Source organism: Panicum virgatum, chromosome 5N (assembly GCF_016808335.1).
Source record: "Panicum virgatum strain AP13 chromosome 5N, P.virgatum_v5, whole genome shotgun sequence".
Lineage (NCBI taxonomy): Eukaryota > Viridiplantae > Streptophyta > Magnoliopsida > Poales > Poaceae > Panicum > Panicum virgatum.
The window spans coordinates 23,210,757-23,282,845 of record NC_053149.1 but is presented as its reverse complement, the minus strand read 5'-3'; the positions used below and the strand labels follow the sequence as shown (position 1 = coordinate 23,282,845).

The 72,089-nt window shown below is 47.3% G+C and overlaps 1 protein-coding gene and 1 non-coding gene across 2 annotated transcripts; one reads left to right on the top strand and one right to left on the bottom strand.

The window, feature by feature from the left end:
• Positions 1 to 9,177: 9,177 nt before the first annotated feature.
• Positions 9,178 to 9,969, bottom strand: LOC120674673 (MAP7 domain-containing protein 2-like). The gene is made up of 4 exons (XM_039955811.1): positions 9,736 to 9,969; positions 9,489 to 9,657; positions 9,307 to 9,419; positions 9,178 to 9,225 (listed from the first exon to the last, which is right to left on the bottom strand). The coding sequence occupies exons 1-4, from the start codon at positions 9,967 to 9,969 to the stop codon at positions 9,178 to 9,180; spliced, it is 564 nt and encodes a 187-aa protein (XP_039811745.1).
• A 16,513-nt stretch (positions 9,970 to 26,482) lies between these two features.
• Positions 26,483 to 26,589, top strand: LOC120677030. The gene has a single exon (XR_005676095.1). It is a non-coding gene; the product is annotated as a small nucleolar RNA R71 (small nucleolar RNA).
• The last annotated feature ends 45,500 nt before the right edge of the window (positions 26,590 to 72,089 follow it).

Here is a 72,089-nt window from a genome sequence, read left to right as displayed (position 1 = left end):
GCCAGCTCCGAGCGATTCAGTGGCCTGCTACCTTCAAGCCCACTGGGATCGAGAAGTACGATGGCGAGTCGGATCCTAAGACGTGGCTACGTACCTACTCCATCGCTGTGCGAGCTGCTCGCGGCGATAACGACATCATGGCTGCCTACTTCCGGTCGTGATGGGTCCCCAAGCTCTCAACTGGCTCGAAGCACTCCCCGCTGGCTCCATCAATAGCTGGCAGGACCTCTGCGATGCCTTCGTCCAGTACTACCAGGCATCCTGCCCGGGTCCCAAGACTAGATGGGATATGGCCAGTGTCATACAACAACCGGACGAGTCCTTCCGCGACTACATCAAGAGGTACTTTGCTAACCGTAATACCATTATGGAAGCCGATGACAGGGACGTCATCCCCTACTTCAATGAGGGCCTCCACAACATCGAGCTATGGAGGAAGATGTTCCAGACCTACCCCAAGACAGTGGGCTAGATGATGATGGTCGTCAACAAGCACGCCGACATGGAGGAAGCTGAGCGGGCTTGTCGCTGGCACAAGAACGACTACTCCGAGTGTCCCCCTCAGCGGGACAACCACCTGAAATGCCATCGCGATGACCGCCCACCTTGCCACGAGAAGAAACACGACCGCTCCGAATCGTCCAAGTGCCAGGACCGCAAGCGTGGCCCCAAGAACACCGTCGCCGTCGCCGAACGATCCCAGTTCCGCTCCACTCTCAACCAAGCGGATCTGGATCGGCTCCTGGATGGCAAGTGTCCTTGGCACAAGGACGCAAACCACACTGCCCGGGAGTGCCGAGCACTCTCCAACGGCGTTGTCAAGGATAACGACCCCAAGCGACTCCGCCGCGACGACCACGATAGACCGGGTGGTTCTAGAACTACCCGGACGCGCCCACGGAGGCGCAACTCGCCCAGGCGAGACGACGATGACCAGAGGGAAGATTCCCTAGGGAACTTCCAGGAGGAAGATAGGGCCGTCAACTTCATATACGGTGGCCCTAGCAAGGCAGCATGTAGGCGTAAGCTCAAGCTGGATGACCGAGAAGTCAACCTGGTGTTCAAACACCCAGTTGAACCCCTCCGGTGGTCGGAGATGCCGATCCCCTTCGACCGCCACGACCACTGGGTCCACCTGCCCAGGCCGGGTGCCTACCCCCTGGTGGTCAGCCTAGTGGTGAGCCAGGTCCGCCTAGCCAAAGTACTCGTCGATGGTGGCAGCGCCCTCGACATCATCTTCGCCAGCACGCTCCAGAACATGGGCTACGATATGGCGTCCCTGGTCCCATCTGACCAGGCCTTCTACGGCATCATCCATGGAGCTGGCTTGACCCCGGTCGGTCGGGCCACCCTGCCGGTCACCTTCGGCACTCGCAACAACTACCGCACCGAGTACATCAACTTCGAGGTTGCCGAGTTCGAGACCTCCTACAACGCCATCCTGGGAAGACCCTCCCTCGCCAAGTTCATGGCGATACCCAACCACACGTACCTTCTCCTGAAGATGCTAGCTCCAAAGGGGTCCTCTCAGTCCACAGAGACTTGCAGACCTCTTTTGCGTGCAAGGCCAAGAACATCGAGCTCTCCGACACCCTGGAACGATCCAGGAACTTGGTTCTTGTTGCTCAGGCAGCAAAGAATCTCCTGGTGGATCAGCAGACCATCCCCGCCAAGGAGTCGACTTTTGAGTCGCAACTCACTCCAGTCGTGCACGACCAAGACCATTGTCCTCCGGGACGATGAACCGCACAAGACCGCCTTGATCGGGGTCAGCCTCGACTCGGCGTAAGAAGGCGCGCTCACCTCTTTCCTCTGGGAGAATTGGGACATCTTCGCATGGAAGCCATCTGACATGTCCAGAGTCACAAGGGAGGAGTCTGAGCACTCCTTAGATCTAGACAAGAAGGCGACGCCTGTCAAGCAACAGCTTCGTCACTTCGCGCAGGATAGAAAGGAGGCTATTAGGGTAGAAGTAACCCGGCTCCTAGCTGCTGGTTTCATCAGAGAAGTCGCACACCCAGATTGGTTGGCAAATCCAGTCCTTGTAAAAAAGAAAAATGGCGAATGGAGAATGTGTATTGACTATACAGACCTCAACAAACACTGCCCTAAGTACCCTTTCCACTACCACGCATCGACCAGGTCGTTGACTCGACGGCCTGGTGCATTTCTCCTCTCTTTTCTCGACTGCTACTCAGGATACCACTATATAGCCCTCAAGGAGTCGGATCAAGAGAAGACATCTTTCATCACCCCTTCGGGGCCTACTGCTACAACACAATGACATTCGGCCTCAAGAATGCCGGCGCGACCTACCAGAAGGCCATTCAGAGATGCCTCTAGGTGCAGATCGGGCGCAACACCGAGGCCTATGTCGATGACGTCATCGTCAAAAGTCATTACAGACCTCTCCGAGACATTTGAAAATCTCAGGAAATTCAAATGGAAACTCAACCTGACCAAGTGTGTGTTTGGTGTCCCGTCCGGAAAACTACTCGGTTTCATAATCAGTAGTCGAGGCATCGAAGCCATCCCCACCAAGGTCAATGCAATCAGGTTCATGAAGCCTCCCAAGAGCAAAAAGGACCTGATGAATCTTACAGGGTGCATGGCCGCCTTGAGCCGGTTCATAAGCCAACTCGGCGACAGAGGCCTACCCTTCTTCAAACTTCTCCGGAAGTCCGACAAATTCGAATGGAACGACAATGCTTCCAAAGCATTCTAGGAGCTCAAGAACTTCCTCACCTCGCCACCTGTCCTGACGGCACCTGAAGATGGAGAAGTCCTCCTCCTGTACATCGCCGCCACTACCAGCATAGTGAGTACCATCCTGGTTGTTGAACTCGATGAACCGGGTCACACCTACAAGGTGCAACAACCTGTTTACTTCATCAGTGAAGTACTCGGCAAATCCAAGGCACACTACCCCCAAGTGCAGAAGCTACTGTACGCCATCCTCATCACTTCAAGGAAGCTCCGCCACTACTTCCAAGCACACAAGATCAAGGTGGCCTCATCATATCCACTCGGCGACATCCTTCACAACAAGGACGCCAACGGCCAAGTCATCAAATGGTCAGTTGAACTCGGTGCCTTCATGATTGAATTCATGCCGCGCTCTACCATCAAGTAACAGGCGTTGGCTGATTTCGTTGCCGAGTGGACCGAGATACAAGACCCTCCGCCCAATACTAGATCCGAGCACTGGATCATGTACTTCGACGGCGCCCTCAATCGCGATGGAGCCGGCGCTGGAATCCTCTTCATGTCCCGAAAGGTGAACAACTCAAATACGTCCTCCAGCTACTTTTCAAAGTCACCAACAATGCTGCCAAATATGAAGCTCTCATTCACGGTCTCCGGATTGCTGTCACACTCGGAATCAAGCAATTATTGGTGTACAGCGACTCCAAAGTCGTCATACAGCAAGTTAACAAGGACTGGGAGTGTACCAAGGAGAAGATGGACGCCTACTGCAGAGAGATCAGAAAGCTCGAAGCTAAATTCTATGGTTTGGAGTTCCACCATGTCCCCAGAGAGACGACAACGTGGCAGCCGATGTCTTGTCCAAGCTCGGATCCAAGCGGTCTATCGTTCCACCTGGCGTATTTGTTCAAGCACTTAGGAGCCCCACGGTCAAGATGGAAGAGGAGCCTCCCACAAAGCCTGATTTGGTCCCGGCCATAGGAAAGGAGGTCCTAACCCTCGATACCGACTGGCGCTCCCCAATCATTGACTTCATCAAAAACAATAAAAGATATCCAAAGGGAAAGGAACACGAGAAGCTTGCTCGCCGATCAAGCAATTACGTCGTCATAGGAACCGAGCTGTTCAGGCACTCGGCTTCCTCAAGAACCCTGTGTAAATGCATCACACAGGATGAAGGAGTCCAACTCCTTAGCGATATCCACTTGGGTATCTGCGGCAACCATGCGGGTGCTTCCACCCTCGTGGGGAAAGCCTTCCGATCAGGCTTCTACTGGCCCACGGCTTTGGCCGATGCCAAGAACATCGTCAGGTGATGTCCTGGGTACTAGTTCTTCTCCAAGCAGCAACACGTCCCAGCTCAGGCCTTGTGGACCATACCGCCGTCCTGGCCCTTTGCTTGTTGGGGACTCGACTCGGTGGGACCCCTAAAGACGGCCGCCAGTGGATACAGTCATATATTTGTGGCTATTGACAAGTTTACAAAATGGATCGAAGTCAAGCCGGTGATAGACACTACAGCAGCTAAGGCAGCCGAGTTCATCAAGGAAATATCACACCGATTCCGGGTGCCTAACCGGGTCATCACTGATTTGGGTACTTCATTCACGGGCTTCGAGTTCTGGGACTACAGCTAGGAAAGCTATATTGATGTCTACTATGCCTCCATGGCGCACCCCAGGTGCAATGGCCAAGTTGAAAGGGCCAATGGCTTGATCCTCCAGGGGCTCAAAGCCAGAATTTTCGACCCGATCGAAAAGTATGGTGCAAAGTGGCTCCAAGAACTACCTAGAGTAGTTTGGGGACTTTGCACATAAAGAAACCAGGCCATCAGCTATTCACCATTCTTCATGGTGTATGGTTCTGAAGTAGTCTTGCCATCGGACATAGCTTTTGGTGCTCCGCGCACCCAGAACTACGAAGAGAACGAGGCTAAGGCGGCTCGATGCACGGACATCGACTCGGCAGAGGAGCACCACCTGACGGCCTCCGTCCAGCATGCGAGATATGAGCAGCAGCTCCGGTGCTATCATGATCGCAACATTCATGAGCGCGACTTCAACTTCGGCGACTTGGTTCTACGACGAATCCAGTCGACCACCGGCGCTCACAAGCTATCCCCATGGGAAGGCCCCTTTGTAGTCAGTGGGATAGTGGTTCCTGGAACCTACCACCTATAGAGGCCAGATGGTACACATGTGGGCAACCCATGGAATATCGAACACCTATGTCGCTTCTATCCGTAGAAGCATAGGAAATGCAAAGCAAAAGGAACAAAACAAACTCCTGGAGACCGACAGCCTACAACTCGGCGACGATGCGTTTGGCGATCTCCAGGACGGCAACGTGGTTGCTGTGATACCCTAGGTGTCTGTACATTAGTGTTGCATACCTTTTATACATCATGTGCTTGTTTTGCTTGAAAAAGGACCTTTCTATAATTATAAAAGGCTATATGTTTAATATTGATTTTATGCAAGGGTCTTTCTATAGTTTAATTTGAATTGAATGTGTAATTGTTGCTTTTGTGGAGGGTTTATTTGTAAAATATAGTGTAATCATTACATGGCAGAAAATCTTACATTTTGATCTACATTTGAGTTGAATTTACATTGAAAAAGACAAAATTCCTTAGAATTCAATGTTCCTTCTATGTTTTTCAAAATAACTCTTCAATCTTTGATCAAATAAATTTTTGCACAACATCAAAGTTGTAGATCTTGAAAAATGGAACAACTTTCATGTTGGGCACTTTTTGATTTGAGCTTTAGTTTAAAAGTTATCAGTGTTTTATAGTCTGGTCCCTGGAATTTTTGGAAATTACAAAACAGTCCATTTTCTTCCACCTCAGGCCAACTCCTCTGCTCCTCTCGCCGACGCCGCTGTGCAGCGCCACCCGCCGCCGTGGGCCGCCCCCGGCCACCTCCTGCTTTGCGCTGGCGCCCACGCATTGCTCCCGACCTTCTGCACCGCTCCTTTGCCTCGCGTTGGCCCTCTCCCTCCCGCGCCACGCGCCCAGTGACCCGCCCGCGGCCGCCACCTCGCCGCCGCCGTGGAGGGCTCTCTGCAGCACCCGAGGACCCCAACTTGTGTGCGCCTCAGCACCCCTGGAGACCCAGCAACGCATTCCTCTCGCCCTCTCGCTCGCTCTCTACCCCAAACCCGCAGAACACTGCCGCCGCCCCGCTTGAACTCCGACGAGTTCACCCCGCCGTCGACCCGCCCCTCCGCAGCTCCTCCGCCCGCGCTGACCACTCCATTAGCTGTGCCTCCACCCCGCACAGCTCCCCAGCTCCTTCTCCTCGCCCAACCCCCACGGGAACTACCCCGCCACCATGCTCCGAGCTCCAACGGCCGCCGCTCGCAGTGGACCGACCTCCTCCAGCCCTCATTTCGCGACCCAAGAGCATCCAGAGCATCGCCTCGACCTCTTCTTCGTTTCCCCCAACCCAGGCCCTCGCCGCCGGTGAGCCGAGGCACCGGTAAAGGCCTGGCCAACCCTTCTCTGTGTTCCTTCCTCAGTCAAGGACCTCGGGTTGGAATTCGAAGAATTCCAGGGGGCTGCCTGCAAACCCCATGACTCAGATGAATAGTGTTCTAAGGGCCTCTTTGTTATGTTTTGTTGTAAACTTTGAAATTCAGTAGAAATTCGTAGAAAATTCATAAAATAACAAATCTTGATGTTCTGGTATCCTTGTGTAAAGCTCTATGCAGTAGAATCATAATATGTTAGGCTTTTGTTGAAAGTTTTTGCTGTGCAAGTTAATTTGTGTTACTAGTGCATAAATACTAGATGTTTTATCTTTTTCTTAACTATTGTTTGAAGCCATGTCTTGCAGTAAAATTTTTATGGTGAATTACTCATGTGAATATAGTGTTTCTATAAAAATTGCGTGGTCAGTTCTCATGAGTAGCTATTTCTTTGATATAATGCTTGTTTAGTAGACTTTAATTATGGTAAATAGTTTCTCTTCATGATAAATCATGAAAATATTTCTGAGTGTTCTCCTTGAGTAACTTAGCTTGTCCATGAAGTTTTAGCACCAGTTCATGAATAGAACAGGAGCTAAAAATGAATCTTGATAGATTGATATCTGTTTTGTTTATTTTCTCAGAATTAATTCTTTGTATATAAAATCATAAAAAATTCACAGTAGCTAACACATCTCTGTGTAGACATTCTGTTAAATTGTTAGCTTCTGTTTTGCTCTATTTTGACCTGTATAATTCAATCTTGTTCTAGGTGTTTTCTGAATTAATGAATTGTTCTGAATAAATGGCTACATATTTTGGCATGAAATTTACAGGATAGCTTATTATGTTCATAATCTGTTTGGTATAATTTTTTCTATATTTGTTTCTTTTTGTGTACTGAGTTGTTTATTTGTTAGCAAACCATGTTTTGTTTGCTATAGGAAACCACCCCCCACTTGTTTATGAAGTTAGTAAACTTCTTTTGTGCTGTTGATCATGATGCCTTGTGTAGTTAGATTTGTTAGTTAACTACTCTATAAACGATTGCCCATGTGTTATGATTGTTTGCCATTTGTTAGACTACAACTTTATCGTGATATGTGTGTGTTTATAATTCCGTCTCTTGCATTCCATATAGATACGATTGCCTTGACGGACGGGACGTACGAGTTGATCCCGGAGTCTGAAGGAGGTGATCAAGAGGCCCAGGTGAATGTTACTGAACTAACTGAAGCCCCGAACCAAAGTTCGAAAGAGCCCAGGGCTGAAATAGTTAGCGACTACCGAGAAGTCAAGCCCCGGACATAACCCAGTTTTCAAATTATGCACTTTATTTATTATTTACTTGTGCATTTACAGTTCTTAGGAGTTGAATTGAAACCCTAGATGCATGATCCTAGGAACCTTTGTACTGAATACTAGACTTGAGTTCGATTACTTGCTATGCTTATAGGATTGGTAAAAGTCGAGTGATTTCCTGTCACTCGCGAGAGTTAGGATCTTTTGGTTTATGGAAAAGTTGTTGAGGACAAATAATGTGGAAAGGAAATGGCGACCGGGCGGAGATGAGTTTGGTTAAGGATATGAATTGGATGGAAAGTAAGTCTCCGCCTGTGTCGGTTGAGGACCGATCTGTTGTGGTAGTGTTGATCGAGGATTGAACAGTACTAACCACATGCTGGAAGTAGGAGGTAGTCGAAACCGGTAAGCTCAGTACCATATGCACACTGGTAGTGTGGACTTGATACTGTTGTCTCAGTGGTGCTAGTGGGTAAACTCATGGCTGACCCTTTGTAGGTAACGGTGGGGCTAGCGGTCCCGAGTTGCAGGGCAGTTCAGCTACTTAGTGTGCATATTGGAAACGGTTGACTTGTATAGTTCGACGGAACCTATACGGGTCGTGTGTGTTAGGTCCACCTTGCAAGGTTTAAAATCGGATCGATTCGCCGTGACTCGCGGATATGAGAGCCTTGATCTCTTTGTCACATTGTAGTAAGGAATTGGAATAAGGATGTAACGATGATGCTATTCTTGGATGATTAATTTGATATACCATGTTTGTTCTAGATATTCCTACAAACTTAGTTAATACTTGCTACTTTAAACTTGAGCTAAAATGATGAAAGTAAGGACTCATTTTTAGATGCTTTTTGGCAAAATAAACCCCTCAAGCCAAAACCCTTTCATGTCTAGTTAAGGTGGGTTAAATGTACCCGTTGACAGTTAAGTCTTGCTGAGTATTAGAATACTCAGCCTTGCTGTTGAACCCTTTTTCAGGTATAAGTTCCGAGGACCAGATCGCTAGTTTGACCTGGCCCTGCTCTTTGTCTGCTGGCTGGTCTGTTGAGTGGGATCCGTCTTCGACCGGCAATGGCCCTGATGAGTGATACCTTGCTTGGGCTAGCTTGGTATGCTTTGCGACGTGTTGTAGATGTCGTGTTTTATCTTCCGCTGTCTTTTGAACTCTGAAGTTAAACTTATGGTTTGTATATCTGTTTCTTTTTGTGTTTGGTTTTGTAATAAGTACTTTGAACTAGTTTGTAATAACTACTATGCCTGTGATGTAAAATTTGTGGTTGTAATACCTCTGGACTCGCCTTCGTGCGGGGTATGCTTGTTCAATCCAAAACCGGTGGTTGTATCGGGACGTTACCCGACAGACCAATGATTGTTCCGTTTGAAGTGCGTTTGAGCCGGTGTTGCCTTTATGGTGATGGCTAGCACACTTGAGCCGGGATAATTCAGGTGGTTTTGCCACAGTTGGCTTCCCACTCAGCGTCCGAGCAATCCTCCGGGATACCGTCTCCCACAGGATCCAGGTCCGCCTCAGGGAGATGGGTCTTCACAAGACCCAGGGTGTGCTGCACAGCATCCTTGGAGGCTCCTCGGATGCAAGCCTCCCGTCGGCTGCGGGACGCCTCTAGCCTCTCAGCCAGGCTCTCGGCAGTAGCCACGCCCTCGGGCTCAAAAGCCCCGAGCAGTGCCTCCAGGGCCTACTTAGGCGATCCAGCGTCGCCCGGCCCTGCGCCACTTCCTCCCCCGCTTCTGCAAAAAGCACCCAGCTGGGTCAGCCCAAGCTGACGAACACGACAACAAGAACACGGCGTATGATCTCCGGGTCATAACTTTCCGAGCCTCCCGCTCCAGGCGAAGCTTCTCCTCAGTGCTAGCCTCCCGCGCTTCGGCCGCCTCCCGGAGCTTCTGTAGCTCCTCGTTGGCCTTGGTGCAGGCCTCCAGCTCTAAACAAAAGCAAGTCAGAGACCAAATAGCGCACAAAGAATTCGGAAGACGCGACCCCGACTACATACCGCGCTTCTCCTTGCGCAGAGCATCCTCGGCCTTGACCTTGTCGGCCTCCAGACGGCGGCTCCTCACCTCCAGCTCGGCCACCTTGGCCTCGAGCTCCGCCACCCGGCCAAGGGCGGCGCTTCCCCTGGCCAGCTCCTGGGCGGCCTGCTCGGACATATCTACAAGAGCCTGGCAAAGGCACATGCGTTACGTGGCAACAACTCCAAGAACAAGTTGGCTTCAAAACAAGAAAGGTAGGGGACTTACCTCGACCCATTCATGGGTCAGCTTGGCGCACTCGACCATGTGGCTGCCAAGTGACTCATTCTCCTTGGGCTTCCCCCTCGCTAGCGAGGGCCTGATCCCTTCCAAGGGCTCGGCTTGGGCCTTCTCCGCCTCGATGGCCGGGACCTCGACAGTCCTGACCGCCTTGATGGCCGGGACATCGAGGGCCCCGACTTGAGCATTCACCGCCCCTTCGTCGCGGGGCGGATCCTGCATCTCCACGTCGCGGGGGAGGGGGTGAGACCCTGTTGCTGGCCTCCTCCTCCCCCTTCTTCTCCCCCTCCTCGTGGCGGGCTCCGCTCCTCGCCGGGCTCGCTCGTGGTTAGGTCAGCTTCGGGGCATCACTGGAACCGCCCTCATTGGACGACTCCTCCGCCTTCCTCTTGGCGCCGCTGAGCGTCACCCTCCTGCAACAACAATGAAGGCATTAAGAAAGGACTCCAGAAAGCAAAATCCAAGACTGAACGGTGTCATGATGGAGTAACTCACCCGCCGCTGCGACGCAGCGGGAACTTCAGCCTTAGTGGCGCGGTTGGCGGTGTCCCAGAGCCAGTGCGTGGGGACGCCATCTCCCTGCATAGCTGGTCCAGTGACTGGGCTGCATCTTCCCCGACTTTGCGGCCGGTCAGCACCGACCCCACCTCAGTGGTGGCTGGGGGTGCTGATGCCCCCCGGACCTTGCTCGTCCTCCTGCGGGTTGAGCTCTTCATGGCTTGTTGCGCCGCCGCCGACCCAGCTTTCGATAGCTGGATCTTCCTGACAGCGCAGTGCGTCTTCCTCCTCAGGGTGCCAGACGTTGGCGACCCTGAGGCTCCGGTGATCTCCACCTCCGGCTCGCTCCCTACGGAGGAGTCGGAGGAGAACTCGGCCTCCTCCTTAGCCGGCTGCTGCAGCTCGACGGGGGCAGTGGCATCCTTCCCAGGGTCCCCCTTAGGCAGCGAAGCGGGGGACCAGTACTCCAAGACCTTGGCCTGCAAAAGCGCCGAGTTGTTATACATCCCAACGGGTGCACTCAGAATAACAGAGCAAAAATAGAGGAAACAACTCGGAATGAATGAAAACAACTCGGCAAGATTCAAGAACACTTACGGCGTCGGTCGGCCGCTTCAGGCAGTGGGCTTTGGGGGAGCCCTTGTCCCGGATCTGCCTTGCCATGATGCGGGTAACCCGGTTCGCAATCTCTTCCTGGGGAACCTTGCGTTCGTTCCCCCAGGTGGGGTCTCGGTGACACCAGTACTCGAAGGCCGGCTGGACCCTCTCCTGTATCGGCTGCGTGAGCCGCCTGCAGAAGGAGATGGCCACCGCGGCCCCCGTCAGGCCCCGCGCTGACAAGTTGCCGATCTCGTTGAGGAGGGGCTCCACCTGCGCCATCTCCTCCGCGGCCGGCGATTCTTCCCAGCACGCCTTGTACTCCGGTGCGCGGCCGGTGCATGCCGGGAGGCAGGACGCCGGGTTCGCCACCACGAACCATTCCCGCGCCCACCCCTTGTTGGTGTCGCGGAGCTCGAAGTCAGGGTAGAAACTCCCCTGGTGCAGTGAGAAGGCGGCCCCGCCCACAACAATCGGACGAGCGTTGGACGGGTGCCCCCTGAGGTGGTACAGAGCCCGCCACAAATTGAAGTGGGGAGCAATCCCCAAATACCCCTCACAGAGCAGAATGAAGATCGTGATCTGGGCGATCGAATTGGGCTTGAGATGAGTTACCTCGAGCCCGTAGAAGTGAAGAAGCCTACAGAAGAACGCCCTCGCGGTCTGCACGAAGCCCTTCTCATAGAAGGACTTGAACACGATTGTCTGGTCCGTGTCCTCTGACGGGAACTCCTCCCCATAGCAGCACCGCCACCCGGAGACTTGCTTCTCCAGGAGCAGGCTGTGCTCGACAAGGTCCTGGATGTCGCTTTCTTGGAGTGCTCGGGAACGGGGTGGCTGCCTCGCGCTGCCTCCCCTCCGTTTAAATATCAAGAGCCCTACAATGGGCAGATTCGAAATTAACGGCCGAATTTCGTCAGGCCGGCGATCCGCGGCGGAGAAGGCAGGGTAAACAGTAACTTCCTTTTTTACTGTTGCCCCAGACAACCCCGCTCCCCTGTCAGTCGTGACAGATCCTCGTGGTGAATAACGGTTGAATTTTAACTCCGACGCGAATATGCTTCGAATATTCCTGCAAAGAACCCGGCGCGTCTCCATGACTCCGCCAGTGACCCTGCTCGGGGGCTGGGCGCCGCAAACGACCCGGCGTGTCTCCGTGACCCAGCTAGGGCCTTAGGGTCCGGACGCCGTGATAACCCTGTGTGTCTCCGTGACTCCGCCAGTGACCCTGCTCGGGGGCTGGGCGCCGGAAACGACCCAGCGTGTCTCCGTGACCCAGCCAGGGCCTCAAGGCCCGGACGCTATGACAACCCGGTGCGTCTCCCTGACTCTGCCAGTGACCCTGCTCGGGGGTTGGGTGCTGCAAATGACCCGGCGTGTCTTCGTGACCCAGCCAGGGCCTCAGGGCTCGGACGCCGTGACAACCCGGCGTGTCTCCGTGACTCCGCCAGTAACCCGCCTCGGGGGCTAGGCAACGATAACCACTTGGTGCATCCCCGTGATGCAACTATGGCTTCAGGGCTCACACATATGGCATGAATCATGACCCCAGAGTCAGATTTATCAAGTCAAGACTAATCGATGCGATAGCCTCAATGTGGTTGGATGGATTCAAAAGCACAGTATGGCGAATACATTGATCGGATATTCAAGTCTCCAGGTAGACGAGTCAGGGATCATTTCTTTGACCCTCGAAAACCTTCTTCGAAACCTTCTGGGCTCAGGGGCTACACCCAACGGGTGCGCCCAGGGGCGCATCCCGTTCAGCGTCAGCAAGACACGGTGATCATTATGAGCACCGAAGGACTTCGTTCAGATACCACAAAGTTCGACTCGGCCCTCCGGTGCTCGGGGGCTTGACAGAGGTAGATCTATGTACCTCCCTGCCGAGTGGGGTCCCTGGAACTCGGGTGGCTACCCTGCTCAGTGGCTCGGCTACGACTACTCGGCATACGGCACTCGGCCGTGCATGGAAAGGATCTTCAAAGATCAGGATGAGAGGCTCCAGCTAGAGTCCCGCATATTTAGGGATCTTAACCGACCTCCTTCCATGTAAAACAACCCGAGCATATCATTCCATGTACTCCTACGTCTCCTGGTCTATATAAGGGAGATGTAGGCCAACCCATAGACTCTCTCCACCTTTTCGCAGCATCCTGCAAACCCTAATACAACCCCGAACACAGGACATAGGGTATTATGCACATTGCGGCCCGAACCTATCTAAGTCCCTGCGTCTTCGTGTCACCATCGAGCTCTTGGTCCTGAGATCCCCATCCTGAAACTCTACTGCCTGGTACACCCCTGGTGGACTGGCCGGAATAACAATCCGACAACCAGAAACTAGCTTAATTACATAAATTTGAGAATAAAGTACAAGGCTAAAAATAATGCTAAGGGCGATACTCTATACCGGCTGTCTTCGTTCTTCAAGCGTCTTGCCACACACTGGGATAGTATTTCTTCAAGTATCTTCCATTAAGAGCCCTTAGAAGATGTTCTCCTTGCATCGTCTCCACCATATAAGAATTCTCGAAGATAACTTTGACAATCTTGAACGGTCCTTCCCAACTTGTCGACCACTTGCCGAATTTGTTACTCTTTGTCCCAAGAGGCAATATAGTCTTCCAAACCAGCTGACCAACCTGAAAAGATTTAGCCTTCACCTTCTTGTCGTAAGCTCTAGCTACCCGAAGCTTGTCCTTCTCAATTTCCTTCAAAGCTTGCATCCGTCTGTCGCTTACTTCATCAATATTGTCCATCATCAAGTCATAATAATCAACAGCAGATAGGTCATTTTGTTTAGCCAATCTATAAGCATCCAGATTCATCTCAACAGGCAAAATGGCCTCTTGACCATAAACAAGCTCAAAAGGAGTAACTTTAGTAGCACCATGTCTAGATATACGATGAGCCCACTAATGCTTCAGATAATACCTCATGCCACCTCCTAGGATTTTCATCTATCTTCTTCTTGATGAGCTTCATCAAGATCTTATTACTAGATTCGGCCTGACCATTGGCCTGAGCATAATATGGAGATGAATTGAGTATTTTAATCTTGTATGATTCGGCAAAATCACGTACCTCCTTTGAAATAAAAGATGAACCTTGATCCGTTGTCAAAGTTTGAGGAATACCGAATCTATGAATAATATGCTTCGTAATAAACTCAATTACCTCCCGATATGTCATATTCTTCAAAGGAACTGCTTCGGTCCACTTAGTAAAATAATCCGTAGCAACCAACACGAAACGATGTCCTTTTGAAAAAGGGGGATTAATCTGACCAATGAAATCCAACCCCCAACCTCTGAACAGCCATGGCTTGATAATAGGATGTAATAACGCAGCAGGCACCAACTGGACATTACCAAATCGCTGACATTCTTCACAACCTTTATAATATCTAAAATAATCCGCCATCATAGTTGGCCAATAGAAACCGGCTCTCCTAAGTAACCACTTCATTTTAGGAGATGATTGATGCGTACCATAGATGCCTTCATGAACCTCCCCCATAGCAACACGGGCCTGATCAGAATCTAAACACTTGAGAAATACATCTTCGGCGGTTCGACGATAAAGCTCATCGTCGATCAAAATGTATTTAAATGCCAAACGCCGAACATTCCTCTCCACACCATGACCAGGGTCCTTTAAATATGTCACAATAGGCACCCTCCAGTCAGCAACCTTGGCCTTCCCTTTAGAATTGGAAGTGGCGGCCGACTCGCTGTTCTCAGTAGAGCGACCGATCAGACCGGTCTCTAGACCGGTCTGACCGGTCGGGGTGTCTGGTCTAACCAGTTCGTCTAGAACCAGTAACTCGGTTGTTGCTCGCCATAAGCTTCCACATGTTTAATGCCCATTGATTCCAAGAATTCCAAGCCAAATAGAAGTGCTTCATACTCAACATGGTTATTCGTGCGCTCTTCTTCCAACCGGTTTGATAATTCAAAAATAGTACAATTCGGAGAGATTAGAACAACACCAATTCCTTGACCATCATCACAAGCCAATCCATCAAAGAACAACTTCCATGGAGTGCAAGTAACCTAGCCAACTTCTAAATCATGCTCATCACTAATCCGGTGTTCAACAATAAAATCCGCTGCAATTTGGCCTCTAACAGCTCTCAAAGATTCATAGGCCAAATCATATTCAACAAGCGCATAAGCCCACTTTCTAATTCTTCCACTCAAAATCGGCTTTTGTAGCATATGCTTAATAACATCGGCTTGAAAAGTAACTATGCAAGTACTTGATAAAAGATAATGCCTCAACATGGTACAAGCATAATATAATGATAACCACAATTTCTCAATAAACGTATACCTTGTTTCCACATCAATAAGTCGTCGGCCAACATATGTGATAACATGCTCATTTTCTTCAGTTTCTTGAGTCAAAACATCACCAATAACTTTATCTTCCGTAGCCACATAAAGCCTAGAAGGAATATCTCTCTTAGGCACCTTGAGAACCGGTGGTGAAGACAAAGACTTCTTGATCTTCTCAAAAGCCTCTTGTTGTTCTGCCCCCCAAGTAAATTCAGCCTCGTCCTTCAACCGAAGAATAGGAGTAAAAGCATCTATCTTTCCGGACAAATTATATATGAACCTTCTCAAGTAATTCACCTTACCTAGAAACTTTTGCAAGTCTTTCTTTTAAGCAGGAGCATCTACTTTATTCATGGCTTCAATTCTTTTTGGATCAATCTCTATGCCCTTCTCATGAATAATGAAGCCCAAGAACATCCCAGCCGATACACCAAAAGCACACTTAAGCGGGTTCCTCTTCAATCCATACTGACGCATCCTCTCAAGAGCAAGCCTCAAATCAGCCAAATGATGACTCAAACTGGCTGATTTGATCACAATATCATCAATATAAACTTGCAATATAATACCAAACAAGTCATGGAAGATCAAATTCATAGCCCTTTGATAAGTAGCACCAGCATTCTTCAATCCAAAAGTCATAACAACCCACTCAAATAAACCAACGAAACCAGGACATCTAAAGGCCGTTTTAGACGCATCTTCCTCAGCCATGAATATTTGATTATAACCCGCATTACCATCGAGAAAACTGATAACACGATGCCCAGAAGCTTCATTGATTAAAATATTGGCTATAGGCATAGGATATTCATCTTTAGGAGTAGCTTCATTAAGATTTCTAAAATCAATGCATACTCTAATCTTGTCCGAATCTTTCTTTTCAACGGGCACAATATAAGAGATCCACTCCGCATAACGACAAGACCGAATAAATCCAGCATCTAATAAATGATTGATTTCTTCTTTTATTCGATCATACATAACGGGATTAAAACGCCTAGAAGGTTGCTTATAAGGTCTAAAACCGGCCTTAATTGGCAGCCGATCCTTAACCAAATCACGAATCAAACCAGACATCTCAGAGTAGTCCCATGCAAAACAATCGACACATTCTTTCAATAACTTTATTAAATCGGCTTTACAATATCCGATAAGTTTGCATTTACAAATGTCGGCCTAGGAATAGAACCATCTCCAATATCTATCTTTTATAAAGGATCATCCAACATAAAACCTTGACCTAACTTGTCTAAGTCATCCAAGTCTTCAATAGCTTCGCACGTATCGTTCGCCTTGTCCCGAGAGTGCTCGATGCGATGCTGCAGCCAATCTGCATTGGACCGGTCTGACCGGTCTGATGCACCGGTCTGACTGGTCGGCTTCGGCTGGTCTGACCGGTCAGAGGAAGCAGTCTGACCGGTCGGCTCTGTGTCGTTGCTCTCTTGCATCATAGAAGTAAGTGTAGCCGATTCTCCATTGGCTTTAGGACTATAGAGACAAAACCCTCCTTGGTGCAACTGATCAAGTCATAATCGGTCAAGTCCAGGCCCGATAAACACTTGATATTGTCATGTGCACCAACGAACTCAGAATCGGCAGTACCATTGAAGGAAGAAGCATCACCATGCACAACCTCAACTTCATCGCCGATCCACTGAATAAGAAACTGGTGCAAGGAAGATGGTATACATTGATTGGCATGAATCCAATCACCTCCAAGTATAAGGTTGAAGTTACCTTGCACCTCGGAGATGAAGAATGCCGTAGCAACTGTCTTGCTCCCGATGGTCAACTCCATCGAAGCAACCCCCTTGGCACCAATGGTATCACCTCCTCCAACGCCGCTTACCGTCATGTTTGTCTTGATGGGTTCTTCGTCCATCTGCCAAGCTTCTTGTAGATTGAATAGGGCATCAAGTTCACAATTGCACCACTGTCCATGAGCATACGAGAAACTGACTTCCTGTTGATGTGCCCCCTCACGTAGAGAGCCTTCAAGTGATTATTTGAATCCTTGGGTTTTTGAAATATAGCTTCGCGGGGTCCAAAGTCCAGATGCGCAATCTCCTACTCTGGAATCGCCCAATAGTCGTCAGAAAAGCGCACAACATTAACCTCCATATTTGTGCATTCCGGAGAAGACTCGTAATCCACCAACTCCTCGTCCTCTGCTGTTAGAGGAGCTGCTGAAACCTCTTGATGAGGACATCCTCCACTATTATCCGCTGGCAAAGACGCAACAAAAATGGGCCAAAAGTGGCCCAGTTGTAGTCGGGTGGCGACCGTGTGAGCCTCTGAATAATCCCACCTTGTTTAGCTTGGGAGGAGGAAACCACCTTAAAAGGGAGAGCCACCCTTCCCCTATTGGACTAGTCTTTTGGGGCGATTGGGCCTTTTCCTCAGTGGGTGCGCCGAAGTGCGGTGCTAAGACTGTCGAGGCACAACAAGAGGCCCTAGTGGCGTTGTAGGCCGGATCGGTGCGTCGTAATTTCGGATCCCGGTGCTAAGATTGCGGAATTCGGGGAATCCGGATCGGTGCGTCAGGCTTTTCATCCAATCCCACTTGGGCCAGACTCATCATTTGGTATCAGAGCTGGGCCCTTGTTAAGGGGGTGAGAATGCTGAGGACATCCTCCACTATTACCCGCTGGCAAAGACGCAACAAAAATGGGCCAAAAGTGGTCCAGTTGTAGTCAGGCGGCAACCGTGTGAGCCTCATAATCCCACCTTGCTTAGCTTGGGAGGAGGAAACCACCTTAAAAGGGAGAGCCACCCTTCCCCTATTGGACTAGTCTTTTGGGGCGATTGGGCCTTTTCTTGAATGGGTGCGTTGGAGTGCAGTGCTAAGATTGCCGAGGCACAACAAGAGGCCCTAGTGGTGTTGTAGGCCGGATCAGTGCGTCGTAATTTCAGATGCCGGTGCTAAGATTGCGGGATTCGGGGAATCCGGATCGGTGTGTCAGGCTTTTCATCCAACCCCACCTGGGCCGGACTCATCACATCTGATGCGCCAAGTAACCGAAGTAGGAGCCACTTCTTCGGCTTTCTGCTCAAGCTCAGGGTCGATTGGTCTGACCGGTTGCTCTGCGCGGTCAGACCGGTCTGGGACACTGGTCTGACCGGTCGGTGTTGGCATTTCTTAGCATCATCACTAGGAGTGGTTAGTTCCTAGCAACGGCGCCTCGAAGATGCCATGTGGTATGTCTTAACGTTTATAGAAGGATCCTCAAGCGCACAGATATACCGCTGTAGCATTTCACCCAGAAGTATACAGGGTATCGTTATTTATATTTTCCCAAGGGATGGCTAGGTTGTGTAAAGTGTATTTACTTAGTTGCATAACCATGACACGTATGAGCAAGATGAAGACCACTGACTATACAGGGGTAAGTGATAAATTAATGATAATCAGGGGTAATGTGACACACACAGAATAGCCAACTCTCATGAATAAAGAATAAACAAGCAATCCTAAGGTTAGTGGGAGCATAGACAAAGATTCCTGTTATACTAATCATGTTAGCAGATAAGTTATGTTAGCTGTATTGCTTAGAGCTGTAGGTGCTGGGAAATTAGGGACATTGGAGAGAATGACCCGCACTGGAGAACATCAGTCCCGTTTCATCTTTGCATGAACTCCTACACCGTACCCGAACGTCGGTGGGTACGCTAACCGAGAAGCAGCTTCCCGGCGGACCGATAGGGCTGTCACCACCTGCGGTCTACCCCAGTCACACCGTGGAGCACCGTCATATCCGAAGGATCCCGCATACCCGGGCACCATGCCAGCATATGATGTCACTACCCTAGCACCCCCGGGTCCCCCACCCTTCGGATGGACAGGTAAGATGCTAAGGCAAGCCCGAAAGCACAACGAACCGATATCCTTACCCAGATCATCTGGTCTAAGCATGCAACTACTATAACTTGATAAAGCACTGATCAAGGCTAAGCAAGCTATGAACATAGCAAGATAACCAAGAACGAACTCTGAATGGTTAATATAAAGAATGTCGGAATGCAAAGCCATACTAGAGGCCGAGGATTGCTCGCCGACCCCGAGGATGACTGGATTCGCTAAGAGATGAAGTCTAGCCTAGCTCCACTACCCTAAGGAGTACAAGTCACAAGAGAGTGTAGAGAGAGAGGGGCTTCCAAGTGGTGTGTGTTGAGAGAGTGGTGGGAGGCCCTTTATATAGTGCTTGAGGTCGGTTCCCGCCAGAGTTATTCATGGAAACATGGTCAACCGCCTTCAGGAGGATAAGATCGAGCTTCCCGCCAAAACTCAGCCCCAGAGGCTTCCAGGTGGGGTCAGCCGACCCCCCCTTGGCGCCATTTTCCACCGACCTTCTCTGGTACGCTGCCTGGTGGGTCCTGATGTCAGATGGTCGGTGCCGGGGTTTGGTTGGTCGGTTTGCTCTAGTTTGTGGGCCTCCTTTGCTTATGTTACGCAGGACACGATCTGTCTACATATTCGTCGTGTTTTCGTCTTATTCCGGACTTGTACTCCTGAAATCATAAATTCTCGAAAACAACTGTGGAGCTAGGTTAGTGATAAAAATATGCGAGTAAGAGGTATAGTTTTTCTTCTTAAATGAGTATAGTTGACGGTCATATTTCGCACTTAACGACCGTCAACAACACCCCCAAGGTAGCCTTTTGCTCGTCCCTGAGCAAAACAAGGCACTCGTTGTTGATTAGGAGTTGCTACAATGTTGAATTTCCAACTCATACTTAGGCACAACCAAATGCTTCTTACCTTGATTTTGAATAAGTTGGCCTTATGTTCTTACCTCTTACCTTACTCCTGTGGTGCTTATAGCTTCACCTCATCTTTGGCGGTTGAGAGTTAGAACGGTACCATAGAGTGCTCATATTTCTTTCTCTTTAGTTCAACCGTCAATCCGGAGGTTTTGTAAAGTTTTTTCAAAAGAAATTTATAAAGTTCCTCGGATAATCTCTCAGATCGCTCAATGTGTATAATTCCTTACCAAGGTTTTTTATTGTGCCTTTCTTCCTCAACCTATCTCTAATGGCTATTTTTGTGGAGCTGTAGGTATGGAGGATTTGAAGGCATACTTGCTTCTCATATTTTGCTAAGTCAAAGACCGGATCCAAAGGAGAAACAAGTTATAAACCTTGATCAAGATGTGCAAGTGTGTGGATATTTTTGGTGGATGGTGTATGAACTTCTTTGTATGCACCATCTCTCTCTTTTTCTTTCTTTTTGGATAAGGAGCTATCTGTTCTTCTTCTTTTTTTTTGGCATGCCTAAGCATGTGGCATACCTTCTTTGGGTATGCATCTTTTATTCTCCCCTTTTTTTTGATGTGCCAAAGCATGTGGCATACCTTCTTTGGGTATGCATTTTTTATTTTCTTTTTGCATAGCCCCATATCCTTGGCATATTTTTGAGAGAGTGGTGTCATACATGGACATGGAGTTTTATTTTGTAGATGGATGGAATTTTGCTTTCTTCTAGTATAGAAGCATAGCATGTGGTGAACATGTGTACATGATCTTGATCATGGGAGTATGAAATGAATCTCACTAAGGGTCACAATAATTTAACAAAACTCAATGAGATAGCAAGTTGCAATAACAATAACATATGGCTTTGGATAGGAATTTTCATATCATCGAGGAATTTTATTATATTTTTGTGTTTTCAAAAATTAAATACTCCAGATGTCAAGTATCACATAGGAGAAGATCATAGCAACTCTACTTAACCATATCATAGCTCACAACAACTTAAATTTGGATCATGCTTTTCGCTACCCACAAGTTTCAAGTTTCAGGTATGAACATTTTAAGCCACCAAATCCAAAATTAGGTAGAGCATAAAGTTGTAACTAAGCATATGAAGGAAATTAACAGAGCAACTATTCATTATCTCAACAAGGAAAACTTACACCATGCTTACTACACATATTAAAAGAAAATATTTTTGGTGTTTTCTAAGTTTTGCAAATTTTTATTTGTTTTTAGTTATGCAGATTTTTATGGATTTTCTAATTTTGCAATTTTTTATGGGTTTCATGCAAGGCTATGAAAGCAGTAAATATAAATGATACAAGTTACCTCTCGTGGGGGTCCTCCCCTAAGCTAGCTTCAGGCTTACTACGGCTGATCGGGGTTGAAACTCGTCCAGCGGCAGTACGCCCTCCACTCCTCCTGTAGCTGCAACTGTGACTGCTCCATGTCATGGAGTCTCTCGCCGGTGTGACGCTGCCATGCTTGGGTACTGTCGATGTGTTGGTTCAGCGTCTCTTGTATGTTGTCGCCCTGCACCCGCAGCTCTAGCTGCTGGGTGATGGTACCGAAACCTCAGGACGAAGACGTCCGTCTGATGAGGTTCGGGGCTCCACCGGAGCTGGAACTAGTGGACCGGTGGCCTAGTGCCTGCCGTGTCCACTCCTCAGTGCTGGCACTGTGCCATGATGAACCACCGGCCTCATGGTGATGTGAGTGATGTGGCTGCTAAGGCGGTGGTGTCGGCTCTACTTCCCTTCTGGTCCTGCTTCTTGTCATCCTGCCAGGCAAACCAAAAGATCTATGCCTGCGACCCCCTTCTCGTGGAACGAGAGGGATGGTTAGCAAATGGCAATTATGCAAATGGAACTCTGCATTGGGCAGCAGGAATCTCATTTGTATAGCCCAGTGTAAAAGAAAATCAAGAATCATTCGGGCCTTTCTTGAGTGTGTGACCTTGGATCAAATAGTCCTCATCGATATACACACGGTCGCCCTCAATGAAAGGAATAAAATTCCCCTCTAAGGCACCGATACGTGTAGTGATGCGGGTAATCAAAGAAGTGCACTCAATAGGACCCGTCATCTTGAAATTCGAAAGCCATTGTCTAACCAAAGCTTGCGCGAGGGAGATTTTGATCTTGTTGACCATGGCATATAGAATGAGTAACTCATCGTTGCGCACGGGTCGGACATCATCTCTTGGGAAGAGAGTGATGGTCAACCACTTGTGCATCAACTGAAGAGTTGGATTATGAATATCGCTGCACCGAGGTGCAAACTTGCCATGGACAACTTGACCCGAAATCCGGCCACAAAACTCATGACGATTAAAACCTCGGCATGCTTGGTCCAAAGAAATAGGCCAGCGTTTGTTGAAATTGAGGTGGCCGCCAAAAGTTTTCCAAGAAAGCAAATATTCTTTCCCGAAAAGTCGAAAATAAACCCTGTTTTCCACCTCCCGAAGAGTGCAAAGAAATTGGATAGTGAGGAGTCGAGAACCATACTCCTCAACAGGAACGAATTTATCCCATCCAATTTCATGCCAAACATTAGAGAAGTCTTCGTACATACTTGTTTTGATGAGGAGGTCCGGATCAAAGGCTCAGGTGTGGACGAAGTTTCTGTTCTTGAAGATGGTGTAGCCTTGCCATTCACGATCATCCCACAAGTCGAGGTACGGTGCATCTTCCACATCAATCTCTATGACCCCGGCTTGCGGTTCGGCTTCGATCTCTTCATAGTCCATCGTGCTTGGTGTAGGCGTAGGTTCGGGTGTGTACGAGCTTGAGCCATCCCGAGAACGGGATTAACTTCCACCCGTCATCTTCTTGAATGCCGGAAACCTTCCGCCCTATGCCTTTCATGAAGGAACAAAAACAAGTGCAACTCGAAATGGGTTATGTTAGTGAAACCGAATTGAATGTTCCTACCGTGAGTTGCTCCTTCTTTCTTGCAGCAAAGAATTGAGAGAGAGAGAGGTCTCTTGAATTCAAATCTTGAGCAAAAATCCAATGAAAACCCAAGAGCAAAGTTTGAGAGAGAGTGAGAGTTGAGTGTGAGAGCTCAACACCCACCCCTCGGCCTCTATTTAAAGGGAGAAGCCCGGGCACAACGGCTAGACGATGGGCATAACGGCTAGTAGCCGTTGGAGAAAGCTGACAGCAGGGACCTGACAGGTGGGGTCAGCCGACCCTAGGGTTCGGCCGGCCCCCCTGTCGGGCCCCTAGCTGACATCATGTGCCCAAGTTCCCTCTAACGGCTCTATGTTTTGAAAATTTGAGTGCCCGGCCAAACTTTGTCTCGAAAAATGTTCAAAAATACTTTTCAAGGGATTCTCATGCTCAGAAATATATATATATTTTTGGATTTTTGTAAAAGAAAGAAAAAGTGCTAGAAAAGTTTCTAGCGTGCAAGGGTGTTTTGAAAATTCAAACATGCAGTGGAAAAAACGAAAAAGTCTAGAAAAGAAAAAAAATGATGGAGGGTGATTATGAGATACTGCAGCGAAAATGGCCTCTCATGCCATATTTCAGTATAATGTTTTGGTGATTGATATAGACAACACAACACTTGGACTAATGTGTTTGTTTAGATGATATCCTCAGGCTTTTAGGTTCAAGTGATGACAAAGAGAAGAAATCCAAAAGAAACCAAGTCAAAAGGATCAAAACAGAGGTATTTTGCTATCACCGGTTGAACCGACATAGGGCAAAATGAACTCACCGGTGCAATCACAGAGAAGGCCTGCGGGCTAGGGCTTAGCACCGGATTAACCGGCATTGAGTGTTTTACACTCACCGGTGTAATGGATGTTTTACACTCACCGGTGTAATGGACTTGGTAAAAGATCTGCTCACACTCACCGATTGAACCGACGCTAGGAAAGTTGAATACGTCGGTGCAATGGACCAAGAAGCTGAGGCAAGGTCTATACACTGGATGAACCGATGTTGGTTCTTGGTGAACGTCGGTGTAATTATCCAGAGAGTTGGTTTTTCAGAGTTCACAGGACAACTACACTCACCCGTTAAACTGACGCAGCATCGGTTGATTGCTCGTACACATAACGGCTAGTTTTTGAGGCGGGCTGTTTAGTATCACCAGTTGAACAGATGATGGCTATTTGGGGTGCATCGGATTAACCGGCGTTAAGCACTTTTCTGGCAGCTTTTCTCTAACGGTTATATTTGCTTGTGCTGCCTATATATACCCCCAAGGCCGGGTCATTTGAAGAGGTTGGAGACTCTGGAAGTTCTATTGAAGATCAACATCAACTCCATCCACCATATTGAGCTTAGTGCCGCATTCAAGCTTAGAATAGCTTAGTGCAAGTGTGAGCTTGAAAAGCTTAGTGCTTGGGAGGACTTGATCTTGCGAGATCAACCTTGAGCAAAGTCTTGCTGCGGCAAGCAACCGTGTACTTGTCGTGTGACCCTCCGACTTGGTGTGGAGAGGCAACGACACTTTGTGCGGGGAAGGAGACCCCTCTTGGTGAGAAGCTCCGAGAGTGAAGACGGTGCCATTGGTGACGCTTTGAGAGAGACGGTGGCGGTGGCCTTGTCTTGGTGACTTGGGGCCACTTAGCCTTCTCTTGCCGGAAGCCTTGGTGGAGAACGCAAGACGGTGATCAAGCGAAGAGACTCGGCATCACACTTGTTCTTGTTGGACAAGTAGCCGTGGACGTAGGGAGGGACTTGGTGTCCTAACCGAACCACGTTAAATCGTGTGTCTTGGTGTCTTCACGGGAGTTTGCATATCCTCTCCCTTATCTCTTTACTTACCTTATTACGTTTCCACATTTACTCTATCTTGTGTGCCTTTACTTTCCTAGTTAGTTTGATTAGGATTGGCCATAGGTTGCAAGTCTTTTGGGGTAAGTAGAGAGTAGCATAAATAAACCTTAGTCATAACTAGCATGTGTAGCACGTGTTAGGTTTATCTTATGCAAGTAGATTGAGCCCTAGGTTAGAAAGCGAATTAGCGACCCTATTCACCCCCTCCCCATCTAGGGTCGGACACCCCGGTGATCCTTACAGATACGTATCGATTTACCTTCGGCAAGGGCTCGTCGTTTAGAGTCTGACGAGCGGGACCTTTCTCCTGCTGTGTTCACCATTGCTCGGCTTGTCCTGGAGAGTTGGACGAGGACGAGCTTGTGACCTTACGCCACACCTTCTTTGAGCGTCTTCTTCTGGATCGTATGGTTGTAGGTTCTTCTGGTTGGGGTTCAGGTGCACCCCAGAGTGGACTTCTGTCGTGAGCCTGCTGGATCACGAACCTCTGCTCCCTCCCATGGAGGAATTTAAAGAATATTTCATCGACCCCGATGCGGAACTAGACTTTTCCAGATCTGACATCAATCCTAGCCTTCACACTATTCAGGAACGGTCGTCTGAGGATAAGGTCTAGTCCTAAGTCTCCATCCATGTTGAGGATGACAAAATCGGCTAGGACGAAGCAATTCCAGACTCGTACATAGATGTTTTCGACAATCCCTCCAGGATGTCGAACTATGGAGTCTGCAAGCTATACGAGCATACAGGTCTGGGAAAGAGCAGGATATTGTAATTGCTCAAAGATTACCTTGAGCATGATGTTTATGCTTGACCCAAGGTCGCAGAGGGCCCGTGTGTAGGGTTGATCGAAGATGGAACAGCTGATCATGGGCACCCCTGGATCTCCATGAAATTTTTCGCTGTTAGCCCGCACCACGCATTCATCCTTGGGTGCGTGGTTTCTCCTGCATGGTTAGTTCGAGAAGTCTGCCGGGGAAGGTTGCCCCACCCGGAAGACACCATATTTGCAGTTTCGATGGAAGATTCGGGTTGTCCCGAGATCTTCCCGTCTTCAGAGACAGGAGCAACAGCAGCTAACTGAGCCAGTTGTGTTTCTATCATTTTGTTGAAACTAAGTTGATTTTTATGAGCAGAAGAAAGAGTTTCAACTTTAGCATGAATGCTTTCTAAAATTTTATCGTTGGCAGCAAGCTTTCGGTTTAAAGATTCATTAATTTTAGTTTGGCCAAAGACTAGGTCTCTTAAGGAGGGTTGGTTCGAATTGAAATTTGAGTTATAGTTGTTACCTCCTCCTTGGAATGGTGGGCATGTTTGACCCCACCCTGGCCTCCTAGTGGACGAAACCCGGTGTTGTTGTTGTTGATGTATGCTGCATCTTCACGGGTCTCATGGCAGTCATTCCCTGAGTGTCCACTGTCACCACAAACCTTGCACGTAAAGTACGAGTTCATGGCATGGACGGGAATAGGCATCTGGGGCCGGTTCCCTTCATCAATCTTCTTTAGTAGGAGGTCCAGCTTGGCGGCGAGCATATCTGTCTCCTTGACAGTACGCATTCCTCCTTTGGTTCTGGACTGGGAACGCTCCTTGTTCCAGCCCTGGTTGGAGACCATCTTCTCGATTGAGGCCGTAGCCTTGGCAATCGTGAGATCGAGATAGGCTCCTCCAGCAGCATCAAGATGGGCTCTGGATGTAGTCGTTAGCCCGTTGTAGAAGCTTTGTAGCACGAGCCACTCATCCATCCCATGATGAGGATAGGCGAGTATGTACTCTTGCAGCCTTTCCCAAGCTTCTGGGATGGATTCCATCCCCGTCTGCTGGAAACTTGAGATTCTTCCTCGTAGGGCATTGGTTTTGCCCAACGGAAAGAATTTAGCGAGGAACGCCATGGAACACTTGTCCCACATGCTGACGGCTTCCTTGTTATGATAAAACCACTATTTCGCCTTCCCCAGGAGGGAGAAAGGAAACAGGCGGAGCCTGATGGCATCAACCGTAACGCCCCATATGGTTACGGTCTTGCAAAGCTCCAGAAAGTTCTGGAGATGGGCGTTGGCGTCCTCATTCGGCTTGCCACATAATGGGCTAGCCGGCACCATATTTATGAGGCTGGACTTCAGCTCAAAGTTCATGTCCCCAACATCAACATTGGGTCCAGTTTCCACATTGGCAGCTGAGGGGACGGAGAAGTCGCGGAGAGTCTTCTCAGCCATGAGTTCAGTTAATGGTGCTTGGAAAGCTGGTTCGCTTGTCGACTGCGAGATCGGAGGAGGAACGACGCGAGGTCGGACCCTTCTCACGAGCTTCTCGGGATTTTCAACGAAATTTGTCAGCAAGGAGAAACGAGACATACACTACCCTATTTTCATCCAATCAGGAGAAAACAAAAAGATAAACACATTAGCCTGTATAAGCAGTAGCTACCTCTTACTTATATTTCCATGTTTATGTACTTTAGTAAATAAACTTTACATCTAGTGCCATCCCCGGCAACGGCGCCAGAAATGCTTGTTGGCATTTCTTAGCGTCATCACTAGGAGTGGTTAGTTCCTAGTAACGGTGCCTCGAAGATGCCATGTGGTACGTCTTAACGTTTACAGAAGGATCTGCAAGTGCATGGATATACTGTTGTAGCATTTCACCCGAAAGTATCCAGGGTATCGTTATTTATATTTTCCCAAGGGATGGCTAGGTTGTGTAAAGTGTATTTACTTAGTTGCATAACCATGACACGTATGAGCAAGATGAAGACCACTGACTATACAGGGGTAAGTGATAAATGAATGATAATCAGGGGTAATGTGACACACACTGTCGGTGTTTACCGCCAAGCCTGCTCAGGGATACCCTTAGCAGTAGGGTTTGTAGGTAGGGATCGACTGCTCTAGAAGTCGATGGTACAAGGAACACAAAGATTTATACAGGTTCGGGCCGCGAGTTTGCGTAATACCCTACGCCCTGTGTGGTTTGTATTGCCTTAGGTGTTGATGATTGTTTGGAGGGGATCCCTACTCGCCCTTATATATCCGGGGGGACAGGGTTACATGGAAAGTCCTAGCCGAGTACAGTTGGAGTCCTACTACAACACAATCGGGTAGTTTCCTTTGTACTGCTGCTAGTTCTACTGCCTATTCGAGTAGTTACAAAAGAGGTAAGATACATCCATGAGCTATCCCTTACTCTAGAACATTCTATGCCTATAAGTAGTCCTGCTGTCCCAGGTCTGACAAGCCCCTGAGCTCTTCGTAGCCGAGTCCTGTAGGCGTCGAGTACATGGCTGGGCGTCTTCAAATACTACAAGTGGTCAGCACATCCTTCGGATTGCTTCTGATCCTTCCTTCAAATACGTCGAGTAGTCTCCATGTACTTCCATTTGCTCCGAGGCTGTGAGGTGCTCAAGCCCCGAAATCTTGACCATATATGGTGCGCAAAGTACTCGCGCTCCATATGGAGTAGCCCCCGAGCCTTAGGTTGAATCGCAGAATTAGGCTGAGGGTCAATTCAGTCTTTTTGCCTCTTTATTTTCCAAAAAATTTGAAAAATAAATCTCTGATACCTATATCTAGCAGATCCCGAGCCTTAGATCAAAATCCTTTTTGCTGCGAGTAGCCCTAGAGCGTAGATTTGGAATTAAGAATTCAAGTCGTGGCATCAGATTTTATCCTTCAGATTATTTACAGGATTCATCAGAACTGGAATCCGAAAAGACCTCTTTTTTAGGTAAAATCCTAGAAAAATGATACAATTGGATCCGCCACACTGATTGCACCTGAAATAACTTCAGAAATAAAACCCGGGATGTACGGCTCTGTATTTAGTGCTCACGTGGGACATTACTGTTCTGGAGAATCTGTATTATCGCATCTTTGACTACACCCATGAATGCTGCCATGAATGCGTTCGTGAAACGTGCACTATTGATTCACGGGTCCTCAGTAAGCCCCCTTGTGGCTATAAAAGGCAGGGGAGAGGCCCTTCGCAGAAGCACCAAAGTGTAGCAGCCATGGCTTTTCCTTGGTGTTCTTGCTCTCGCCCTCCTGAAATTTCTGTATTTTCTTCCAACAAAAGATGCTAGAAGAGAACTTGCGAGTGACAAGAGAAGTCTCCGCTGCCTCCACCTACCACTGCCTTGCTCTCATTGGATCCATTTTGGACATCATGTCCTTGCATCTTCCAATGAGGCAGAGTTTCAGGGGATGAATGGAGTCTTCTTGTGTCACATCCTAGGGATTCCTAGGGTGTGCACCCCCAAGAACTCCATCTCTGGTGGGAAGACTTAATCTTGTCATAATGTGTTCAGGGGGAAAGAGAAATTTCTCCGTAAGATGCTACAAGAGGACTTGTGTGGTGGTTACTGTAATCTACCTCCAAACGTCTTGTAGCTTATCTCCCTGAATACAAATATCATTATTCCCTTAATGGGAATAACAAGTTTGTACTTTGTCACGGCCTCAGGCCGATCTAACTGCAGCAGACATCGACTAGAAGCTCTAGGAGATCCAGGCATCATGTGTGTGTGCAGACCCGAGTTGTTTGTAATGTTTTATAATAAAAAGTACTCGAGTTGTAATATCGAGTAGTTGTACTGTGTCGAGTACTTTTCCTTGTTCTGGAATGTAATTCTAGTTAAGGAAAGAAGGGTCGAGTAGTCGACTAGGGATGTGAGTGTTTTCTTTTTCCAGAATGTAATCCCAGAAAAAGAATGTCTCTTTAAAATCCCATGTTTTCTGCGATTTGCAACGGACTGTTGGCCTTTCTGGGTGTTTTACCGTGTTGCCACTGCTATTATAAAATGAAATGGTAACTTAGGTTTTACCCCACTGGCCGCCATTTGATTTTACTGTTTTAGATCTGTCTTGCGCTTTCAAGCTCCTAGATCCAAAATTCTTGCGCCTTGTCGTTCCCCATCCTCCTCCTAGGGTTTCCATCAGTTTATGCGCGTGAAGCGATCTGTGGATTTCCAGATGGCACCTAAGAAGGCGATCAAGGGGAGGAGTGTGGCTGCGGAGTCAACACGTGATGAAGAGTGGAACACAAGCAAGTGTTCCGAATCTGACTTGGAATCTCTAGCGTCGTAAGGTCTTTTAGTTCCCAGATCTGTTATCCAATGGCGTCCTGCCTTGGGTTCGGATCATCCGTATGAAAATACGGGGGAAGTTGTTGCTTTCACCTCATAATTGGAACGGGGATTGGGGTTCCCTTGTTCTTCTTTCTTTTCTGGGCTCTTGCGCTACTACCGGATCCAGTTGCATCATTTAACCCCAAATTCCTTTGTTCATATTTCCATCTTCATGCATTTGTGCGAAGCTTTTCTGGGCATCGAGCCCCATTTCGAGCTTTTCCGCTATCTTTTACATCTAAAGCCGCAGCCTGATAGATTCATCTTAGATGTAGTAGGTAGTGTAGGTCTCCTACTTAGACAATGGAAAGATAGGGAGTATATTCCATGTAAGCTTAGTAATAAAGTAATCGAATGGAAACCCAAGAGGTTCTTTATCGAGAACCCATCAGGGAGCTTTCCATCAATTACCCCAGACCCCCCAATGCAATCCAATGGCCTAAGTGAAATAAAAAACCAGTCGATGACAGTCAGATCCCCCAACTTCTCGACCGGATTGCCAACTTAAGGCAAAATATGTTGACTGGGGAGGCAGTCATATTTGACTGGATGAAGCGAAGAGTCCAGCCATTACAGGCTCGGGAATCGCTTGGATTTCAGTACCAAGGAACAACTGATCCATCAAGATACTCAGAGGAAGAGATCTCGGATGATATAGTGTTCAGTCGAATACAACGACTGATAAAGAATGTGAAGAAGATCCCAGTTGTTCCTCGTGCATTTTCTGCTATGAATCCTCCGAAGCAGGTACTTGATAAGAGTAGTCGATGCGTAGAAATCGAGTACTTTACCTTAGTTGGAACCTAATAGGATTTTGATGTCTGTAGGAGGACGTGGAGCACTTTAAAAATAGTCCTTCACTACCAGGCATTTATTCGCCTTTTTACTCTTTCAATCTTTCTCGATCTGCCAATCATCTCTAAGTATGTCCATATGAGATGTCATATAAATAATATTTGATGTATAATTTTGATTGTGCAGATGAGGAAGGAGCTAAGGAAGGGAGTGATAGGGAGTTCAGCCCTTCTGCGAGTACCAGTACCCAGGCTGGGGGCACGAAAGGTACTCAAACTATGGTGAGGAAGCATCGCAGTTCCTCTCAAACTACTATCGACAGGTGAGTAGCTTGTTGTCTTTAGAATCGAGTACATTTAGTATTGACTTGCTAATTGTGTTTTATTTTTTCAAGTTCAGGTGGCTAAGATGCCACGGATATCAGCATCTGGGGATGATGCTGTGGTGGGACAGACTGTCCCCTCCACCACATTGGACCCATCAAATGGGTTCGGGACTACTCCTTCAGCGAGTAGTTCTGATGTAGATAAAACCATTGATGCAGGTAAGCTGACGGTCGTCACGAAGCCTGCCCGCAAATTTGGCATCAAGGGGTTTACCCTAATAAGAGCTCCTGTGTAAGTTCTTTAGAACTTGTATGTGTAGGATCTGTTTTGAATCTAGTAGTTTGTAACTACTTTGTCTTTGCAGGGATGCAGTCCTGGGAGAGGACATGGGGGCTGAGGGTAACTCAGCTTCCCAATCTGAGATGGAGAAGCCCCTGAACACTCCTGAGATGAGTGTTCATGAAGCGAAGGCGATGCTCAACTCCATGCTTCGGGATTCTCCCTTGCCCAATTTAGAGAGGGCTATTGAAGGGATCCCAGAAGGTGGTAGAAGCGACAAGCCTCCAGAAGGGGGTGAAGGCGAGAAGCTTCCTGAGGGAGGCAATGAGAAACAGTCAAAGGAGACCCCTACAGGTAAACTTGTAGCACCTTGTAGAAGAGGCATGCTTTTACTTGCTCTTAGTGTAATTAAGTAGCACATTTTTCCAGTAGATTCCCAAGTCACAGGGAATACTGTAGGGAGAATTGACGAAATGCCCAAAAGGCCTATGACTATGGCGAGTACTTCCCTGATCACATCGGGGGGTAGCTTGCCACGCGAGAAGGTGGAGCTTGCTGTCAAGCTATTGGAAGTAAGTACTCGAATACTTCGAGTACCTTGAGAATGGATCGAGTAGTATACTGATCCTTTTATTTTTTGCAGGAAGCGTTGGGATGAAAAGGTGGTCAGTCCCAGGATGAAGTAGAGCTAAATGCTCTTAGAGAGAGGGTTAAGACTCTTTCGTTTGAAAAGAGTGCTCTTGAGGGGAAGCTGAAAAAGCTCTCCCAATCCAAGAAAGGTTAGCCTTTGGCATTTAATCATGCACTCGACTAGTAGATCTGCTTGGTGTTTATAAGATTTTCTCTGTATCGAGTACACAGCTTGTGCCAAATCGTTAGAGATTCAGGAAAGCTTGGTACTGGATTTAAAGATTCTTATGTACCGAAACATAGATGAAATAGAAAAGCTCAAAAAGATCAAGGAGGACTCCGACCGGGAGATGGAGGGAGCCTTGAAGCAGCTCAAAAAGATTCTTATGTATTCGAGGCCATGGATGTCCCAGAAAAGGATGGAGATGAACTGCTCACATTGGCAGGGAGGCTTCGCAAAGTTCCCAGAGCCTTTGAGAGGTTTATTTCCAACATCACACGTCAGTATGTGGGTCACGTGCTGGGGTTGGTGAAGTCTTACTGGCCAACCACTCGTCTAGACGCCCTTGGGCAAGGGGCCAAAGCTGACTGTATAGAGGAGAGATTCCAACAGTTCCTGGAGGAAACCTCCAATGTAGCCGATCAGATCGTGGAATCTTTGAGTAATGCTGGATCTCCTTGAACTTTTTGTTGTAATTGAGTTGGCATATAAGTCAAAAGTACTTTTGGACAAATGTTGGATATTTGTGTAATGTTGAGTACTTGTGTTTGGGTTGTGTATTCCCTTGATGTGGCGAGTAATTGTACTCAAGGGTCCTGAGTGTAGGCAGCATCAGGCCCACTCAGTCATATAAGTAGATACAAGGAATTGTATTCGTAGGTGCCTTCGGAGACAGAGGATTCTCGAATAGGATCGAGTTTATATGGTTCTAAGCTGGAACCATGGTGCTAACCAGTTAGGATTGAATCCCTCGAGATTAACCAAGTGGGAATAGCACCGTAAGAGAGAAAAAGCCGTAGCTTAATGTAGATTTCCCTTTTTCGGAGAAATTTTTCAGTTACCACGTAGCTAATGTGGACTTCGTTGTCCAATCGGGGGGGAAAAACTCTTTGTAGAGTACTTAGGAGTCATAAGATATTTCTTGATAGATAAGAGGACAGGCAGCTCTCGACAAGTACTCGGAGTACTAAGGGAAATGAGAAATTCTTTTTGTATCTCGAGCAAGCGGGTAGTACCCGTCAAGTACTCGAGGCAAAAAGATTCTGCGGTGGAGATTCCCATAGTAGACTGAGCAAGCGGGAAACTTGTGTCATCTTATTTTAGAGTATCAAGAGCTTATTTATGCTTCCTTGGGGGTGTTTTCGTAGTTGACCATTTAGGATAGACTTTATTTAGTTACCCAGATAGTATGCAACTATTTTACCAGACTACTCAATCGCATTGAGTAGTATGTCCTATTAATGGACTAGATTGATTTCTAGAATAGGACTGTTAGGATTGAACTCCATCAAGTTAACCAAGACGTGAATATTCTAGAAACATCCCAAACTTACTCAAACAGAGCGAGTAAGGTGTCCTACATGAGGACTGGAGTAACTCTAAGGCAAGTCTATTAGGTACTAACCCCGTCGAGTTGTCCAAGACGAAGGTGCCGAAAGAGTATCCAAAACCTACTCGAGCAGGGCGAGTAGGGTGTCCTTTGACGAAGGACTGGAGTAATCCTTAAGACAGAACTGTTAGGTACAAATCCCGTCGAGTTGCCCAAGACGTAAATGTCAAAATGATATCCAAAACTTACTCGAGCAAGGCGAGTAAGGTGTCCCTTTAGCCAGGAACTGGAGTGATATTTGAGACAAAACTGTTAGGTACGAACCCCAGTCGGGTTGCCCAAGATGTAAAAGTCAGAAAGATATCCAAAACTTACTCGAGCAAGGCGAGTAAGGTGTCCTTTTAACCAAGGACTGGAGTAACTCTTAGGGCAAGTCTGTTAGGTACTAACCCCGTAGGGTTGCCCAAGATGAAGGTGCCAAAAGAGTATCCAAAACCTACTCGGGCAGGGCGAGTAGGATGTCCTACCATAGGACTAGAGTGTCTTTTAAGATAGAACTGTTAGGTACGAACCCTGTCGGGTTGTCCAAGACATAAATGTCAAAAAAGCACTCGAGTATGAACTGTAAGAAGTACTCGATGGCTGCTCACGTGCTGAGCAAGGCATTCGAGATGGGGGTATTAGTTGTGTGAGTGAGAGCCAAGTAGTCGATATAGGAGAAATCAACTTTATTTGGATTTGTCGAAGTTACAATAATTGTAAAATGACAAACTCTGACTCTTAAGACCTACCCCTTGCTCGTTGGACGTGAGCAATGGTTTACATGATTGAATAAAACTTATTCAAAAAAATAATTTAGTCGGTATGATTGTCGACTAAATTCGAGGTAAAACTAGTTGTCACAAAGATCAACTAGAGTATTGGTAAGGTCTCCTTCAGGAGAGGTGCCCCAATTACCTTGCGGAGTGAGTCACACAAGAAGATTATGTGGAAACTCTTTGGGTGGATAAAGCACTTATGTAGCAGTACTTTGTTGATCCTATTTCGGCTTTGGGACGATTCACCCTGGTGTGGGGTGCGTGGTTTACCCTGAGGACGGGTATTGGTGGTTGTTGGCTTGTGCTTCTTGAAGGATGCAGAAGCCTTTGGCGGGATGCGATAGTTGGAAGAAGGGCTGTACGCCTCGACTTCCTGCCGTTCCTTTTTCCTTGAGATGATGATGTTGCGCGCGTCGCGCCCAACGTTGATCACACTACGGAGGTCACAGTTGGAGTAGTCGTAGTTGTCGCCTTGCTGTTCCTGTAGGCTGTTAGCAAGGCGTTGACGCCTGAACGCCCTCTTTTGGTTGAGCTGGCGACGACGTTCGTAGAGATCTTCTGCTGGATTCTACTCGTCCAGTTGGACGGTGACGGTCACCGCTAGAGGAGAAGGAGGAGCAAGTAGATCTTCTTTGGTAGCGGCTTGGGCTTCTGTGATTGCAGGAGGAGTGGTTTCCATGTTGTCGGAAAGGTATTCATCGAAATCATTAGAATTGTAGTCGTCGAGGTTGAGACGCTCCGTGGCATCGCCCTTGGGTTCTTCGGCGATGCGAACCATGATGATTTCACGGCAAAAGTCTTGAATTTCTTGATCTTGTTTGCTTGAAGACGGTTCTAAAGGAGTGCTCTGTTGATAGGGCAGATCCGCTGGCTGTGAAGCAGAAGCACGGGGATCTTGTGCCTTCCTGAGACACACTGTCTGTCCTTGTGGCGTTGCATATATAACCAAGTTAGGGAGGGAGTCCTAATCGAACTTGAGGTTCTTAGCCGAGTTGGACTCGACTTGTTTGCTATACTGGATTAAGTCGTCCAGCTGGTCCTCCGAGTCGGAAGAGTACTCGGATTCGGAGTCGGTTAGCCCACCAATTCTGGGGTATGTATGCTTTGGGTGGGCGAGAAGCGGGATGCCCATCTCAACACGGAGGGCGTTGTCATTCATCCAATGTAGCCAAGATTGAGTAGGAGTTAGCCCCTCAGGTTCCTTAATCCAGGGTTTATCGTAGATCGAATCGCTGGCTTATTCCGGAACCTTGGCTTTTCCCTTTTTAAGCTTGACCAGTTTCCAAAGATCGTCAGCATGCTCGGTTGGTTTGGCCATAGCATCCATGAACAGCTTGACGTTGTCTGACCAGTCTTCGAGATCATCGAATGGTTCAAATTCTCGAGACCGTTCATGAAATGATCAAAGTCCTGATCAAATTCGGACTCGACTGGTTTCGGAGTCCTAGTGTGAGCAGGTTTCGGTGAAGGGCTCTGGGGTATCCTGGAGATAGACGATCCCATCCGAACAAGCCGAGGGTTTGTCTCACCAGCTCCCCTGCAGATCCCTCCTCCTATTTTCTGCTCTTTGTTTTGCAGAGTGCCTTCAGCCACCTTGATGCAGTCGGCAACATTTGAGTTGACCCGGTCGATCCTTGAGAGCATGTCACCCGACCTCTTCTGTGGTGGGTTTTGTGCTTTAGGGCTCTGCTGTGACGTAGATGTACCGAGAGCAGTTTCTGTGAGTTTGATGGAGCCCTTTATCTATCGTGAAACTTGATCTACTCCGGCGAGTAGTTCTGAGTTTTTTATCGTCTTTAGATGAGCCAGGTATTTTCCAAGGGTTTTGGAAAAGTGAGGCTTTTCGGAGTCGAAATTTGTGTCGAACTCGACCGGACCAAGAGTTCGGTCTAGAGTTGACATGTTTTCAGGGTTGTCCGAGTCGAGTTCGGGTGGAGCCCTTTTTTCAACGAGATCCACAGACTCGCGGATGTCGGCGAGTTGGGGCTGGGTTTTCGATTTAGGCGAATCAGGCGTGACAAGGTGACTGGAGAAGCCTCCCGTTCCGTCAGCCGTGCATGCCCAAGAACTGTAACACCCGGTTTATAAAAAGACATAAACCGAGCAATCATATACATGCCAGGATCAAGTCACACATTGTAACACCCTGATTTAAATTCCAGCATTTAGTAATAAATTTAAATGGCTTTATTCTATTTCTAAGGTTTATTGTGTTTAGCCTGGCATTTAATTAAATTTTGTTTCATAAGTATTAAAATTTTGCCATAGGTTTAAATTTTTGTTGCATTCATGCTGGTGCATAATTTTATTTGAGTGTGGTTTGAATTCAAATTCAAATTTGAATTCAAACTTTGTTTGAATTAGATTTAGAAAGGAGAAGAATAGGAAAAAGAAAACCCAAACCCTCAACCCAGCCCAAACCCAAACCCACCTCAGCCCGGTCATCCCGGCCCAACCAAACCCCACGCCGAACGGCCCACTCCACCGCGCCCGACCCCAAACCCGCTCGCGCGAGGCCCATCTCCCGCGACCCTGTTCGACCCGCACGGTCCCGTCTCCCTACTCCAGTTCACGCGCTCACCCGCCGCTGACCAGTGGGGTCCACTGGTCATCCCTTTCCTCCCCTTTCCTTCCCAGTCCCGCGCAACGGACGCCCGATTTACCGGCGAGGTCGCCGGGATCGCTATCCCATCGCTCCGAACCCCGAAATCGCCGGCGCCCCTCCTTTTAAACCGCCCTGTGATCCCCCCTGCACCCCATCCACTCCCCTCGCCGCCCGCAACCCTAGCGCATTCGCCCCTCCGAGCTCCGAGTGGAGCAGAGTCCCCACGCCGCCGGTAAGCAAGCTCGCCACCGCTTTTCTCCGCCGCCGGCGACCCAGAGCCCCCCCTGACCCCCCGCATCCTTCCCGCAGGATCGCCTTGGGTCAAGCCGTGCCATCGGAAAGCCAGGAGGAGCCCTGCGCCGACCTCGCCACCGAACTCCGCCTGCGCCGCCGCCCATCCTCGACGCCGGCCGCCCTGCGCCCATTCTTCTCCTTTTTCCAGAGCCCGGTGAGCATCTCCCCATCCCCCTCTATCTTGCTCACCTGATGCCTAGGCACGTGGCCCACTTCTGTGGCCAGACACCGCACGCCGGCGGGCGCCGCCGCGCAGTGCCGCCCTGCACCGCCACGAGCCCCGACCAAGCCCCAATCCCCCGACCTGAGTGTCCAGGTGGTTTACGCATGTCAATATCGTGCTCCACGGCCAAACTTCGACCCAAACAGAGCTTTGTAGCGCCCGTTTCGCTAGCTCCGGCCGAGCGCCGCCGCGGAGCTCTGCTCCGGCGACCCAGCGCCGCCGCCCAGCACCCCAAACCTCCCTGGCCACCCGATCCAAGACCGACGGTCTAGATTAGATCTAGACCCGAGCCCCCTTGAGCCCTCAGATCGAGATCTGACGGTCCCGATCTGAAGATAACGGTTCGCCTAGTGTTTTTGTTAAAGAGTCCCTGGACTCTTCGCTAATCAACCCGCGGTCCTAGCCTTTTCAAAAATAATTACAGTCAGACCCTGATTTTAACAAATAACCCCCTGAGTTTCCTTAAAATAGGGCCCGCCGTCCAGGTTAGTTCTTTTTGCGAGTTAGACCCTGGAATTAATGTTTATTTACGTTTTAGCCCTCAGTTTTAGCAGAAAAGTCCCTGGAACTTCAGTTTTCTTACAAATAAGCCCCTAGAACTTGTTTTTAGCCTAGAAAATGCGTTTTAGCTCCGTTTTTAGGGTTCTTTATATCCACGCGATCGTTGTAACGCGTAGAATAGTTTTAGAGTAGTTTAGTGTGCTGTTTTTATGTATTGATGTACTGTTTCTTAGTTTTTGTTAATGTTTGTTTGTATGCTTATTTCGTGCAATGTTTTGGCCATGTGTTCGTGAGTAGACGTTGATCCATCTGAGGAGCCCCAGTACCAGTACCCGGAGCAGCCGTCTTCGGAGCAGTTTGAGCAGCAGCCAGAGCAGTACGAGGAAGGCAAGTATAACATGAACAACCTATCACTTTAAATACATTTTCATACTGCATTTTAATACTGTATGCCTTTAAGGATTTCCTAGCCAGTTTATATCCTTTAAATATATCCTTGGGTTGCATTTTGTTTAGTTGTGCTAGGTTGCTGCGCTATAACACATTCTAGTCCTTTTTAATTAATTTGATTAATGGTTTACCTGAACTTAATTCTGAGAGTGGCCCTCTGTGTGGCTTGAGTGGCTCACGTCTCGTTAAAATTGGCTTTTGTTAGAAACATGGTTTAGGGGGCCAGCACGGTGCTTAGTGCTTGGTTGGCCACTCTCCATAAGGACCGGTTCATAGAGCGACAACCTGGGACAACAGCGCTACCACAAGGCTAGAATGGGATAGACTTGGCTTACTAATTAGGTCTTTTTGGTTTGGAGTAACTTACCTGCGGGGCAAGAGTAGTAAGCTTCAATGGTCCCTGCTCCTCCGGCTTGGTCTGTGCTTGGATTGCGCTCCTGTGCTTGTACCCCCGGAGGTGGGCCCCATCGTCGCTGACCTATCTCTCGCGGTTACGCCTTACCAACGAGATTCTTTGTAACGGCCTCGTAGTGAGTCGCTAGTCATCTCACCTAAGGAAGTGTGATGAACAACTGGCGTAGCTCACGACTTGTGGGTAAAGATGTGCAACCTCTGCAGAGTGTAAAACTGGTATACTAGCCGTGCTCACGGTTATGAGCGGCCCAGATCCTCCTTTTGATTAGTGAAGTTATCTCCTTCCGACGAGGGAGGTGCTTCTCGGGGTTACCTTGGTGGCTTGGTTTTGGTTTGGTTCTCAGTAGTTTCTTAATTAATTCTGATTAATTATTATGTAACTGGGTTAATGGTAATTCATCAACTCGTAGTAAATAGCTTTAATAAAATTTTGCCAACACTTAAAAGCTAATGCAGTTGAGTCAGCCAGCCTAGAGCCTCATAGTTTGTGTTATACTTGTTGAGTACAAGTTGTGTACTCACCCTTGCCTCTTCTCTACTTTTTCCTCTTGGCTACGCTACTGCTGCTCAATTCCTGCCGACACGAGGGAGTTCGTCCAGCGCTACCAGGACTACGAGGACTTCTAGGTGCTTCGTCTCCCAGTCGACGTCCCTGTGGCGCCCTGCTTCAGCTTCGGAGAGCTTTATTCGTATTTTGTACTTCGCTTCCGCTGTATCAGACATTTTGTCATTATTGTAATAAATAACATTCGTATTCGCTTTATTATGTCTTTTTACGTGATATGTGCTATGATATACTGTTCATTCTGTTGTATATACGTGTGACTTGATCCTGGCACGTATATGATTGCTCGGTTTATGTTCTTTTATAAACCGGGAGTTACACACATATATACAACAGAATGAACAATATATCACAGCACATATCACGTAAAAAGATATAATAAAGCGAGTACGAATGTTATTTATTACAATAATGACAAATGTCTGGTACAGAGTATGCGGAAGCGTAAAACATATACGAAGTCTCTCGGAAGCTGGGCACCACAGGGACGTCGACTGGGAGACGAACACCTAGAAGTCCTCATACTCCTGGTAGCTCTGAGTGAACTCCCTCGCATCGGCAGGAACTAAGCAGCAGTAGAGTATCCCCAAGAGGAAAAAGAGTAGAGTAGACAAGAGTGAGTACACAACTTGTACTCAACAAGTATAACACAAACTATGAGGCTCTAAGGTTGGCTGACTCAACTGCATTAGCTTTTAAGTCTTGGCAAAGTTTTATTAAAGCTAATTACTACAAGTTGGTGAATTACCATAAACCCAGTTACATAGTAATTAATCAAAATTAATTATGAGCTACTGAGAACCGAACCAAACCAAGCCACCCGGGGAACCCTCCTAATCAAAGGAAGATAACCCCACTAATCAAAAGGAGGATCTGGGCCGCTCATAACCATGAGCACGGCTAGTATACCAGTTTTACACTCTGCAGAGGTTGCACATCTTTACCCACAAGTCGTGAGCTACGCTAGTTGTTCATCACACTTCCTTAGGTGAGATAGCTAGCAAACTCACTATGAGGCCATTACAAAGAATCTCGTTGGTAAGGCGTAACTGCGAAGAGTTAGATCAGTGACGATGGGGCCCACTTCATGGGGGTACAAGACACAGGAGCACAGTCCAAGCACAGACCAAGCCGGAGGAGCAGGGACCTTTGAAGCTTACCACCCTTTGCCCCGCAGGTAAGTTACTCCAAACCAAAAAGACCTAATTAGTGAGCCAAGACCGTCCCATTCCAGTCTTGTGGTAGCACTGTTGTCCCAGGTTGTCGCTCTATAGATTCGTTAATAGATTCGGAAGACATGATTATCATTACTCACATAATAGATTCGTTGGATCATCACCACCGAGTACATACCATCGACGACTCCAACTAGCTCATGAACTGCACCATGGCACAACCTCGCAGGGAGGCCATGGCGGCTAGGGACGGCCTAAGCCATCTCCTAGACAACTTCGAAGACTTGCGGCGGCCGTCGTCTCCCTTCGGTCTTGGCCCTAGGTTTTCGTTGAGTTCTGGGTGGATGGATGCTTCGAGTTGAATAAGGTGCGATCTATTTATAAGCCGAGGAAGCCACCGGTCAAAGGGGAGGCCAAACCGACCTAAAAAAGGGCTGGGCCGGTCGGCCCAATGGGCCTAGGCTGGCCGGCCTGGTTTGTTCCTTCGCCGCCTTGCGTTCTCCTTTCTCGTGTAGACTCCTCGCATCTTCTAGAGTTTATGTCCTTCACAATTGCACCCCTTTTGACGTCATTATCTTGGAGATATCTTCGAGGAAAGGATAGGATACGAAATCCTTCCTTAAATCTTCATTTGCTTTGCTTAATCCCCAAGTATCTTGATCTTATCTTCGTGGGCTTGGTCCTTTGGGCTCTCTTGGAGGATGGATGTGCATGAATGGGCTTCGACTCAACATGGGCTTTGGTCCTTCCTTTGGGCTTTGGCCTTCGTCTTTCTCCGTGTTAGCGTTCGATCATGGGCCTCGTCATTTCATGCCCCAAAATAGGCCAAAAACCTGCAAAAACGAAGTTCCTCCAAAATATATGTGCAAGTGTGAAAATGACCAATAATTAGGCCGGGGTTAGGACGGTTAGTGATTTTGATATTAAATTCATGCCATTATCAAGGATAAACAGGGGATAAAATGGGTACTTAAGGAGCGCCAACATCCCCCCCCCCATGCTTAAACCTTGCTCGTCCTCGAGTAAGTCCAGGAGCTTTGTTTATAAAGAAATCAGCATTGCCCCTTAATGTCCTCTCTGCACTTAATCATACATAACAAGACATATTGCTCTCTCAAGTATTTAGCATTTAAGTTCATATTGTGACCGGCTACTTTTTCATTATAGAAGATAGACTAGCAATTAAAGAACAAGCCACAATAATAAATAAATGCAATGCTCTCAAACTTAAGCGAACTTCAAACCTTTACCTTGTTTCGTCGTGAAGAGTTTTCAAAAGATTGCATATCAAACATAAGTGAGGTTCTCTTGCAAAAGGTCATGGAAATACTCATCTCATCAAGTCACTCAAGCCTACATTAGATTGTCTTCAACCTATTCTACTTATATATAAAAGTGGAAGGCTTATGTGGAGCTTGGTAGGTAAAAACAATCCTAGCAAAACATTATACTTGAAATATTATCAAACTAAGAGAGAGATCTAATGGAATTACTGAGACTAGTCAAAAAGGTCATTGGAAAATAATGTTGGAGAGGGAGAAAGATGAAACACACACATTTAGATAGGTGGACATGTGCAAGTGGCAAATGGATGATCCCGAGACACAAATGAAGTTCTCGTTATCGGATTGCACATGGTTGAAAGATTTGAGTATGGAATAGTTCTTCAAAGTAACTTAGAAAATTAATGAAGCCAAAAAGAGCTAAGGAGCATTTTATTCTTCTCCTTTTTTCATTTTTTTCTTTATTTTTTCCCTTTTTTTCATTTTTCTATTTTTCTCTTTCTTTCTTTTTGCTCCTTAGAACTTTTGACAACATAGAATACTTACCCAGCCATCCCCCCATGCTTGAACGAATGCTCATCCTCGAGTATGAATAGTGGGAGAACCAACTAGCTAGGGTAAGTATCTCAAATTCACCTTCTTCTTCGTAGAACCTCTTGAATCTCCGGGGAGCCTTGTCTCCCAAAACTTTTCTTTATATGGTGCCCTTGATTCTTTTGATTCCGTCGAAATGATAATCCATACTCAAATTGGGTTGTGGTCAAGGAGGTAATCACCAAAAGATATTTTTGGTTTAGGGCGGATATCCAGCGAGGTTTGCAAAATTCCCAAAGTAGAAACTCACAATGCATGGATGAATAGGCTAGCAAAAAGAAGGTTACACAAAAAACGGAATGACCAGCTTCTTAGTCTCGTACCAAAGAAATCAATCTTAATCCAACTCATCAAAATATAAGTTTGCAATCTAAAGGTTTCATCATGAAGGAATATGTATGTATAGGCTTTGGTAGGTAGAACTTTGCAAGAGATTCACAAATGTAGATAGCATAGGAATTAAGTTTTCAAATTAAACAACACAAGGTGTAAGGTCATCGGTAGACTTAAATTAAAGAGAAACATAGAATATGTGGGTTTAGAATTTAGTCATTTAACCTCCACAAATAAAAGAGCCGGTATTTAATCATTTTAATTCCATTTAATTGAGAGCAAATGGTCAAGTCATATACAACATAGCGTAGGTAAAACAAAGCAGCAACTTTCATCACTTTTCCATAAGCAAGAGTCATATAAGAATATCATCATGGTGAGCTCAAGGTGATGGTGGTTATCACTCATTGAAAACAAAAACAAATCTAGGTTGTACTCCTAGTAGCCATGTTATTATAGAGAGAGATATACAAATGTTACATCTATGGTAGAAGGCATATATGTACAAGCATTTAGAAAAAGAGAGAGTTGAGGAAGAATTACCGTCCTTCTCGATGCTCGTAATGAAGTGTAGCACGGCCTCCCCCATACTTAAGCATTGTGCTAAATATGGAAGAAGAATCTTGAGCATCTTGCGGCAACCGTGATTATCTTACTCCATGAGATCTTTCTTCCTTGTCCACAAAATCCTCCCCCATGCTTAGCATGATGCTAGGCATGGAAGGAGAAGATGGACCATCTTGCAATTCTTGAAGTCCTTCCCTCATGTGTATGAATATCATCTTCAATGTGTTTTCACCTTTGTTGCCTCAATTTCCTTCAACTTCTTCTTGTACTAAGTCATGGTCCCAATCCTTGCTTCTCATCGTCGTCGCCTTCTTCAATTCCTCGTTGTCCTATTGCTGCCTCATCTTCACGAATTTTTCATTCAATTTCCAGAACAGAACCTGTACTGAAACATTGCTCCATTGCGAAGTGCACGAATTTTCCTTTCCAACGAGTCCTTATTTGCCCAAAATTGATTCCGAACAAGAGTCGTGTCCATTTTATCCCAGCGCTGCAATCTGTCCCGACGAATTCCAGAACGCGCAACGTCCAATGTTCTTGCCATATCTCCTTGTACGGGTCTTCAAATTCATTGATCTTGGATGCGTTGGAACGGGAATTTCATGGAGCTTCTGAATATCAACTATTTCTTCCTTAAACGTCTCTGTCCATGTGCAAAATTTGATGAAAACAGCGGGGCTTGCTCTCGAACTTTGGAGATGTTGACGAATTTGATTTCTTCTTTGATCACGAATTCATGGGAACGCTTTGTTATGCCTGCAAAACAATTCAATTGCACAATCTACCCCCAAGGTGATGGCTGGGAGTAGAAACAAATGCCAACAAACCTACCATTCCTAAGATCTCAATTTGTGGCATAGCTAACTTAGCGAAACTAGTGAGTGTATGTGTGTGCTAGTGTAAATGCAAATGAGAGGAAGGTATATAAACAAAGACAATGTTTACACCTAGTTCTAAACACCATGTTTACAACTAGGTTGCCGAACTTCTCCATAGCCACAAAGACTTATTTAACCAAGGTCAAAACACCATGTCTATCCCAAGATCAATAGGCCTTCATAGCACAAGAAAAAAAATAAGGCGCAATGCAAAGCTTATAAACCAACCAAATGCAACCTCATAGCTTGGTAACTAAATGATGATGGTCTTCAATCATGTCTAAACACCATGTTTACACAAGATTGCAAAAAGGAAAATGCTAACGTTAAGCATTAACATGGATATGAAAGCTTTCATCAATAAAGTTGAGACCAAGCCTGCAAAATGAGTGCATGAACAATGGAATGGATGCAAAGTGCAAATGCAAAGTTAGCAAAACAAATGTTAGCAAGGTTGAAAGGACCTATCGATGTCGTTCCGCAACTAGCTTATTCAAAAACAATTGCTAAGAGTGACAAAAAGCCTTCGCGACACTTCATAAGAAGTGAGGCTTTTGTCAATGAAAAGGTTATTTATCGAAAAGGACCAAGCGACCGAGCTAACAAGGTTTTAGAAGTAGGTTTATGGGTTTCCTATATTTTGGCTTAAAACAAAAATTTTGAAGAGAGAGTATTGGGTATAGAAATTCTATCTAAGGTGGTTTCAAAAAACTCGAGAGAAACAAAACTTAGATTTTTTTTGAAAGAAAAACATAACCTATGGTTTTAGGATTGCTCTATGAGTGGTTTTCCTAAGGGTTTTAGGATCTCAAAAACAAGGCTAGTCAATGTTTTTAGAAAAAGTTTTTTTTTAAATGCAACATGCAATGCAATGCAAGGGTGAGACGAACAACATGGTATGCAATGCAACACGGGGTGGGTGAACAAAATGATATGGCATGATGAGGTGGTCTAAAACAAAATAAAAAGTTAGTCTAAGTTAACTAGCCACAAGTTTAGAATCAAAGGGTGGTGCAAGGCTTCATAAATCTCTCTTAAAAGACACAAAGAAAAAGACTCAAAACGCTAATAGGCACACAAAAAGATCTACAAGTTTTCCAAGATCAAATAACAAAGTGCTCTCTCAATAACATTTAGAATGAACAACATGAAGTTGTGGTTTTTGTTAGAGCAATGGTATAATGTTACTTGATATTCCGATTAAAGAGTGCAATGTAGACGGTCATATTAATATATATAAAATAAAAGATCGGGTTGCCTCCCGCAAAGCACTTCATTTAAAGTCATAGAGCTTGACTTTCTTACCTTCAAATTGATGCGAGGCCATAGTCCTTCATGCAAGAGGTGAAGGTGTTCCATGCAGCTCTTATTCCACTTCCCATGTTGGACATGATCGATCATGCTTAAAACTTGCCCAATGGTCTCTCACATCATCGTCACCTCCTTCTTTGTTGTCCTTCGTCTCTACCTTTCTTTTCACAGATTTTCCTCTCTGTCCAGATTGGGAGTTGCACCAAACAATTGATCCAATGCAAGGTGCACGAAATCTTCTTTCCAACAAGTCTTCATTTTCCCAAAACGCATTCCAATTGAGGGAGTTGTGCCCCTTTTTCCCCATCACTGCAATCTACCCCATGCTGATTTCAGCACGTGCATCTCAGATGTTTGAGACATAGCTCCTCCCGTGGGTCTTCAATTGTATCGATCATGGATGCATTGAACCGAGGACTTGATGGAGATTCTGAATATTCAACTTTTTTGCATTGTAAATCTCTGGACTTGTGCACAAAATTGATGAGGCTTAGCGACGTCCGTTCTTGAAACTTGAAGATGTTGATGATGGTGTTCAAAATTTTGGGCACGGTTTCCCTCCTCATCATTTGAGTTTCATGTCCTGCATGGTTAGTGAAATTCGGGGCTTCTCCCGACATGTGCTCTTTTAGGGTCATGAGCTTGACCAAGCGCAAAGCAAGATCGAGATTTGCAATTATTTGTAAATATATGCAACATAATCACATCCTCAATTAAATTTCATCAACAAGGCATGGTGTAATTAAATGCAGCATGTGTTTCTTGCATAGCACGGAGCTCATTATTAGGCAGAGGTTGTTTAAGCGTGAAATAAACATTCTCAGGAAACTCTAGCCTATCATCATGAAAAGAACAAGGCATAGAATTTAAACTTTCATTCCGACTATCGGTTCGAGCATGTGATTTTTTAAAGATTATCAACAAAACCAATAGAAGCTTGAGAATTCAATATATACCTTAGCCTCGGAGCTTTTTCATACTCATTGGAGTCATGGTGCTTTTTGCGAGATGTTATCTTGATACACTCTTCGTGGTCCGTCGTGGTTTGCTTCTCACGTCTCCATGTGTTGATTGTTGCGCTCTTGTAATCCATCGTGGTTTGTTTGCAACATCTTCATTTGTCGAAGGTCGACCGCTTGTGCCTTCATTTGCCAATGTCATTGGGGTTCTTCCTCTGCTCCAAGCCTCTGAATTTTATCATGTACGCTTGATGAAAACATCGCCCAAGCTCTCCTTCATTGCTGTCATCGTCATCTTCTCTATCTTGTTCTCATCGCGTTGCTCCTGCCTCTTCTTTGTGGAATCTCTCCTGTATACTCAACAGAACATATACCAAAATATAGATCTATTGAAATGTTTATGAAATTACCTTTCCAACGAGTGGTCATTCGCTTTAAACGGAGTCCAAACGAGAGAGTTATGACCGTTTTACTTTAGCGCTGCGTGCTGTCCAGAAAATTTCAGAGTGCACGACCTTCGATATTTTGGCCATAACTTCTTGTGGGAAACTTCGATTGACTTCATTCTTGATTCGTTGGAACCGGAACTTCATGGGGATTTTGAATATCCAAAAATATACTGTATTTTTCTTCTAAGGTCAAGCAGAATATTGATGAGAACAATATCTTCTTGTGAATTCATCCGAAGATGTCAATGATCTCGATCATGTGGTCTTTGGAGCGTAGTGTCGTGCGTCCCTAGCCTTCAAGGTCATTGCCATTGATTATCAGCAAATATCACGGCTTCAATGATGTGTCTTCTCCATTGTTCTTGCTCTACCCAAGGCATCGGGATTGGAAGATGCTCCGGTGCTTCGTGTTGATGATCCGAATGGTTTCCTTCCTTAATAGCATCACTCGATTAGAAGTATATCGAGCATCCCACTGGAGAAGATAGGTGGTGTCGTGGTTCTTCTAATCTTGTTGCCTCCAGCTTTGGTCAACTTCAAATCATCATCTTTTGCGTACACAGCCTTCCAATCATCCTTTGACATCGTCATCACCTTCTTCGTCGGTTGCTACTGCCTCTGTCCTCGTTGAATTCCCCTTCATCCAGTTCAGAACATGTACCGAACTTCTGCTCCATTGCAAGGTGCATCAAATTATCTTTCCAACAAGAGGATATTTGCCTCAATTGGACTCCGGATAAAGAAGTTATGCTTGTTTTATTACGGCGCTGCAATCTGTCCAGAGTGATTTCAGAACGCGCAGCGTTGAAAGATTTCACCATAACTCTTCACACGGATTTCCAAAGTTGATGGTTCTTGATCCGTTGGAAAGAAGACTTGATGGAGCTTCAAAATAATCTATTATTTGCTCATGGTACTTCTCTGATCTTGGACGAAAAACTCATCACAACAGTAACACTTCATAGATGATGATGATCGCACGATTTTCTTCACGGGCATGCTTCATACCTATTGCTTGAACAAATGATTCTTCCCAAAAATATTAGTCTTTAAAATTAATTGACACGGCGGCGTATCTTATTTATCATCTTTTGCTTTGGGGAGTGGGGACTCGATAGCAGATGCTGGCCCACTAACAAAAGTTAGCACCTACCACTAAAGAGCGAATCTTGATGTTGTTGCCTTCATGTCGATGTGGATGTTGTCGATGTTCCATGTCGAGGCTCCTCGATCATCTTGTTGCCGATTGTTCAAATTTGTTGAAGTGGATTATGGACTTCTCGAAGTCCAAGTTTGGTGTCTAGCTTTTTCCACCTGCTTTCAAGGACAAACAAGAAAACAAGGGTATATGCAATAATAAAAATTAGGGTTAGTCCAAATAACTAGATAGATCGCCATAGGGTTCGAGTTGCCGATCCCCGGCAACGGCGCCAGAAAAGCTTGTTGACGTTCACTAACGCCCCCGATTTGTATACCGCAAGCGCACGGTTCGTGTAGCTTTTCCCTTAGAGTATTCCACCAAGGTATATCAATCCGTGGATCGACAATGAACTTACTAGGGTTTTCCATCTAATCTAACGGATCTATCCTAACATGAAGCATTGATTGCATATAAAGGGTAAACCTTTAATAGATATGAGTGATGTGTAAAGGTTGATCTCATCTATGAATATAGGCGTAACCATAGCAAAACCAAAGATATGACTAGGCCTATCGTCATCTAGTTGTAGTTCAAGCTGACGAGCAAATAAGTCATGCATCACAATCAAAAGCATCTTTAAACCTAAAATCTCCAATCCGATCCTTCGATACTCCATCTACTTAAAGCAACGCCCTGTCACGATGCCCCCCTTTGGACGAAGTACTCTAAAGCAAGTCGAACCCCCTTTGGTAGTTCCGCCATGAACCTCTAGTGTAACACCCGGTTTATAAAAGGACATAAATCGAGCAATCATATACGTGCCAGGATCAAGTCACATGTATATACAACAGAATGAACAGTATATCACAGTACATATCACGAGAAAGACATAATAAAGCAAATACGAATGTTATTTATTACATTAATGACAAAAATGTCTGATACAGCGGAAGCAAAGTACAAATACGATAAAAACTCTCCGAAGCTGAGCAGGGTGCCATAGGTACGTCGACTGGGAGACGAATGCCTAGAAGTCCTCGTAGTCCTAGTAGCGCTGAGCGAACTCCCTCGTGTCGGCAGGAACTGAGCAGCAGTAGAGTATCCAAGAGGAAAAAGTAGAGAAGAGGCAAGAATGAGTACACAACTTGTACTCAACAAGTATAACACAAACTATGAGGCTCTAAGGTTGGCTGACTCAACTGCATTAGCTTTTAAGTCTAGGCAAAATTTTATTAAAGCTATTTACTACGAGTTGATGAATAACCAATAACCCAGTTACATAGTAATTAATCAGAATTAATTAAGAAACTACTGAGAACCAAACCAAACCAAGCCACCCGGGGAAACCTGCCTCGTCAAAGGAAGATAACCCCACTAATCAAAAGGAGGATCTGGGCCACTCATGACCGTGAGCACGGCTAGTATATCAGTTTTACACTCTGCAGAGGTTGCACATCTTTACCCACAAGTCGTGAGCTACGCTAGTTGTTCATCACACTTCCTTAGGTGAGATGACTAGCAAACTCACTACGAGGCCGTTACAAAGAATCTCGTTGGTAAGGTGTAACCGCGAAGAGTTGGATCGGCGATGATGGGGCCCACCTCACGGGGGTACAAGCACAGGTGCGCAAACCAAGCACAGACCAAGCCGGAGGAGCAGGGACCATTGAAGCTTACCACCCTTTGCCCCGCAGGTAAGTGACTCCAAACCAAAAAGACCTAATTAGTAAGCCAAGACCGTCCCATTCCAGTCTTGTGGTAGCGCTGTTGTCCCAGGTTGTCGCTCTATGAACCGGTCCTTATGGAGAGTGGCCAACCCAGCAGTAAGTACCGTGCTGGCCCCCTAAACTATGTTTCTAACAAAACCATTTTATAATGAGACGTGAGCCACTCAAGCCACACAGAGGGCCACTCTCAGAATTAAGTTGCATATACCATTAATCAAATTAATTAAAAAGGACCATTATGTGTTATAGCGCGGCACCTAGCACAACTAACCAAAATACAACCCAAAGGATATATATAAAGGATATAAAGTGGCTAGGAAAGTCCTTATAGGCATACAGTATTAAAATGCAGTATGAAAATGTATTTAAAAGTGATAGGTTGTTCATGTTATACTTGCCTTCCTCATACTGCTCCTGCTGCTGCTCAAACTGGTCAGAAGATGGCTGCTCCGGGTACTGGTACTGGGGCTCCTCGGATGGATCAACGTCTACTCACGAACACATGGCCAAAAACAAGGCACAACATAAACATACATGCAAACAATAGCAAAAACTAAGAAACAGTACATCAGTACATAAAAACAGCACACTAAACTAGTCTAAAACTATTCTACGCGTTACAATGATCGCGTGGACATAAAGAACGCCTAAAACGGAGCTAAAACGCAAAATCTAGGCCAAAAACAAGTTCCAGGGACCTATTTGTAAGAAAACTAGAGTTCCAGGGGGTTTTTGGGCAAAACCGAGGACTAAAACGTAATTAACGGCTAGATCCAGGGGCTAACGTGCAAAACCAAGGTCTCTGGACTGCGGGCGCTAAAACTAGGAAGGTTAGGGGGGTTTTGGTAAAAACCGGGGCCTAACTGTAATTAGTTTTGTATACAGATGGATGGCGGGTTGATATCCATAAAGGGCAGGGTCTCTTTAGCAAAAGTTACAGGCCAAAGCGGTAAGTTTAGATTTGGGCCATTGGATCGTGATCCGTCGGCTCCGGGCGAAGGGGTACGTGTCTTCTAATCAGGCGCGTTGATCTCAGATCTAACTGACAGGAGTGGTTGGGCGCGCGAGCGGCGGCGGTAGGTCGCCGGCGACTCTGTTCCGCGGCAGCGCGGCGTGAAACTCGCCGGAGTTCGTCGAATCCGGCGTTACGGGGCTTGTTTTGGCCTGCGGTTTGGCCTGGGAGGTAGTACGCATCACGCGTAATCCACTGGGGGGTTAAGCCAGGTTTGGGGAGGCATTGGGACGCAGCTGCGACGGCGGGGGCGGTGCTGGGCCATGGCGCTCGCCGGGGGTGGTGTGTTCCGGGCTCGGATGCGGCCTACAGTCTAAGACAACAAGTGCAAAAGGAAAAGGGGTCGTGCTTGTGCTCACCGAGGGTCTTGGTTGGGCGGAGTCACAGCACAGGACGACCGGCGACGACGACTGACGGCGGAGTGGTGGCCGTGCTCGGGGACGGAGACGATGCAATGGTGCCCCAGGCTTCTGGTCCCCTCGGGTCGGCTCTTGATGTTGCTGCGAAGGTGTACACTGGGATCAGGGCGGCCGGAGCATCAACGGCGGCGTGAAATTGCACCGGCGGAACAACTTACCGGTGGCGGTGTCGGGCCAAAATTCGGCGCAGGTGCGGCTCTAACCGGGGCAAGCGAGCTCGGGCTTGGTCTTGGGTGCGGGGCGGAGCTCCAGTGGGGGTTGGCCGAGGCTGGGAGGCCGTGGCGTGGTTGGTTCGCGGTGGCGCCGAGAAGTCTGTGCGGCAGAGCATAGGGGTGTGGGCGGAACTAGGGTGTCTCGGTGGCGGCACAGGGTTCCTATTTGTAGGGCAGCGGGGCGCCTTGGCATGCGCGCTTGGGATGGAAGGTTCGCCAGGATCGTGGCCGGGGATCTCGGCCAGGGGGGGCGGGGTCTTTGCGCTGCGGAAGGGTTGGAGCTGGCAGTCGGGGCCCACGGGTCAGCGGGCGGGGCGCGCGCGGTGCGGGCGGAGTTAGGGGGGACACGGACGCTGGCTTGCTGATCTTCTGGCGCGGAACGAGCACGGGGTGAGGGAGGAGCGGGCCGTGTGCTGGGCTGGCCGAGCGGAAAAGGAGGAGGGATCGGGCTGGACCCGGGGGAAGGTAAAAGAGAGTGGGCCGTGTGGGGGAGTGAAGGGAAAAGGCCCAGGGAGTTTTGGGCCGGATGGGCTGTGGGCTGGGTTTGGTTTAGTTTCTTTCTCTTTTCACTTCTCTATTCTATTTCTAAACACCTCAAACCTATTTGAATTCAAATTCAATTTGAATTCAACACTAACACTCAAACAAATAAAAGAGATGCTCCAGCATGAATGCAACAAACATTTTTAACCCTATGATAAATTTTAATTACTTAGGGAACAAAAGTTAGATTAAATGCAAGGCTAGACATAAAAACCTTAGAAAATTAAATAAACCAATTAAATTTATTAATAAAATGCTGAAATTTAAATTTGGGTGCTACAGACCCTACCCCGTTAAAGAAATCTCGTCCCCGAGATTTAGCTGGGCTGGCTAGCAAAGAGATCTGGATAGGTCTTCCTCAGCTCATCTTCTCGCTCCCATGTAGCCTCAGCTTCACTGTGGTGACTCCACTGAACTCTGCACATCTTGATGCGCTTGTTCCGTGTAACCCTTTCTGATGTCTCCAGAATCTTCACCGGATGCTCAGTATAAGTCAGATCTTCTTGCACATCTACTCCATCCAGTGGTGCCTGCTCCTCGGGTACTCGCAGACACCTCTTCAGCTGAGATATATGGAAGACATCGTGAACTCCTGAGAGGCTGGTGGGCAACTCCAGGCGATAAGCAACTTCGCCTTTCCTCTCTAGCACTTTGAATGGACCAACATACCGAGGTGCTAACTTCCCCTTGATATTAAACCTGCGGATTCCTCTCATCGGAGACACCTTCAGGTATACATGATCACCAACACTGAAAGTCAGGTCTCTCCGTTTGCCATCTGCATAGCTCTTTTGCCTGCTCTGTGCAATCCTCAGATTTTCTCGCATAGCCTGAACCATCTGCTCTGCATCTTCTATGATATCAGGGCCAAAGAGCTTCTTCTCACCAATCTGATCCCAATAGAGAGGAGTCCTGCACTTCCTGCCATACAATGCCTCAAAGGGGGACTTCTTCAGGTTGGCCTGGTAGCTGTTGTTGTAGGAGAACTCAGCATACGACAGGCACTTATCCCAACTAGTACCATACTGAATAGCACAAGCTCTCAGCATATCCTCCAACACTTGGTTGGTTCTCTCTGTCTGCCCATCTGTCTGAGGATGATAGGCGGTGCTGAAACGCAGCTTCGTATCCAACGAATCATGGAGCTGCTCCCAGAACCGTGAAGTGAACTGAGACCCTCTATCTGATATAATCTTCTTGGGCACACCATGCAAGCAGACAATCCGAGAGATGTACAACTCTGCAAGTCTAGCACCAGAGTAAGTAGTGTTCACTGGAATAAAGTGAGCAACCTTCGTCAGACGATCCACTACTACCCATATGGAGTTGTACCCTTTCTGAGTACGAGGCAATCCAACAATGAAGTCCATAGTGATTTCCTCCCATTTCTACTCTGGAATCTTCAAAGGCTATAACAGACCTGCTGGCCTCTGATGCTCAGCCTTGACACGCTGACAGGTGTCACAAATAGCCACGTACTCTGCCACTGAACGCTTCATACCATACCACCAGAAACATTCCTTCAGATCATAATACATCTTCGTGCTGCCCGGATGAATAGAGTAAGCTGTATCATGGGCCTCACTCAGAATCAACTTTTGGAGATCATTCACATCCGGCACGCAGATCCGGTTCTTGTACCACAAGGTACCCTGATCATCCTCTCTGAAGTGTGGAGCCTTGCCCTTCTTGAGCAAGTCACGAATCTCCTGCAGCTTCTCATCTTCCTTCTGATGCTACCTGATCTCTGCCTCTAGAGTGGGTACTGCCTCGAATGCTGCACTCAAAGTATGATGCAAGAAGCCCAGACTCAACTGCCCAAACTCCTCGCATAACTCTGGAGGCATCTGGAAAGCAACGGCCATGTTGACATAGCTTCTTCGACTCAGAGCATCTTCCACAACATTAGCCTTACCTGGATGATAGTGAATCTCTAGGTCATAGTCCTTGACCAACTCTAACCATCTTCTCTGCCGCATGTTCAGCTCATTCTGCGTGAAAATGTACTTGAGGCTCTTGTGATCAGTGTAGATATCACACTGCTGCTCATACAAGTAATGCCTCCAAATCTTCAGAGCATGCACGACTACGGCTAACTCAAGATCATGAGTGGGATAATTCAGCTCATGCCGACGTAACTGCCGTGAAGCATAAGCAATCACTCTGCCCTCCTGCATCAGAACACAACCAAGACCATCCTTCGAAGCATCACAGTACACCGTGAACCTCTTGCTCTGGTCTGGCAGAGTAAGAACTGGCGCCGTAGTCAACTTCTTCTTCAACTCATCAAAGGCCATCTGACGCTCATCTGTCCATACGAATGCCGCATTCTTCTCTAATAAGGAAGTCAAAGGCTTCGCGATCTTGGAGAAATTCTCAATGAACCTCCAATAATATCCAGCTAAGCCCAGGAATGATCTGACTTCCTTCACTGTCTACGGTGTCTCCCACTCGAGCACATCCTTCACCTTGCTCGGATCAATAAGCAATGCCTCCCTGAGAGATAACATGACCGAGGAATGGAACCTCGTCAATCCAGAACTCGTACTTGCTGAACTTAGCATATAGCTGATGCTCTCTCAATCTCTGCAACACGAGCCTCAGATGCTCTTCATGCTCTTCCTCTGTCTTGGAGAAGATCAGAATATCATCAATGAAGATCACCACGAAGACATCTAGATAATCCATGAAAACCATGTTTATCAGATGCATGAAGAAAGCCGGGGCATTAGTCAAGCCGAAGGACATGACCGTATACTCATATAGCCCATACTTGCAAGTGAATGCCGTCTTCGGAATATCCCCAGGACGAATCCTCAGCTGAAAATAACCCGAACGCAGATTAATCTTCGAGAATATACGAGCACCTCGAAGCAGATCGAAGAGATCCTCAATACAGGGCAGTGGATGCTTGTTCTTGATGGTAACTGCATTCAGCTCCCGATAATCGACACACATTCTCTTCGAGCCATCCTTCTTATCTACCAGCAACAATGGAAAAGCCCAAGGAGAGAAGCTGCGACGGATATAGCCCTTGGCTAGCAACTCATCAATTGTCTTCTTAACTTCCTCATGCTCTATAGGTGCCATGCGGTAGGGCCGCTTTGCAATTGGAGCTATGCCAGGCAAGAGATCAATAGAAAACTCAATGTCGCGTTCAGGCGGCATACCTAGCAAATCATCCGGAAAGACATCCGGGAATTCAGACACCACGCGAATACCATCCATGGGTCTAGCTTCCATCTGATGAAGAAATCCAGAAGGTTCCACTGCACTGATAGTAACCTCCTGACCACTGGAAGCCGACAATAAGACTGTCCTCTGAGCACAATCTATCAGGACTCCCCACTTAGCAAGAGTCTCCATCCCCAGAATGACATCGATGCCCTTGGTGTCTAGCACCATCAGATCTATACTAAAATCTACTCCCCTCAAGGATACACTAACTCTGGGGTAGAAAGTATGAGATCTCATCTGTCCTCCCGGTGAAGATACTAACATGCACCTCTTTAATGTGCTAGTACGAATACCATGTTGCTCGACAAAAGACTGAGTAATGAAGGAATGCATAGCACCAGTATCGAAAAGCACTGTAGCTGGATATGAATTGACCATGAACGTACCAATAACCACGTTGGGAGCCTCGGCCGCTGACTCGGCCGTCACGTGGTTCACTCTGCCCTGAAGTGGTGCCCTGGGCTGAGCTGGGCGCCCCTGCTGTCCCGCCTGCGCCTTCCGGGGGCAAGTGTTGGCGTAGTGCCCCGGCTGGCCGCAGTGATAGTAGGTGCGAGGGGGTCCCTGAGCCTGATGTCCGGCAGGAGGAGCTGCCTGCCGTGGAGCCTAAGGTGCTGGCGGCGCTAGTGGAGCAGCACGAGCCGGAGGTGCCGGTAACCTCGGGCCCTGACATGCCTGCTGCTGCTGTCGAGGCGGGTACTGCTGCGGCCTCTGCTGGTACTGCTGGGGAGGCTGGTACTACTGCTGCTGGTACTGCTGGGGCGGCTGGAGGCGAGGACGAGTGTTGCTGCCGGAAGCAACGGGGACAATCTTCCTCTTCTTGTCCTCCATCTCTAAGTGCTTGCGCTCAGTGTTGAGCGCGCTGTCAACCAGATAGTTGAAGTTGTTGAAGCGGAGGTTGAGCAGCGCATACTGGAGGTAGTCCTCAAGACCCTCCATGAAGTGCTCCTGCTTCTTGCGGTCCTCCGCAACATCGGCAGGGGCGTAGCGAGCAAGCTGCAGAAAATGATCACGATACTCCATGACCGTCATAGTCCCATGAAGTGAAAAAGACAGATATATATATCGAAGGATTAATTCATGACTCAGAAAGATAGAACAAGGGGGTATTAGCTCAAAAGGAAACACTGAATGATTATATCTGTGATTACCTGCTTCAGTGCAAGGAACTCCTTCTGCTTCATCTTCATAACGCCCGCCGGGACGTTGTGGCTGCGGAACCGCTCGCGGAACTGGAGCCAGGTGAGAGCCTCGCAGTCCGGAACTGGGTGGGACTCCCACCAGTCCAAAGCTGCCCCTCGCAGCTGTCCTGCTGCGTACAAGACTCGCTCCCGATCATCGCACTAGGCGATGTCCAGCTGGCGCTCCACTGCACGGAGCCAGTCATCAGCCTGAAGAGGGTCGGACGTGTGAGAAAACGTCGGAGGGTGACCCCTCAGGAACTCGGCACGCCTGTCGCGGGGCTGCAGCGGTGGAGGCGGAGGCTTAGTGTGAGACTGCTGAAGTGCCTGAACAGTGTTGTTCAGGGTAGCCATCATCTGCATCTGGAGCTGGAAGTACTGCTCCGGGGTCAGAGGCAGAGGCATCGGGATCCCAGTACCCTGGTTGTTCTGCCCCTGGTTGTTCTGCCCCTGCTGGTCAGAACCACGCCTGGTGTTCACCATTTGATTTGGACAAAAGATTTCATGAGTAAGGATACTGCAGAAATAAATTCAGATGGATACGATATTTTTCTGCAAGAAAGACATAGACATGATAAAGTAGACAGGATAGAGTGGACAGTTTTACCCCCAACGATCTAATTCATTTTATTAATTATTTAACTTTAACTTAATACTGATTTTCATTAAACAAATTTAAACTACTAAGCTATGCAATCATTAAAAAAATCCAAATTAAACATGTAGCATAATAACAAGCAAACAATTTTCACAACTTAGCCGAGTTTAACACACGACTCGACTAACACAACGCGTCGCAGATCGTACTACCATATTATTATAAAGGGTCACCTAGCTGATACTCATGGTGGTCAGATGACAGATTCAGGCCAAAATCTACGAAAACTATTCTTTAGAGAGAGAAATCAAGGCAAGACGGGTAAAAGTCATAGAATTCAAGGGGTATAATAGTAAAATAGTTTCAGCAGGCAAGAATGAGAGAGAAGAAGACTTAAAACTCGACCAGTTCTATCTAGGCTTTCGTCCTACAGTCGAACCTGGCTCTGATACCACTCTGTAACACCCGGTTTATAAAAGGACATAAACCGAGCAATCATATACGTGCCAGGATCAAGTCACACGTATATACAACAGAATGAACAGTATATCACAGCACATATCACGAGAAAGACATAATAAAGCAAATACGAATGTTATTTATTACATTAATGACAAAAATGTCTAATACAGTGGAAGCGAAGTACAAATACGATAAAAACTCTCCGAAGCTGAGCAGGGCGCCACAGGGACATCGACTGGGAGACGAACGCCTAGAAGTCCTCGTAGTCCTGGTAGCGCTGAGCGAACTCCCTCATGTCGGCAGGAACTGAGTAGCAGTAGAGTATCCAAGAGGAAAAAGTAGAGAAGAGGCAAGAGTGAGTACACCACTTGTACTCAACAAGTATAATCACAAACTATGAGGCTCTAAGGTTGGCTGACTCAACTGCATTAGCTTTTAAGTCTTGGCAAAATTTTATTAAAGCTATTTACTACGAGTTGATGAATTACCAATAACCCAGTTACATAGTAATTAAACAGAATTAATTAAGAAACTACTGAGAACCAAACCAAACCAAGCCACCCGGGGAAACCTGCCTCGTCAAAGGAAGATAACCCCACTAATCAAAAGGAGGATCTGGGCCACTCATGACCGTGAGCACGGCTAGTATATCAGTTTTACACTCTGCAGAGGTTGCACATCTTTACCCACAAGTCGTGAGCTACGCTAGTTGTTCATCACACTTACTTAGGTGAGATGACTAGCAAACTCACTACGAGGCCGTTACAAAGAATCTCGTTGGTAAGGTGTAACCGCGAAGAGTTGGATCGGCGATGATGGGGCCCACCTCACGGGGGTACAAGCACAGGTGCGCAAACCAAGCACAGACCAAGCCGGAGGAGCAGGGACCATTGAAGCTTACCACCCTTTGCCCCGCAGGTAAGTGACTCCAAACCAAAAAGACCTAATTAGTAAGCCAAGACCGTCCCATTCCAGTCTTGTGGTAGCGCTGTTGTCCCAGGTTGTCGCTCTATGAACCGGTCCTTATGGAGAGTGGCCAACCCAGCAGTAAGTACCGTGCTGGCCCCCTAAACCATGTTTCTAACAAAACCATTTTATAATGAGACGTGAGCCACTCAAGCCACACAGAGGGCCACTCTCAGAATTAAGTTGCATATACCATTAATCAAATTAATTAAAAAGGACCATTATGTGTTATAGCGCGGCACCTAGCACAACTAACCAAAATGCAACCCAAAGGATATATATAAAGGATATAAAGTGGCTAGGAAAGTCCTTATAGGCATACAGTATTAAAATGCAGTATGAAAATGTATTTAAAAGTGATAGGTTGTTCATGTTATACTTGCCTTCCTCATACTGCTCCTGCTGCTGCTCAAACTAGTCAGAAGACGGCTGCTCCGGGTACTGGTACTGGGGCTCCTCGGATGGATCAACGTCTACTCACGAACACATGGCCAAAAACAAGGCACAACATAAACATACATGCAAACAATAGCAAAAACTAAGAAACAGTACATCAGTACATAAAAATAGCACACTAAACTAGTCTAAAACTATTCTACGCGTTACAACGATTGCGTGGACATAAAGAACGCCTAAAACGGGGCTAAAACGCAAAATCTAGGCCAAAAACAAGTTCCAGGGACCTATTTGTAAGAAAACTAGAGTTCCAGGGGGTTTCTGGGCAAAACCGAGGACTAAAATGTAATTAACGGCTAGATCCAGGGGCTAACGTGCAAAACCAAGGTCTTTGGACTGCGGGCGCTAAAACTAGGAAGGTCAGGGGGGTTTTGGTAAAAACCGGGGCCTAACTGTAATTAGTTTTGCATACATATAGATGGCGGGTTGATATCCAGAAAGAGCAGGGTCTCTTTAGCAAAAGTTATAGGACGAAGCGGTAAGTTTAGATTTGGGCCGTTGGATCGCGATCCGTCGGCTCCGGGCGAAGGGGTACGCTGCTTCTAATCAGGCGCGTTGATCTCAGATCTAACGGACAGGAGTGGTTGGGCGCTCGAGCGGCGGCGGTAGGTCGCCGGTGACTCTGTTACACGGCGGCGCGGCGCGAAACTCGCCGGAGTTCGTCGAATCCGGCGTTCCGGGGCTCGTTTTGGACTGCGGTTTGTCCTGGGAGGTAGTACGCATCACGCGTAATCCACTGGGGGGTTAAGCCGGGTTCGGGAAGGCATTGGGATGCAGCTGCGACGGCGGGGGCGGTGCTGGGCCATGGCGCTCGCCGGGGGTGGCGTGATCCGGGCTCGGATGCGGCCTACGGTCTAAGACAACAAGTGCAAAAGGAAAAGGGGCCGTGCTTGTGCTCACCGAGGGTCTTGGTTGGGTGGAGTCGCAGCGCAGGACGGCCGGCGACGGCGACTGATGGCGGAGCGGTGGCCGTGCTCGGGGACGGAGACGATGTAGCGGTGCCCCAGGCTTTTGGTCCCCTCGGGTCGGCTCTTGATGTTGCTGCGAAGGTGTACACGGGGATCAGGGCGCCCGGAGCATCAACGGCGGCGTGAAATTGCACCGGCGGAACAACTTACCGGTGGCGGTGTCGGGCCGAAATTCGGCGCAGGTGCGGCTTGAACCGGGGCAAGCGAGCTCAGGCTTGGTCTTGGGCGCGGGGCGGAGCTCCAGCGGGGGTTGGCCGAGGCTGGGAGGCCGTGGCGTGGATGGTTCGCGGCGGCACCGAGAAGTCTGTGCGGCGGAGCAGAGGGGTGTGGGCGGAGCTAGGGTGTCTCGGTGGCGGCTGCGGATGGGAGGACGGGGGAAGGCACAGGGGTTCCTATTTGTAGGGCGGCAGGGCGCCTTGGCGTGCGCGCTCGGGATGGAAGGTTCGCCGGGATCGTGGCCGGGGATCTCGGCCAGGGGGGCGGGGTCGTTGCGCTACGGAAGGGGTGGAGCTGGCAGGCGGGGCCCACGGGTCAGCGGGCGGGGCGCGCTGTGCGGGCGGAGTCAGGGGAGACGCGGACGCTGGCTTGCTGGGCTTCTGGCGCGGAATGAGCGCGGGGTGAGGGAGGAGCGGGCCGTGTGCTGGGCTGGCCGAGCGGAAAAGGAGGAGGGATCGGGCTGGACCCGGGGGAAGGGAAAAGAGAGTGGGCCGTGCGGGGGAGTGAAGGGAAAAGGCCCAGGGAGTTTTGGGCCGGATGGGCTGAGGGCTGGGTTTGGTTTAGTTTCTTTCTCTTTTCACTTCTCTATTCTATTTCTAAACACCTCAAACCTATTTGAATTCAAATTCAATTTGAATTCAACACTAACACTCAAACAAATAAAAGAGATGCTCCAGCATGAATGCAACAAATATTTTTAACCCTATGATAAATTTTAATTACTTAGGGAACAAAAGTTAGATTAAATGCAAGGCTAGACATAAAAACCTTAGAATATTAAATAAACCAATTAAATTTATTAATAAAATGCTGAAATTTAAATTAGGGTGTTACATCTAGCCACCATGACTACAAGATCTTGCTAAGGGATCTATATCGATAATAGATCTAGGATAAAGCAAACCCAAAGAAAAGAACGAAATCGAAAGAGAGAACATGGTCGCTAATAGATTCGGAAGACATGATTATCATTACTCACATAATAGATTCGTTGGATCATCACCACCGAGTACATACCATCGACGACTCCAACTAGCTCATGAACTCCACCATGGCACAACCTCGCAGGGAGGCCATGGCGGCTATGGGCGGCCTAAGCCATCTCCTAGACAACTTCGAAGACTTGCGGCGGCCGTCATCTCCCTCCGGTCTTGGCCCTAGGTTTTCGTTGAGTTCTGGGTGGATGGATGCTTCGAGTTGAATAAGGTGCGAGCTATTTATAAGCCGAGGAAGCCACCGGTCAAAGGGGAGGCCAAACCGACCTAAAAAAGGGCTGGGCCGGCCTAGCTTGTTCCTTCGCCGCCTTGCGTCCTCCTTTCTCGTGTAGACTCCTCGCATCTTCTAGAGTTTATGTCCTTCACGATTGCACCCCTTTTGACATCATTATCTTGGAGATATCTTCGAGGAAAGGATAGGATACGGAATCCTTCCTTAAATCTTCATTTGCTTTGCTTAATCCCCAAGTATCTTGATCTTATCTTCGTGGGCTTGGTCCTTTGGGCTCTCTCGGAAGATGGATGTGCATGAATGGGCTTCGAATCAACATGGGCTTTGCTCCTTCCTTTCGGCTTTGGCCTTCGTCTTTCTCCGTGTTAGCGTTCGATCACGGGCCTCGTCATTTCATGCCCCAAAATAGGCAAAAAACCTGCAAAAATGAAGTTCCTCCAAAATATATGTGCACGTGTGAAAATGACCAATAATTAGGCCGGGGTTATGATGGTTAGTGATTTTGATATTAAATTCATGCCACTATCAAGGATAAATAGGGGATAAAATGGGTACTTAAGGAGCGCCAACAAACTCCTACACCGTACCCGAATGTCGGGGAGTACGCTAATCGAGAAGCAGCTTCCCGGCGGGCCGACAGGGCTGTCATCACATGCGGTCTACCCCAGTCACACCGTGGAGCACCGTCATATCCGAAGAATCCCGCATACCCAGGTCACTACCCTAGCACCCCCGGGTCCCCCACCCTTCAGATGGACAGGTAAGATGCTAAGGCAAGCCCGAAAGCACAACGAACCGATATCCTTACCTAGATCATCTGGTCTAAGCATGCAACTACTATAACTTGATAAAGCACTGATCAAGGTTAAGCAAGCTACGAACATAGCAAGATAACTAGAACGAACTCTAAATGATTAATATAAAGAAAGTCGGAATACAAAGCCATACCAGAGGCCGAGGATTGCTCGCCGACCCCGAGGACGATTGGATTCGCTAAGAGATGAAGTACTAGCCTAGCTCCACTACCCTAAGGAGTACAAGTCACAAGAGAGTGTAGAGAGAGAGGCTTCCAAGTGGTGTGTGTTGAGAGAGTGGTGGGAGGCCCTTTATATGGTGCTTGAGGTCGGTTCCCGCCAGAGTTATACATGGAAACATGGTCAGCCGCCTTCAGGAGGATAAGATCAAGCTTCCCGCCAAAACTCAGCCCCAGAGGCTTCCAGGTGGGGTCGGCCAACCCCCCCTTGGCGCCATTTTCCACCGACCATCTCTTGTACGCTGCCTGGTGGGTCCTGATGTCAGATGGTCGGTGCCGGGGTTTGGTTGGTCGGTTTGCTCTGGTTTGTGGGCCTCCTTTGCTTATGTTGCGCAGGACACAATCTGTCTGCATATTCGTCGTGTTTTCGTCTTATTCCGGACTTGTGCTCCTGAAATCATAAATTCTCGAAAACAACTGTGGAGCTAGGTTAGTGATACAAATTTGCGAGTAAGAGGTATAGTTTTCCTTCTTAAATGAGTATAGTTGACGGTCATATTTCGCACTTAACGACCATCAATAGTCGGCTGAAGCAGTCCGACCGGTCCTGTGGGCTGATCAACTGCCTTGACTCGCCACATCTTGCCCTAAGGGAACCTTGGTTTGCACTCATCAAATATCTTATCCCTCAACTTCTCCACCTCATTTTCCTTCTATTCTTGGTGGTGAAGACGCTGCAACCTCCTCTTCTGAGTGTGTGTTAGCCCCGGTGGACACCACCTAGGTTGAAGGTACTTCTCCTTGTCTTGGTCCTTGAGGTTGCTGCTGCTGGCTTCATGATCATTTGCCAACACAAGCTTCTGAGAGATGTTGACCGGTTTCTCCATGATCACCGGCCCCTCTTCTGCACCTTGAGCTTTGCCTTTCCTGCTTTCAACTTGCACCACCTTAACAATTGGAGCCTTCTCAGAATCAACTTGCATTGGCACTGGTTTATCCTTCTTCTCTTTAATACGATACTCTTGGTGCACAGGACGGAACTGGGCCGGTCTCTACTGAGACCGGTCTAACCGGTTGGGGTAGACCGGTCTGACCGGTCCGGGGTACTGCCCCTGACCAGATTGGTTCTTCAATCTGTCAAACACAGGTCCTCTGGAGCTTCCCTCCCCATGGAAGTGTGGTGGACACGGCTTCGGATAACATTGCATCCAAACCCCCCCGTTCTCCCATGCAGGAAACCGAGAATCTGATGCCGGTGGAGCCCATGGCATTGCAGCGTACATCGGCTGCATCTGCTGAGGAGAGAACAAGGTAACCACATCACCCCTGCTCTTGCTTGATTCTCCCCTAGGAGATGAAGGGACGCATTGACGCAGAGGTGACCTTGGTCTCTTTTTTAGGGGCCGATCGTTTCGAGCGGCCTTTGAGTACTTATTCAACAGTTGACCAAAGGTAGGCTTCTGGTTTAAAAGCTTGCCCTGCACCTTTGGCAGGTTATTCTTCCATGTTCCCACTTCCGGACGCTTTGGCTTGAATGTCCGGGGCTGACCACCAGGGCGGTCTAACTGGTCGTCAAGACCGGTCTGACCGGTCTCGGCTAAACAGCAGACCGGTTGCCTGAAGAAGAATCCTCTTGCCCTCCGAGCGTGCAAGGCTTCAGTATGATTCTTAGATTCTTCTTCCCAACTCGGCTTTATCTATCTTCATCTCCGGAAAGGCCAATCGTCCTTCATTTATGGCTGATTGCACCTGTCGACGAAATACATTACCAACATTAGTCGCATGAGATGAAGAATTATGAAATTTGCAATAAGCACCGCTTTAGCTCCTCAAGCGGCAGTATAACATGAGTAATCTTTAAATGCCCGAGTCGTAATAGCTCATCAAATATACGATCGCACTTGGACACATCAAAAGTAAACTTCATCTCCTCTTGCTGATTCTTTTGAGTCGTCTTGAGAGATGTAAAAGTAGATGGTTTGGCCAAGGCGGGCCAAACGAACTCAACAGCATATACCTCTTTATCCTCATCGTCCGATGAATCGGAATCATATTCAACAACATGAGTGTTTGAATGATAGGACTTGCAGGTATCTTTCTCTTTTTGAAATCTTGTTTCTTGACTCAAAGCCTTAGCTTGAAGGTGATTTATAGAATAAAAACTCAAACCATCAAGCTTCTCTCTATAGCTAGAATCAACCAAATCTTTTTCAGAAAGTGACAAATCAACCAAATCTTTTTCAGAAAGTGACAAATTAAAGCACCGATTCTTAATATCTTTAAACTTCTTAAAATACTCATGGATAGACTCGTCTCTACCCTGTCTAACAGATGTTAAATCTATCAACTTAGTTTCATTATCTCCATTATAATAGAGATCAACTTCTGTTCTAATTCGTCGAAAGAACGATTCGAGTTAGGAACTAACGACAAAAACCAAGAGAAAGCCATTCCAGTCAAAGATAAAGAAAACATGCGAACGCACAAAGACTTGCTAGAACCGACTTCTCCAAGTTGAGCGATATATTGGCCAATATGCTCCCAAGTAGATCGGTTATCATCACCGCTAAACTTGAAAAAATCGGGAACACGCCAACCAATGGGGTAAGGAATCAAATCAAAAGCATCAACATACGGCCTACGATATAGCCGACTCCTACTAGCAACAAAGCCAAGTTTTTCTTTAAACATATCGGCCAGATCCTCTTTCATCCTAGCAAGATCGGCCTCATAGTTACCCGTAGATACTTGACCAAAATGATGTGTCATAGGATCAGTAGTGGACATCGTTTGTGCGGCATACTGCAGATTAGCCCTAAGCCAATTGTCCCAAACATCCTTGGGCAATGGTGGAGGAAAAGGGGGTTCACCGTATGACTTCGTTGTATACGGCGGCACAAAATCTGCCAACTCTCGCTCCAGGCTATAATTAGCCGAAGCAGGAGAAGGCGTGATCTGTGGCTATGATGCAGAACCGAGCACCATGGCACCGGTCTGACCAGTCTAGGTGACCGGTCTGACCGGTCCACCCGCCGGGGCACCGGTCTAACCGGTCGGGGTGACCGATCTAACTGGTTCGGCCCTGGACGGCCGAACTAAGCCCGGCGGGGCGTCTGTCCCGCCAGTAATTCGGCGGCATACCATACTAATAATTATCCGACGTTGTGGCTGAAAGACTAGGATTAGTGGAAAAATTGGAATTATCATTAACAGTTTTCTTCCCCTTGTTTTGCATACTCAAGTCGATAAGTATATCTTGTGTAAACTTTTGTGATTGCTCAAATCGACTCAAAAAGGCATCAGCAAACTGCTTAATAGAATCGAAGGTGAAACTTACCTCTCTTGGAGTGCAAGCAGATGGAACAGCAGCCGTAGCCGTAGTAGATGGGTTCCGTGGCAGTGTGAACGTAGGCATCTTGAACTCCTTCTTGAACACGCCCTGCTGAGTCTTCCCGAAGCATGCAAGCAATCTATTCTTGGCATCTTCTTGGTCCTTCTCGAACACAGCCTCGAATTGCTTTCACGTCGCCTCAGGTATGTCTTCGTACTTAATGTTGATGGGAGTAGCATCTACCTTGGGATCAACCTTCTCACCGGCCATTGCGCCCGATGAACTCAGATCTTTCCCCAGCGGAGTCGCCAAAAAGTATGTTGGCGCAAGATTAGCCAACACACAAGTACTAGAACGTGCAGGATCGCAATGATTGCAACCGGACGAAGTCCCCTGGCGACCGGTCACATCGGTCGCGCCAACCGATCAGACCGGTTGGGTGCAGAGAGCTTCGCGAAGACCTAGAACCTCAAGCTCGGGAGGGACCCTGTTGGAGCTCGAAGATCTAGGGTTGTCTTGAGGTCGGCAGGCCACTCAAGATGCCCTTGAACATCGTCGAGACGAGCAAAGAACAGCACGAGATTGGAAGAGCTAAAGTCTGGAGAAAAAATAGGAAAATTATAATTTTATTGATTCGATTGGGTAGAAAGACCTAGCCGAATAAAACTCTTGCCTTGATTTATAGGCCGGGGAAGACGTACCCCTTCCAAATTGGGTTACAAATGGACTCTACAAATCAAATCTATCTTGATTCGGATTACACAGGACCAGACCGGTCGGCCCGACCAGTCAGACCGGTCGGCCTTCTGCATTGCCAATTTTGGCTGCCAACACTCCTTCAGCCCGTATGCTTGTTTTTTCTCATAATCATGGTAACTAAGAAATTTCTAGCCGCGGTTCAGCATGGTTGTGATTGGTTTGCTGACCCTTTACCGACGCATATTATCAGGAAATACTATGCTGAACCGTGGCTAGAAATACTTAACACCCTTTACCTACGCATGCTCTGCTTTGGTGAGTTTTTGCCTCTCAACCTCTCGTGCATATGTGGATTGAAATGTTGGATTTTAGTCTAGGTTGTTAATGATTGGTATGTTGGATTGCCCGTCGCGCTCTATGGGCACCCTCCGTTAGACACTCCACTCCGCCGCCGTCCGCTTCTCCTCCGGATTTGGCGGCACTCCTCCTCGATCCCTGACAGCCATAGCGCGCGAGGCCCCTGCCCGGCAGCCCACGCGGCTCCAACGGCCAAGCACGTCCCCAGCGGCCTGTGCGAGCATGCGTCCCACCCCAGCATGGCGAACCTCGTAGCCCCGACCATGCCTGGCCACGGCAGGTGCTGATGCGCCGTGGCGTCGCGTGCGAGCCCCGTACCCGGCTCCGGTGAGGCACGAATCCCGCATCTAGCCCGAATCCAGCATGGCTCCACGAGCGAATGGCAGCTCCACCACTGCGCCGGACCTCTACTCCATCGTGGGCCTCTGCTCTGCTCGGGAAGGAAGGACGGTCGGTGAAGGTCAAGGCCGTCCGCGCCCAGGTGGGCGAGCCCCGACTGGCATGCAGAAGCTCCGCCCCGATCCCCAGACGCAGCCCTGGCCCGTCACGCGTGTCGGTGAGAGATAGGGGAAGGAGAAAGAAGATGACAAGTGGGTCCGATCGTCAGGGAGACACAAGAAAGGCATTCAAACCTAATGGAAACTAAAAAAAGTTGACTGAAAACTGAAACTAAATAATGGATAAAAGATATATAACTTAACTGAAAACTGAAAAAAACATTGAAGAAAACTAATAAATCATTTAACTAAAACTAAAAGAAAATAACAAAAACAAGACTGAAAACTAAAATAAAAAAAGACTGAAAGATATATGCGCCAATACAAGAAACGATTGAGAAATGGAGTCTAATCATTTTATTCCCATTGTTCATTTGCAGCTCGCTCTTCACATAGTAATTGCATTATTTGGACATTTAATAATTCATTTCGCATGACAATTTGCTTTACATTCACTTTGTGTAGTATAGCAATTACCCCCTAGGCAGCACTAGCAAAAATCATGATTGAATAGTTTGCAGAGATCGTCAGCATGGTCAGGGTTTTAATTTCCGACCGGACCGGCCTAACCGCCGGGCTCCGGTACCGGTATACCGGTCCGGTTAGGCCGGTTACTGGTCGGAACCGGACAAAACCCCGTTTGAATTTGTTTGAATTCAAATCTCGGCGTTCAAACGGTACGGACCGGTATACCGGCTGGCCGGGCCGGTTTACCTGCCGGTTTGGCCGGTATACCGGTGATGTGGGAGGGGCAGCTCGAACCGGTAAACCGGCAGGTTATACCGGTATACCGGCCGGTTATACCGGTATACCGGCCGGTTATACCGGTATACCGGCCGGTTGGACCGGTATACCGGTTAGTTTTCCGCCGCTTCAAAAATAGATCCCGGTGTAAAATAAAAGAAAATTTCGGCATGAGCTATGCACATTTTAATGTAAATGACCATACCAAAGCAACAAGTTATAATCATACATACAAATACAATAGTAATAAGCGTGCATACAAATACAGAGTCATACACCTAGACACATGAAACGAAAGTTCAACGTAGAAATGGGAAGACCCCCATTTGGGATGCGGTTTGGTATTCGACGTTGGACATCAAAGCGATACCTCGCACTCTAAGCAGCTCAGCCTTATAGTGTTGCCAAGTTTGGCCCGTCCACGCCGATGTTGTCTGCCATTCCTGAACTAACATAGTGTAAAAATGGGGGTCTTCCCATTCGTACACCCATCTCGTCGGTGGATGCATGCTGATGTCAGGAATGGGATAGTGAAAAGAGTGCCTCGAATCGCTGTAGGAGGAAGAAGAGTGCTGTGGACTATCATAGTCCGTTGGTCCACCTGTTCTCCTCTGCGATTGCGGTGCTCCATGGTCGGTGTCCTGAGAAGCATGTGTGAACTGAGTCTCCCCTGCAATCAACCATATTTCATAATTAGTAGTCAATAGTCAGAAATATGTGTCTATTTGTATGTGCAATGTATACCTGTGAAACGAACACCACGAGCACGACCACTACCACCAGCAGCAGCATCAGCACCACTACCACCACCACCAGCATCAGGCTCAGCACTGTCACCATCATCACCATCATCACCATCATCGGCCGAGCTACTATCCTCGGACTCCTGATATGGAGGACTACGCTCACCTTTGCCATCATCAGTCTCGGTGTCGCTGCTCACTAGTTTTGCTGTTCCTTTGCCTTTTCGACGCTTCGGTCACCCTTCTTAGGTCCCTTCTGCAACTTTCTCTTCCCTAGGTGAGTGTCACCTATATTTGTACGTGCCCAATCGCTGATGGAATCATTCCCCGTAGCCTCACGTAGATCTGATCAAGGTACTTGCCATCAATATCCCGTCCAGTGGGTGATGCGATACCTTCACCTGCAAACCATATGAAAATCATGAGATACAAGGATGTACGCTCATAGGTATCATTGCAATGAAAGAAAACTTACCCCACTTTTGTGTCTCCCTAACCGCACTGATAAAGTATGGACTGTCAGCCTGTCTTCCAGGAACTCCTGCAATATGGAAAAACTTTGACCAAGCTTTACCAATAGCTTCCTTTGCAGTTCTTACCCTTCTGCGTCCAGGAGCCTGTATCAATCCTTGGTTGCATCATTCCTCTTCTCCCACGAGCTGCCAAGTTATAGTCCTCCACCACAGGACTTTCCCTCTGCGAAGTGGACCTTCGAAACATCCTCTGCATAACATTCCCCCTCGTCGAACCACTACCCCCTCCACGCTCATATGCACCTCCTCTCTGTTCCACCCCCCGTCGGAACTTTGCTTCCGCTCTTGATAGATCCATGGCATGCTGCACCTGAGCTTCCTCATCTTCTTCATCACCGGGATAGTTTCCCTCCGCTGCAGCCTTCTCCCGTCTCAACCTCTCTCGAGCCCGGTCAGCAGTTGCCTTCTTTGCCATATCCAACTCACGCTGAAAGAAGTCCCGCACATCAGGTGGCACATTCCTGCAATGGACCACCTCCGCCCCGCGCCCAGCCAAATGTTGTTTCAATCTAGTCGCACCACCTCCTCCTTTCTGCGTACGACAATAGTTGCATCGCCATCCGGGATAAAGATTTTCCCCAGTGTTCCCATACAACATCTCTGCTTGCCATTGTCTATATGCATACATGGACAATAAAAATATATCATCTAATATTCTAACTCCTAAGTCATAGTGTCAAAAATCATCTAAATACACCTAAATCCTAAGACATTCTAAATCCTAAAACAACCTAAATCCTAAAACATTCTACATCCTAAATCTTACCTACATTATAAATATACCTAAGTCATACACCTAAATCCTAAAAAAAATCATCTAAATACACCTAAATCCTAGGGGAAAAAACCTCACCTGCCGGCGGCTTACCGCCGCTCGTGGCGGTTTACCGCCTAACCGGGCCGGTAAACCGGCGTCCAAGGGCGGCTAACCAGTCGGTACCGGTAGATCTGGTACCGGCCCGGCTTATCGGTGTGGGGGACCGGTTAGCCGCTCTCAGGGGCCGAATGGCCGGGTGCTGGCGGCGGACGGCGGGTGCTGGCGGCGGACAGGGGTGCCTAGGGGGCGAGAGGAGCGGACGGGGGGCGGTTGAGGCTGCGGGACACTTGGGGATAGGTTAAATACGCTGTGTCGCGCGATGGGCCTTAATGGGCCGTCATTTTTTTTCTTTTTCTTTTTTGATTTAACTTCTAAATTCCGCAAACCATACTAAATGATCAAATATTTGGGAAAATTTGACACCATTAGATTCGTCGTACCTTGAAATATTTTTAGGAATTTTTTGAGAATTTTTCATTTTTATGAATTCAAATTCAAATTTTAAAATTTGGCCGGTTTCATACCGGACCAAACCGGTACCGGTCCGGTTACCTACGGTTTGGTAAACCATGAGCATGGTAGCACGTCGGATTTTTTGGTATAAGATCCTTCTCAGTACTCATTTCATCCATCACTGTTCCACCTATTTTTCAAGCATGTAATGTGAATATGATAAATTACATACACAAAGCACAGAAACATCTCTATAATAAGCATAAAATCAATGTTATGGAAGTCGATAATTATAGAGGGCCCTCGTTTAGTTGATCTTAATTACTACTGAGAGATCAAACATAGAGGGATTCAACAATTTGTATATTTAATTGTGCAGGAAAAATATCAGCTACTCTAAAGATACTAATTAGTTTTGAGGAAATAATGGAGGAAAAACATTTTGATTTATTTCACTTACGTGTCACATGAATGGAAAAGCACCCAAGGACCAGCAGTGAAAGCAGTACTAGTGCGCCATTCTGCATTTTGTGTCCCTCCATGCTGTAAGGAACAAGACACTTATATGTTTTAGGGAGATGTGTTCTGCTGGAATGAGATGTATCGACCCATACATTGCTCATATATATAGGGAAAAAGGACTCCTCTTTGGATGCATGGTAATTAGGAAAAATTGATCACCGCCAACAAGCCTACTGATGGATAAATTAAAAATATATTGATATGTAAAGACAGCCTTTAGGCCATATATTAATCCATAAATTTTTAGAACCAATGTTAGCTAATCTTTATTGGCTTAATTAGTTTCCTATTCTCTTATCCGAGCCCTTATAAATGCCAGCCAAATTGACTGGTTCTAACTTAGGTATCTCTTGTAAATTTAGAAATTATCTTAATCGATGGCGTATGATGGCCAAACAGTGTTAGGATACAATCAATTGATCACTCACTATTGGATCCTCACATGGAATTTGCGGCCTTGTTTAGTTCCCAAAGTTGGGGGGGGCGCCAGAATTCCTGTAGCATTTCGTTTGTATTTGTGAATTGTTGTCCAAACATTCCTTAATGAAAAAGGTCTAAATTACTCCCCTCAACTATAGGCAAAGTCTGGATAACCCCCTAAACTATAACTTGGTTCAATTAACCTCCTATGCTAGTTGGTTCATTTCACCCCTTAATACAATTTGTCTTTTTTGTTTCTCACTACACAAGTTGAATTTTAATTTCAAATTTTGCAGGGTAGTAGTGTACATCACAGTGCATATTGAACAATTTTTATATAATTTTTCATCATTGTTTTTCATATAATATTGAACTCCAATAATTAATTTATTATTAAATATCCTAACCTATCAAAATTATGATAAAAAATTATGATGTATTTTTCTAACATTTGTTATGATGTGTACAACCATCCTGTAAAATTTCAACTTAAAACTCCATCTACATATAGAGAAATGAAAAAGACAAATTGTATTAGGGGGTAATTTGAACTAACTGGCATAGTTTAGGGGGTAAATTGAACTAAGTTATAGTTTAGGGGGTAACGCGGAATTTGACAATAGTTGAGGGGAGTAATTTAGACTTTTCCATGATTAATTAGACTCAAAAGATTCGTCTCGCAAAGTTAAAGTAAACTATGCAATTAGTTTTTTATTTCGTCTACATTTAGTACATCATGCATGTACCGCAAGTTTGATGTGACGGGAAATCTTCTTTT

What these genes read in the sequence shown, in the direction of transcription:
- LOC120674673 (XM_039955811.1), bottom strand. Translation starts at nt 9,969, where the DNA reads ATGCAGGATCCGCCCCGCGACGAAGGGGCGGTGAATGCTCAAGTCGGG. An exon ending in TCTGCGCAAGGAGAAGCGCG is followed by an intron (nt 9,420 to 9,488) that starts GTATGTAGTCGG and finishes GCTTTTGTTTAG; the next exon opens with AGCTGGAGGCCTGCACCAAG. An exon ending in TGGAGCGGGAGGCTCGGAAA is followed by an intron (nt 9,226 to 9,306) that starts GTTATGACCCGG and finishes TGCTTTTTGCAG; the next exon opens with AAGCGGGGGAGGAAGTGGCG.